The sequence below is a fragment of the Tamandua tetradactyla genome, chromosome 4, assembly GCF_023851605.1.
Source record: "Tamandua tetradactyla isolate mTamTet1 chromosome 4, mTamTet1.pri, whole genome shotgun sequence".
Classification (NCBI taxonomy): Eukaryota; Metazoa; Chordata; class Mammalia; order Pilosa; family Myrmecophagidae; genus Tamandua; species Tamandua tetradactyla.
Genome location: NC_135330.1, coordinates 136,513,519 through 136,585,607, shown reverse-complemented (window position 1 = coordinate 136,585,607; position 72,089 = coordinate 136,513,519). Strand labels below are relative to the sequence as shown.

The 72,089-nt window shown below is 36.6% G+C and overlaps 1 pseudogene; it reads right to left on the bottom strand.

The window, feature by feature from the left end:
- Nucleotides 1-16,024: 16,024 nt before the first annotated feature.
- LOC143680502 (glutamine synthetase pseudogene) lies at nt 16,025-43,644 on the bottom strand (annotated as a pseudogene).
- Between the last annotated feature and the right edge of the window lie 28,445 nt (nt 43,645-72,089).

Below are 72,089 nucleotides of genomic sequence, written 5' to 3'. Positions count from 1 at the left end.
TATGTGAAAACAATAAAACATAGAGAAATCATAGCAGTTGGCCATTGGATTAGTAATATGCATGGTCTATCATTTTGTCACCAATCACGTTCTTAATCTACCAATCACGTTCTTAATCTATATGTACGATTAAACTTCTTTACTGGATGTGAATAGGCTTTTCCTAAATTTTACACTACAAAATTAATTTTAATGACTTAATGTAAATAATAAAATAGCATAATTTTACAGTTTAATATGATTTTCATTTAATATACAAGCATAACCTAGAAGTGAAAAAATGGTTAATGTATGTTATCTAGATAACATATTTATTACATATGTTTATATTATAATAGTTAATAGAAATTATTTACTCAGTGATTTGTATATGTATTTTACTCAGCTGAGCAAATTTATATGTTTGATGCATCTATATACACGTATATCATTATATTTAAGTATTTATATACGTGTGTATACATATATGTATGAATAGACACCTGCATTTATGTTGTATTAAGGACTCATTTAAGTATGGATAGAACTATATATGTATGCTTGGGACTATATATACACAAATATATATACCTATAAATATATATAAAAGTGTGTGAGCGTGTGCGTATATATATGATTTTTTAAAGTCTCTGGAAAACAATTCTTTAAGCACATTAAATATACAGCAAATTTTAATTGACTAAATGAAACAATATGAACAATATGCAGCTAACATGTAGTTCTTTTTATTTCAAGGTATTTATTGCATTCCAGTGGAATATTATTATAGAGGAAAATATTATTTTAATGGTATTAGAATATTATTTTTGCACATCAGTCTTTACAGGTTTGCCAAAGGAAAGTTGGCTGTATTTGCATTGATGAAGAAAGAAGTAGCATTCACTTCTCTTTAAGACAGAAAAAACCTTAGGCAAATATAGAGCACTTGGCTGAGTTTTACACATGGAGAGTTATTTCCTTGAAGACTTCAAGAATTTGTGAACTATTTGTCAGTGATTATGGCTGTCCCTTAGATGAATTACAACATGTGAACAATCCATGAAAGTGAAAAAAAAGAGAAGACAGACATGAAACCAGGAGATCCAGAATATTAGACTCTTGTGTGGTCATAATTTCTGATCACCATCAATAGTCAATGTTTTAACATATTTCAAAATATGCTATTATTCAACTTTATCAATATTTAAGTCATTGTCAAAAAACATCTCACTAACTTAAAGACAATGAATTACAAATGCAGATTACCAAAATGATATGTTTCTAATAGTAAAGTATTGATATATTTATGTATGAATATCTCTAGTGTGTATAACACCTAAGTCTGGCAATTTTGTTTTGTGTGTTCAGTATTAGATAACAAACATTTCAATACTTTTAGATAAATTGTGGGGGAAATGTAGTTACCTGTGTTGCCAGATGAGGGTAATATTTGAAGCAAAGAAGGAAAAACTGCTATACGGTGAAACATCTTACTAACAATACTATGAAATTGCTTTTGGACTACAAGGCAGATATGGATGTCTTATAAATGATTAGGTTTTATATTATGCATTGCATGATAGGGAATGCTGGTATAGGTCCTTCTGCTTCCTTCTCACATATTGTACATTGTAGAAATAGGAGGCTTAAGGAAAACTAATGATGGATATGATTTAATGGTAATGATAACAGATTGGTTGGATGTTTTTAAGATTAAAAATATTGAAATTTGATTCCAAAATGGCTATCTAACAGAACATGAACTGCAGGGTAGACGATGCTGTCATAAAACTTTAAGTATTAATTTGAAAAAGGAAAGAAACATACACTCATGAAATGAACATAATTTGACTAATAGATATTTTAATATTTCCTTTACTCTGTGCAAAACAACCACTGAATAACTATTTTGACCAAGGTCATATATATATATATATGTATATATATATATATATAGTCATTATGCAGCTAGATCTGCTCGAAATTCAAAGCTTCATTCCTGTCTATGAAGAGCCTACATAATCCATGAGCTTGAAATTTTGACATTTGAGGAAAAGTTGATGAAAATTTATTTTTGACCTACAAAACAATTGTTGGTTGGCTTTGAAATATTTTTTTTTAATGTCATTATTCACATTACAATTTTTCAAAAAGAGATCAAGAGAAATAAGAAAACAGAGTACTGTCATCCTGGAGTACAAAAAACAAAGTCAGACTGATTATACACCTACTTAACCAAAGCGCCAATAGGGAGCACTGCTTACTTCACTTGTCAATGTACAAATTGTTTTACCTGTGAAAACTGCTGCAAAGTAGTAGTAAAATATGTAGTCTTCTATCAGAATAAAACTACGTTTTGACTGACAAACAATGCAGCTCTAATTTTTTAAGTGAATTGGATTTTCTGAGTGCTTGACGTTTTGTCACCATAGAATCAATGATTCACCGTTTTTTCTACGTGGAAACGGTTGAATTAGAGATCTTGCTTTTCTTTCTCAGTCCATTATAAAGTCGAACAGAGTAACCAGTCAATGCCAATTTGTGTGTAACATTTCCAGGTAGGTTCCCAGGAATCAGAGAAAAAGAGCAGCATGAGACTTAGGAGCCACAACCTGCTCTTAAATGATGTTAAAGAATAAAAGAAAAAAAAAAAGGGTCATGGGCCACTTAATAGCTGTTCAGTAGGTAGTAAATAGGGGAGACTCCTTTAGCAAGCTGGATATTAAATGAATGTTAATGGGTCTTTCTGCAGAATCAAATACAACTTTTCTTGAAAAAGGAACAACCAGGCAACTAATTCTGGATAAATATGTTGGGATCTGAAAGACAGAAACTCAAACTAGCCTGACAGATTAAAGTAAGGAAGACAGGAAAGCAGTCAGGGAAAAGCAAATCATTTCAACTATTTGAAATATTAAGTTTTCTTGGTTAGATAATAATACAATTAAATGTAATATTATTAAACTATAAATTTGTCTGTCTAAACAACAAAAAAGTGCCCCAAACCCTAATGTTTCTAAAAACAACCCAATTGCAATTTGATGTCTCATGTATATTGAATTACATGATTCATTTGATTTGCCTAAATATATTCTCTAGAACATAAATTTCAATTGATTTTTACAGGTATTAAGATATTTCTGTAGGAAATTGAATATAATGTTAGTTTAATTTGATGCAAAAATTCTCAGAACCATAATATGCTAATATGTTTTACAAATCTCTAAAATTATGATATACTTCTAAGTATATTTCCAATAATTCCCTCCTTTTCTCCTCATTCATTCATCCATTTTTTTCACTTAGAAGTCTGAATTATAGTGTCTTCAAGTACCAAGCCTTGTTCTAGACACTTGGGATATGGCAATGAAAAAAAAAAGACAAAAGTTCCTGCCCAAGGATTTAGCATTCTAATGGAGCATCTTGTGTGGCTAATTTTGCCTGTAGCAGTCCTTGGAAAATACTGACAAGATGTCTGCATCGTCTCAGACTTTAGATCAGGCTCTAAGTAGTGCTTTTCTGAGGAAAACTTGTATAACTTGTGGTTGCGCTGGTTTGAAAGGAATGTATGTCCTCTAGAAAAGCCATGTTTTAATCTAAATCCCATTTCACAGAGACAGAATAATCCCTATTCAATACTGTATGTTTGAAACTGTAATCAGATTATCTCCCTGGAGATGTGATTTAATCATGAGTGATTGTTAAACTGGATTACGTAATGACATGTTTCTACTCATTTGGGTGGGTCTTGATAAGTTTCTGGAGTCCTATAAAAGAGGAATTATTTTGGAGAAAGAAAGATTCAGAGAGAGCAGAGAATGCTGCAGCACCACGAAGCAGAATCCACGAACCAGCAACCTTTGGAGATGAAGAAGGAAAATGCCTCCCGGGGAGCTTCATGAAACAGGAAGCCAGGAGAGAAAGCTAGCAGATGACACCATGTTCACCCTTCCAGATGACAGAGGAACCCTGACTGTGTACACCATGTGCCTTTCCAGACAAGAGAGAAACTCTCACTTGAGAAAAAAACCTGAATTCATTAGCCTTCTTAAACAAAGGTATATTTCCTGGATTGCTTAGATTGGACATTTCTGTAGACTTGCTTTAATTGGGACATTTTCTCAGCCTTGGAACTGTAAACTAGCATCTAATTAAATTCCCCCTTTTAAAAGCCATTCTGTTTCTGGTATATCGCCTTCTGGCAGCTAGCAAACTAGAACAGTGATTTTGCATATTTTCTGAGCAGAGATGTTGAGTCTATTTCTTTTGAATACTCAAATATAAGAATATAAATACATCTATATGTTATAAGCATGCTATTTTTTATTAGCTTCCTCTTTATTAAGAAGCTCTGATCAAAGTATAATTTTTCCTATTACTGGATAGGAGCTTTGCAGAAAACTAAAAGTTGAATCCCTTAGGCTCTCAAAGTTAAAAAATAAATTACATTTGGTAAATAAAGTTCTTTAATCTTTAAATGTTTTCCTATCTGTTAATTTTAGAATGTAAAAAAAAATGAATAAAATACGAATATTGTTACCAGACACAGGCTGTAGATTCTTTGCCCGATGCGCTCAATGGCTAATTCCTGAGACACCAGGATTTCAAAGAGAGAAAGTTTTTTGCTAGGCAGGAGATCAGATGGCCTATTGGCCCAAAAGTCAGTCTCCCCAAACTACAGTAATTCTGATAGCTTTATAGTAGCAAAAGATGGGCAGGTTTTAGGATAATGAGCTGAGCATGCGCAGATTGACTACATGCTCAGTCACAGAACATATGTAAGAAAATGATGACCTTAATTTGATGATTTTTAGTATTATAATGAGGTACAGGTGACTTAAAGGTTAAAGTCAAAGCTACTGTGCATGTCAGGTGGGCCCATTTTTATTAGATCCAGCTTCAAATATCAAGATGACTGTGAACTTGGGATGGATTAGTGCTGGGCTGACCCAAGGTTCTTCATTAATACACATTAGGGGCTGTCTTTAGTGACCACAAGACTCCAAAGTCTAAAACTGGATAAAAGGGGTACAAATGAGGGTCAGCCACAAGATTTTTACAATCACAAGGGCACAAATAAAGGCTATACAATCACTATTGAAATCAAGGCAGTTGGATTACAATTCAAAGATTTCAGGCATTTCCTTCTGTTTACTCCAATATACCACAAAGCCAAAAGGAATATCTGCATAATGATTCATAATCATAATCATCCCTTAAATCCCTTAAATTCTAAGTTACATTGTTTGTAAAACTAAAATGTTACTGAAAGAAGCCACATGAAAACCATCTTTTGCCAACACCTAGTTCCACTTTCTAATGGGAAGTCTACTCTAGGCTCATTAGCAATTTCTTCTATTTACCTGCATAAAACTCTTAATATCCTTATGCAACTCTTAGTTGTTTCATGCACTTTAGACTTATCCATAGCTTCCTTTAATGATGAAGATTCAACTTTTGTACTCACCTGTTCCACTGTTACCACTGCATTTCATTAATTTGATAATCAAGATTTACATTTTTACCACTATCAACAATATTTAATTGATACCTTTAGTAATTTATAACGGTTAGTGCTAGTTATATGTTTTTTTAATTTCAAATGTTCCATTATGCAAGGCTCAATGTTTCTCAAGATAACTTACTTTCAGAGCTTTATTTCCTAGCTTCAATCTGGTTACTCTCTGCTCACTTACTGAACATTTTACTCCCTTTTTGTGCAGAATTACCTGCTTTATTATAGCTTTATAAGAAGGGTACATTAGGAGATACACTTTCTTATATATATATATGTGTATATATATATATATGATATTAAACAGATCTGCTGATTAATTTAGTTGTCCATAAATATTTGGGGGAGTGATTTTTTTTTTCCTAAATTTTGAATAAATAACCTCATTATTTTAGAGTTTGATGAGAAACACAATTGCATATTTATTTTTGTTCTTTTGATACTAATCATCTTATTGCCTTCTCCAGTAGGTTTGGAGTCTTTATACTCAATATTTAACAATTTAGGTCAATATATTTCTCTTTTTCCATATAAGTAAAATGGAAGTTTAGAGGGGAACTTCTGACCCTTGGTCCTTAGAAATCCCCTATTCTAATGCTTTGTTGATATCCTCCTCTCTGTTGTAGCTTCCTTTGTTTTTCATCCCGAAGTTCCTTTCAACCATTTTGTACTGCATGAATTGATTCTCTCTGAGTCTTTCCTTTTTCTGAATAATTGCTGTCCCCCCTCCCCAATTTCTGGGAGATTTCCTCAACATTATTTTCCAGTTCTATTTATGTATGAAAATATGTAATCATATTTTTATTTTTCATGGAGCTCATTTTTGTTCTTGCTTGCTTGTATGGGGCTGTAGAGAAGAAAGTTTTGTATGTCTACATAGTTAGAGCTTTATGAGCAAAGAAACTTTAAATTTGGGTCAATAAACAGAACTTGGAAGTTAAAGAATAGGTAGTAATATATTTAACTCCATGAAACTGTGTGTTTATATTTCAAAGAGGTTGGAGGTGGGTGGGGGATAGGACGGGGAACTGAGAAGACTTTTCTGGACTGTAAACTCAAGAGTCTCTTGTTTGATCTTCCCCTGGAGACATTTATTTACATGCTAAAGGGATCTTTTCCTTTCCCTTTCCAAAGAGAATTTGTAAATTTCTGTTCTCTCATGATGCAAGGAGAGACCAAGATTTATTTTCTATATAAATTCGCAGACTCCTATATTCAGTAGAGTAGGCAACTATCTATCTGACTTTCATTGCATTGTCCCACTGGGGACAAATTTGGCAGAGGGAAAAGAGGAATTGGGGCAAAAGGGGAAATGATCCTGGACAGCCCTGGGAGTTCTCGGAGAAACTGAGAGTTCTTGACATGGTTGCAGGAAAGAATTCAAGGACTAGTCAGTGTGTACAGCCAAATAGTTTAATAAGCTCGATGCCAGAGAGCCGCAGGAGTTCTGGGCTGGATGCCGGAAAGATGTGAGATTCCTTAGAGAAATTGGGGCCTTAATCAGGAGCTGATGCTGTGAAGATTCCTCATTCAGCTGCAGGAACACATTTGAGGGCTAATTGGTGTGTACAGCCAAAGAAATCAAGGACTCGCCAGTGTGTACAGCTCAAAATCTTTAATGAGCAGTGAAAGTACATGCTCAAATAATGATAAGCACAGGCATTCTCCAAAGAGGAGATGACCTCTGAGGTCAGGATCTTTGCATAATAAGGAGGTTTTTGTTTTTTGGGTTTTTTTTTTTTTTTTTTTTTAGTGGGGAGAGCTCTTCCTTCTCTGGCTGTGCTAATAAGGGATTAATGAGTTGCACTTTTCATTGGTTCTTTTCAGGTGGGGACCTGAGTGACGGTTAGGTGTGTGCATGCCAAAGGAACTTTTTATTATAGTCTTAAGATCATTTCCCTATCCTTCCTCTGATATCTAACCTGCCTCAGAAATACTACTACATTTATGTGTCTTAAATGGATGCACTTGATTTTAAAAATCTTTTGGAGGTACTAATTAAAATTTTTCTATTCTCCTCTGTGAGCATCATTTTATCTATTTCTTTCTGTTTGTGTGCTTGTGAAGCAAGTTGCTATATGACGCATCATGGGAACACGGGCTCAGGCACACAAAAATACTTTTTGCAAATGACTTTTATTATGTATACAGCGCAAAGAGCCGAAAAGAGCGGGGTGGGGGGGGGGCAATCTCACTGTGGCCGGTCTCTCGTAGAGGCCAATTACTTGGGTCAGAGTAAATGGACAACAGCTCCATATGCCCCACTTCACATTGGAGAGGAGAGACAAATCTGTGCTACAAGGATGAGGTATTTATACAACCAGTGCAAGGAGCCCTGCCACTGAGAGTGCCCACCCTGATAAGTTGGGAGAGCTGCTGGTTCTGGTTTACTGTTTAAGGTCTGGTCAGGCTGCTCCATTACCCCTAAATTCTCCCGTGGGCTGCAGAATGGAAACACAACCAGACATCTGCATACAATAGGAAAAGAAGGAGGACATAGGCCAGGGCTGGACGATGGCTGCTTGGTGTGTCCTGGACTTCCCCAGCAGTATATGTGTGTGTGTGGACAGGGGGTGGGGATGGGGTTGTTTTTGTTTTTGCTTTGTTCTGTTTTTTTAATTGGCTCTTCTTTATCCTGGCAGCTTTTCTAAAATATCTGGTTGTTTTTGTCTACAAATTTGTAGTTCAGAATGAAGCATTAAAAAAGGTATTGGGATATTTTCTGACTAGCATTCCTGGGTGGCAACTGTCCATCTGTAGGTGTGGATTTATTGTGCTTGGTCAGGGAGTCTGCCAATTCCCTGACATCCCCCTGCTTTCTACGCCAGGCCGGTAAGTGAGGTCATTTTCTCTTCATCATTCAGCTTCTGAATGGTGGAATTTTTGTTCTATTTGATGGGTTGATATCTGGCTGCTTTTAATCTGTGTGGGTATTAAAAAGGGATTGAGATGACTGTCAGTTCTGTTTATAAGTTTTTAATAAGCATTGTTTTTTGACCTATTATAGCACTCTTAGGTTTTATCTATGAGATCTTTGTTAGTTATGGTTCTCTGGAGAAACAGAACCAACAGGGAACACTCGCAAATACAAAATTTACAGAAGTATCTCACGTGACTGCGAGAATGCAGATCCAAAATCTGCAGGGCAGGCTGTGAAGCCGATGATTCTGATGGAGGGTCTGGACGAACTCCACAGAAGAGGCTCACCAGCCGAAACAGGAAGAGCTTGTCTCTTCTGATCCTCCTTAAAAGGCTTCCAGTGATTAGATTAAGCATCACTCATTGCAGAAGACACTCCCCTTTGGTTGGTTACAAAATGGAATCATCTGTGGATGCAGCTGACATGATCAGGATTTAATTCTATGAAATGTCCTCATCACAACAGACAGGCCAGCACTTGCCCAACCAGACAAATGGATACCACCACTTGGCCAAGTTGACACATGAACCTGACGACAACAAGATCCAAACCTAACATTCTCTCGAAGTTCACATATTTTCTTCTTGCCTTATTCATATCTCCTTCACTGCACGCTAGACCTCTACTATATCGGTCATTCTCTTTCATCATTTATCCTTCAGGAAGTCTTTGCAATATCTTTTCTGATGATGTTCATCTCATGTTTCTCTTACATAGTGTGAATTTTATTCCTGTAAAAAAATAAATATATAAATAAAAAACTTTCAGAGCTGTCAGCTATGATTGGCCTAGTTGCTGCCTACTAAGCCACAGTATTCTTTGCTAAGCATAAACAACTTCATAGAACATCAACATCAGGCAAGGACTCTTCGCATCCACATCAGAGACAAGATCACTCCATAACCGTTTCTGAATGTAGATAAAAAGGGAAACTATGAAACCTTAAAAAATTAGCAGTTGCAGCTTTTTCTCCAGTGACAACTAAAGCCCCACTTTATTCTTTTCACCAACTAGATAAGCTATTGACAGTGTTCAATTTTGCCTGAATCCTATGATTCTGAGAAACAGCATAAGTTGAGAAATCCCCCATCCATTATGTTACTGACCAAAACACCTTAACATTCCTTGCCAGACTTCTTCTCTTTAGAAGAAAAGTGACCCCCTCACTTTTGCCCTGGTGAAACACATTCCTTCTGGCTTTCATAGTAAACTCAGGTGATAACATCCTGCAATGGACACTCCCCATTGCTTTGCCTCCCCTCCATTAACTCATTCCAGTCCTTAGAAGCTCTCTTGCCCTCTGCTTTAGCAGAGTTGAGCCCTCTCTTTCTCTCTTTTATTGAGAGAAACTTCTAGTCTCTTTCTCTCTCTCTCTCCCTCTCTCTCTCTTTCTTTTGCTGTCTCTCTCTCTCTCTCTCTGTGTCTCTCTGACTTTCTCTTTCTCTTGTCTCTCTCTCTGTGTCTCTCACAATGGCCTTCTGTTCTTTCTTGATTTCATATAGCTTTGAGTAATGTCCTCCTTGTTTGTTTCAAATAGCCTAGTGAATTTTTTTTTTCTTGGACAATTAATACTACCTGTAACTTAGATAGGATCAGATGTATCACTGGAACCCCAGTCTCTGGACCCCTGATCTCTCACCCAGACTCTTGACTTTGTGTCTGATTGATTGATCAGGGATTCATTGGTGAGACTGATTTCTGATCCATTGCTTCAATATCCATTCATTGAAGCAGCCTATAATGTACATCATTGAAGTTCCCAGCCCTCGATCAGAGGCTGTACCCATAGAAGCCCTTTGTGCCTTGCTGTTTCCAGCTTGACAAGTTCCTTGGATTCTAAATTTGGTAGAATTTAGAATCCATATCACATTTGCTTGTATCACATTTGCTTGGCATCCTAGGGGGGTGGAATCAAGCCATTCCTTTTCTTCTCTCTTGTTGTTTTATGTTACTGTTTTTTTTTTTTTTTTTTATTGTGCTGTCTAAAAGTGTTATTTGTCATATAGAGGAGAATCAGAGGGTAAAGCAGAGGCACAGGCACTTATAAGTCTGTCTTTCCAGCTAGGTGTATAGACTGGTGAGAGCAGGCCAGTGCCACTTGAACAAACTTTGCTGTTGGTTACCAGTAAAACCAGACAAGGCTTTTCTTCCATCTTGATTTTTATTCTGAGAGCTTAGCTTTGATCAAGAAAGTGTGTTCTCTTTGATTTCCCCTTGCTGAGGAAAGAGGACAAGACTTGTTGCTCTGTCTGCTTTGATCTTGTCACTGAACTATTCATCAAATTTCATTTCAGTACACACATACATCAAAATATAAAATATTTTAAAAATTACTTTTAAACCTACCACTGGCTGCTATTTTTATCAACATGTTCATTTGTTTAACGTAATCCAAATATCTCAAGTGCCTCCTCTGCCCACCGGCTTCTCATGGGCCCTGCTTTCTTAGGAGCCCAGCAGGCTTTGTCATTCAAACCCCTGCAACCTCAACCTTTCTTCCTCAGACGCTGACGCAGGAAACCAGGCAGACCCTCCTCCCTCACCGTGTCCACAGGCAGCAAGTTCAGATGTCCACGCACTGGCCTGTTACCTCAGAGGCTGGGGCCTGTGTGTTAGAACAGGAAGTGAAGGAAGGGAACTAGGAAAGTGAAGGGACAATAAAGACAAACTGAAGAAGAAAGAAGATGGCAAGGGTTGCAATTTTTTCTTAGAAAGTAACATGTACAAGAGACAACTTCTATTTTTACTCCATGTCTGAATCACAACTGATTAGTGAGGACTTTCACATTCTTTTATATTAATTTTATCTATTCTTTTAACAGTTTACGAATATCACTTTCTTAGAACATCCATATTTTATATGTATATATAATATGTATACACACAGTCATAATTTTGATATACTTAAATATCTCCTTTCTCCCTCCCTATATCTATAAGCATATTTATGTATACATGCATGCATATATAAATATAAGTATAAATATATATATACACACACATACATACACACACACACACACACATTCATACACATCTTAGAGCTGAAAACTACCATACAGATATTTTGGAGTTTGATTTGGCAGAACCAATAAAAAATATAATTGCTTACCTCTGACCCAACTATTTCTCTTTACAAATCAAAAATACAGTCCTTGGGAATATATACAAAGTACTTAAAAATAACATCATCATTAATGTTGAAAAATTGGAAATAATCCATGAATAGAGATGGATTAGTAAGTTTAACTAGCATATTTATGTTGTGGGACATTATGTAGTCATTAAAAATAGCAAGGTACTTCTGTTCTACCAATACAGAAGAATGTCTATACGTTGAGTTGACTGTAAGGACAAGTTGCATATGAAGAAGTTGGAATAACCACTGCCCACATATCCATGAAAATTGGGAGAAGGATCAAATGAGAGGAAGGAGTTATAAGCATAGAAGATAGGATCCATCAAATAATTATGACTACTGAATCACTGCATTGATATTTCTTTCTAGTCCCTAGCATATTATAATGGTTAAAAAGAAATACCTGAAATTGTGGAACTATCACCCGTATCAAACTTTGAAAATTTTTCTATAACTACTTGTTAAGCTGTATTTTGAAATTTATCACTTTTCTGCATATATGTTATATCTCACAATAAAAATGTTAAAAAAGAACAAGTAAAATCAGACAAAATATATTCCTATAAAGAAGCAATGATTATATTCTATATTCTATATTCATATCTATATTATATACTACTATAAATAAATGTCTCCACATATGTTTAAATGATTTAAGTGAATAATAGCCACTCATTCTTTCTTTTATTTGTTCAGTTACTCATCTATTATCAAATACATATTGAGTGCTTGCTCTGTCTGACTCTGGGTTAAGCTTCAGAGATTTAAAGGGAAATAATTAATTAAAGAACAATGAAGTTCATATAGTCCTGATATTTAAGACTTGGTCCATTAGAGGACAAAAACAGCACCACTTCCACTATTCTCCAATTTTTACTCAGCCCCAAGATATTTTTAGGACAGTGATAAACATTTTCCTCAACATTTAGAATAATTCCTAGCATATAGAAGGTATTCAATAAATATTTGTTAAAAAAAGTAGTGACATTAAAAAAATAGAAAGGTCTTTCCTCTCATTTACAAATAAAGGACTCCAAATTAAGACTGAGTACAAAGGTGATCTAATCAAAAGCTGGCAATTGAAAGTGCTGGATCCACTTTCCTTACTAACAGATACTACTTCAAAATGTCTTTTTTGTTGTGAGATTCCACATGTCAAGCATACTTTCTACTAGTCTCCACTCCGTTCCTCTGGATTTATATGAATATGTAAATTGACTGTTGAATAGCAAATTGTACTTCACGATTTAAATATTTTAATTCCATTAGAATAAGAAACCAAAAGTTAAATTAGTTGTTTTTCATTTTACATACATTTTAATTTATGCTTGATTTGATTTTTACTAACATAATGCATTGTTTAAGAAAGACAATTTTGTTGTTTACAAATATGTCCTGGTTTGCGTACTTGGAATAAAGTGCAGCCAACTCAGTTCTATTAGTCAATACTTATTGATCACAATCAGAGTTAGTTATTCAGGTATAGTGATAATAAATTATAGCAATAACATTTATTTTTATGATAATAAATTGCAACTTTAATTAGCAACTCTCTAGTGATGTTTTTCATTAGTGAGGATCACTTCATTGTTATTTAGAGGCTTTATATGCAATCAATACTCTATTAAGGCCTCAAGCTAATAGTTTGTATGAATCAAAAATTCGAAAGCTGTCCTCAAAGAAAAATCATTACCATTATTATCTTGTTGTTTACTATTTATTGCGAACCACATTTCTTCACTAAGTTTTGACATTATTTATCTTGGTTAGAAAGGTCTCAGCTAAAATACCTATAAAGAAAAATGAGAAAATTTCCAATTTGCATAAGCAGGAAATGCCATTATTTTTAAACTGGGAAATCCTCCCAGGAGGTAGAACTTCAAGCAGTGCACCTAGTTATTCATTTTGCTTGGAAGATAAATGGCCATAAAAACATTTGTATACTCATTTGTGGGATGTGGCCAATTGTTTGATTAGATGGCAGGGACTTGAAAGGATTGTGATTGCAAAAGTGGTGGCAAAGAAGTCTGAGCAAGAAGTAGGTGGAAACTCTTTCTTAATGTGCAAAAACATGTGCCCTATGTGAATTCTCACCAGGGGGTGACTTCAACAGAGGAGGGCTTTAATTACCAAGTGAACAGGAAGTATGGATACCAGTCAGCCTCTTACCCCAGCTACTTCTGTCATTGTCCAATAGTCTCAAGAGCAAAATGTTCATGACAGTAGAGATGGAGATTAGGCATGGAATTAGCCACATGGAATTCCGCTCATCAAGGCCAACATGGTTGCAGTCATTCCTGAGTGTCCAATTATACAAACATCTCCATCACAAAAACTTGATTTTTTACTCCAGACCTATTTATCCAACTTTCTACTGGTATATTGAATTGCATCGCTCACACTCCTTTTTAACAGAAGTGAATGTTTCAAACATCATGCCTCTCCTAAAAAACTAGTCATACTAACCTCAACAGATGGCACCACCAGAGACAATTAAAGTTAGAAACTCATAATTCTATTAAATACATTCATTTAAATTTTCTTAAATGTTAATAATGCATTTGTACATGTATTTAACTGTGTATTATTGATTTTGTCTTACTATGCTAAACTTCTTGAGAGCAAGAATAGTCTCTATTTTAATAACTACTCTCTCCAGATAATTGTGCATGCACATTTTATATTGCTGTTTCATAAACATTGTGAATGAACTATTTATTAGTTTGATGATCATTGTACTTATCAGTATAACACATGATTATTGATTCTTCTAAGGAAATTTTTGCACAATTGTAAAAGATGAAAGCACAACCATAATAATTTTTAATATAAGAACAGTATTTTTTTTTTTTTTTTGCATGGGCAGGCACCAAGAAACGAACCCGGGTTTCCGGCATGGCAGGCAATAACTCTGCCACTGAGCCACTGTGGCCTGCCCAAGAATAATATTTTAGTGCATGATAGAAACTCTGGGGAAATTAAATCAGTTTTCTAATTTCACAGTTAATTTAAAGCCCTTAGAAGCTAAAAAAATTAACAGTGGTTACACGTAAGTAATGACAGAATGTAATCTAGATCCCAAATATTCCTGTTTTCCATTATTGCCAGAGTTTGACTTTGTGAATATAAACTTTGTCCTTTGTGCTCAAGGAAGTTTAATTTTCATCATCAGTGATTCTACCAGGGAATAACAAGTAACTTAGTTAACTGGAAGAAGGTCTAATTAAATATAAAATAGTAATTGCATTTTCAATTTAAGAAAGCATTTTCAATATATTTTTGCTAAAATGAAGGTAATTTTCTCTTATTTTGATATATCAAAAAGCCTGCTTTAGCGACATGCTACCCCCACCAGAAGATAACCCCAATACCCCCTTGTTGGGAACATAAAGCTTAAGTTGACCTGCCAACTCATATTGCTAACCACCTGTGCATAAGCACATTTATCTTTTAAGCCAGAGCCATCAGGCTCACATGGCTGCAGCTGCTAGTAACCTGCTCCCACCTGTTACCAGACCAAATACCCCTCCCTTCAGAAGGATGGGCAGGGCACAATGATCTCCAAGTAGTAGGAAGTGAATAACGACCCCAACTAGCCAATTTTGTGAGCAATGCCTCACCCAGCCCCACTCAAAAGGACGTCCCCTTTATTTCTAACCAGACTACTTACATCGCATTTGCCTCCCAGTGATTAGGATGGTTTTCTCCTTCAGAAAAATACACATAGCCACACACTCATATATATAATTCTTTGTTGTTTTTAAATTTAAATATAAAAATACTACTGTGCCTTTGTGTTATAAATGGAGGACTAAGCAATAGAAACCTTTTTTCTTAAGGTAGGGTTATCCATCAATTAATACTCTGAGGTTTGTTTTCAGGCTGGGGCATTTAGCCTCAAACAAGGGAAGCCTAACATCAAGAGATCAAGGGAACTTCCCTCCTAATCTCCTTAACCCTTTCTTCTCTACTAATTCCCACATCAAAAGAAAAGTTGGTTATAACCTTTTTAAAAAATGGAACTTCTCCACCTAAAGGGGAGGTGGAGTAAGTCAGGCCCCTGTCACCTTCAGCTAACTTTACAGAAAAAGTCCTGCTCTCCCTTCACAAACGCAGATGCTCTCTGTCCAGACTGGACTCTGCCTACTGGACTAACACACTCGATTTTAATGGAAGCAGTGGGTATGTTTTCCCTCCCTCCCCACCCCACTTTGGAAGATTGGAGATTCCTCAGTCTTCCAAATCTTCTCTGATAGGATCAAAAAGTACATGGTGTGGGTGTGAAGAGAATAAGAACTTGACCTCTCTACCCTAGCCCAAAAAAGCAAGAGTTATTATCTGGGCATGAGAAATAAAAAAGACTTTGATATTCTGTCCTTTGAGTTACAGTTGGTAGGACAGTTGGGAGAAAGGGAAAGTGGAAGTGGGATGAAGAACTGGGAAGGATTTGACAGCTGGAGGTCTAGTCCATTTAGTTCTCATACTGGAAGGACTCATCACAGGTCTTGTTGAGAAGACATGTGCGTACAAGGGTGTCTGTCACCACAAAGGGGTCACAGTTGTCGGAGGGGTGGCAGTCTTCAAAGAAAACCTTCTTATTGTTGCCAACAGTCTGAGGAGTGTAGATGCAGACACCATGGTTGGCCATGCCCACCGGCAGAAAATTCACTGATGTTGGAGGTTTCATGGAATCCAGTTAGGCACTGGGTATTGTTCAGGAGGCCCCCTTTGGGGTTGTGGGCATGAATGTGGTACTGGTGCCCTTGGCTTATTTTTCAATGAACTCCTCAATGTACTTCGGACCATTCTCCTCTCACATGGCCTTGATGCCAAGGTTGGTATGGCAGCCTGCACCACTCCAGTTCCCAGGAATGGGCTTGGGATTGAAGGTTGCTATCAAGCCAAAGTCTTCACATGCATAATTCAAGATGAAACGAGCCACCTGGAGATATCTACAATTTTAATTCCTTCACAGGGTCCTGTTTAGTATTCCCACTCGGCAAGAATAACCTTAGCATTTGTTCCCATGATCTTAATGCCAGCTTGCAAGCAGGGCCCACCAGTGGGCCTCACAATGTCTCTGCCACAGTCCTTGTCTTTCCCCACACCATAGTAATAAGGTCCGTGGGGCCCAGGGAGGCCTTTAGAAGGCCAGCTGAAAGGGGATCCATCTGTCCCCACCAAGGTATATTTCTGCTCCTTTCCAAACCAGGGGTGCTGGTTGCTCACCATGTCCATTATCCATTTGCAGCAGGGCTTTAAATTAGTCTCTGCAGACTTTGAGTTGTATTTGAAAACTTCACAGAACACCAGATTATTGGGTCTTTGTGGAAAGGGTCCCAAAGCATGGCAACAGGGCTGAGATAAATGTCACTGCTGGAGGCTTCAATGTGAAAAGTACTAGAGCTACCAAAATTCCACTCAGGCAGCTCATCCATGCACTTAGGTTCACTGTCTGGGGTAAAGATCTTACAGCGCACTTCTTCTCCAGTGCCGTTGATTCAGAAATACATGGCTTGGACTTTCCCACCCTGAGGCAGAGCCATGTATACCTGCTTAATGCCCTTTATTCAAGGGGAAACTTGCTGAGATGGCCCTGGTGGAAAGTGCTATGAGCAGCAAGCAGGACAGAGGGCGGAAAGGCTGCAAGAGTAAAGTGAGAGAAGGCCAGGTGTGCAGATCGGATGCTCAATTCTTCTCTCATTCTCTGCTCTGAAGCCAATTTTTTTTTTGACATATTGATTTTAAGACTCTTAATCTTCCTAAAGAAATTAGGTATATTTTTAATGTCTACTCTAGGTAGATATTTCTTCACATATTATGAACACCTTTTATTATACAGAACTAATGACTCTTAAATTCATCAGTCCAACATCCATAACATTTCAAAAGGAATTTTGTCAATATTAAGTACTTTGATTGTATACTTTTTAAAAATTATTACTCACTAAGGAATATGTTTCTGGCTCCCAATAAATCACTTTTCAAGACAAGGCAGTTAAATATTACCTCTCCAGTAAGGTCTCATTAAGTAAGTAGATAGCGATTTGCAAATGTTTCATTCTATGGGCTATGCATGGGAATCTCTTATGGACATATGAGACCATGGTTTTGGGCAAATGTGACAATGAGTGAAACATTTTCTAGACTCAATTAGAAGTCTGAGACTCTCAGTCAGACACCGCATTACCATTATTATATCTCAGTCATGTTATTGCACTGCCTGGGAATATGAGAATGCAGAGATGCTATAAAAGCTTAAGAGTGTGTGCCTCAGCAGGGAGTAAAGAAGAGTAAAGCTGAAAGTTGTTGTAAATGGCAGTGTTCCTTTGATTAACTTAGGTCTGAACCTATTGGAGCTCCTTTTGCTTACATTTATTGCGTATGTTTTTTCTTAAACCAGGTTGATGTGTGCAAAGCAGTTAGTTTTCATACTTACGCATTCATTCTTATGTCTAAAGGAGCTAATAACATTTGAGGGACAACCTCCTATAATTTGTCTCGCCCATAGTAATGTGTTCTTGGCTTGCTTAAAATAACGTTAGACAACTGTGGAAAATTGTCATGGGATTGAAATGTGCTTGGCTTTGACAGCAGACAGTCATTAAGAATAAAATGAAAACGTGCTCACAGTGACCACCTCTGATGCATTTTTGAACTCTTTACAAAAGATTTCAGTAAACTTCAAGAACATGAGTAAATTGTTCTTAAGTGTGATATTATATTTTTTAACACTTTGCATTACTATGGTACCTTTATTACAATTGTTGAAAATGTTATTATAATTATACTAAAATAACTATATAAATATTGTTATAATTATACTATTAACATAATAGTATACATACTTTGCATTAGAGTACACTGTGTTGTACAGTTCTAAGGTTCTTTTGTTTAACTTTTTTATCGTATAGTGTAACATATATAAAGCAAAGAAATAAAAAAAGCAATAGTTTTCAAAGCACTCTTCAACAAGTAGTTACAGGACAGATCCCAGAGTTTGTCATGAACTACCATATGATCTTCTTAGATTTTTCCTTCTAGTCGTTCCAGAATATAGGAGATTAGAAGGCTTAACTACTTTTTATAACCCCACAATTGACTTTTTTTTCTTTCTTTTCTGTGAAAAATAACATATATACAAAAAAGCAATAAATTTCAAAGCACAACACCACAATTAGTTGTAGGACATTTCAGAGTTTGACATGAGTTAGAATTTCATAATTTCAAGCGAGAACTCTAACTGCTGAGCTACCCTGACCCTCTCACAATTTTAGGTTTTTATTTCTAGCTGTCCTAAGATACTGGAGACTAAAAGAACTATCAATTTAATGATTTCAGCATTCATATTCATTTGTTAAATCCTATCTTGTCTGTATAACTCCATCATTACCTTTGATCTTTCTGTCCTTCTCTTTAGGGGTGTTTGGGTTACGGCCATTCTAACTTTTTCATGTTGGAAACAACTGTCACTAATATGATGTAGAGAGGTGGATCTATCTCATTTTTGAAGAGGATGGGCTCTCTAGGTTCCAGAACTTATCTGGTCCAGGGACTCATCCGGAGGTTGTAGGTTTCTGGAAAGTTACTCTAGTGCATGGAACCCTTGTAGAATCTTATATATTGCCCTAGGATTGGCTGTAATGGTCCTGGTTGGGGTTTGGCAGGTTATGATAGGTAGCAATGTCTAACTGAAGCTTGCATAAGAGCAACCTCCAGAGTAGCCTCTCGACTCTATTTGAAATCTCTCTGCCACTGATACTTAATTAGTTACACTTCTTTTCCTCCTTTTGGTCAGGATGGAATTGTTGATCCCATGGTGCCAGGACCAGATTCTTCCTTGGGAGTCAACTCCCACGTCACCAGGGAGACTTTCACCCTTGGATGTCATGTTCCATGTAGTGGGGAGGGCAATGATTTCGCTTGCAGAGCTGGGCATAGAGAGAGTGAGGCCACATCTGAGCAACAAAAGAGGTCCTTCAGAAGTAACTCTTAGGCATACCTACAGGTAGACTAAGCTTTTCTTCTACTTACATAAGTTTCACAGGAGTAAGTCTCAGGATCAAGGCATGGTCTATTGATATGGGTATCCCTAAAGTTTGACACAGTATCAGGGGATTTCCTGATGGTAAAGTTTAATAGTTCCATATTTTTCCCCATCCCTCAAGGGATTTTGCCAGTACTTTTTGATTTTGCCATTACATTAAGCTATACATGATTAAAGGACCACTTTCTTATTCTGGGTTCCCCATGTTTCAGTTATTCATATGAGCTATACAGATAGGTTGAGTTAGATTATGTGCTACAGAAAATCTCAGTTCCTGACCAAATAAAACTTTCTTCCTTTGGTCTCAAAGAGTTTGCGTGGTTCTAAAATACAGACATTGTCTTCCTTACCCCTGTGTTCTGGATGACTTTAACCCTAGCATCATTGACTTCATTCTTATCTCTAAATATCAGGTTATATATATATATATAAGATCTATGGTAGCTCATGACAAACTCTGGGATCTGTCCTGTAACTACTTGTTGAAGAGTGCTTTATATATATATAACCTCTTGAAATCCAGAAATAATAATTACCAGTCTGGACTAACTGTGTCTGATATAAAAGTTTACAATCCAAGCCCCTGTTTTCTTAAAAGCATTTTCTAAAGAAAACCATGCCATTATCATTCTTTTGTTTCTGGTGTATTTTGCCTCACTAAATTCCCACAGGTTCATTCACATTGTTGCTTGCCTTATGACTTTATTCCATTTTTTGTAGCAGCACAACATTCGTTCATGAGTTTATACCATCATTCACCCATCTACTTCTCAGTGAGTATATCCTTCAGCCACCTGCATTCATTGGGCATCATGTAGAGGCCTAAAGTCCACAGTCCATCAACACTCTCAATTTTAGATAATTTCATTGTTCCCGAGAGAGAAAACCAATAAACACCACCCTCGCCAAATAGGAAATCTAAACCTCCTCTTAACTCTTATTCCTCCCCCCATTATTTACCTCTGCTGTTGCTGTGGTGGTAAAGATGTTTTCCTTTTAAACACAGCCCATAGCATGCAATAGCAGATTTTCCCCTGTACCCTGGACTTAAACACTCTTTGTACACAAATCATGTCTTTGAAGTTGTTATTGCAAGAACTAATTTATATTTCTAGTGTTTATCAGTGTCTCACATAGGTCTACATAACCCCTTTCAATCTTGTTCACCTTCCATATGGTAATATTATAGACCCACTAGAGATCCACCTTCACTTCTATCTATTCCCTTACATGAAGTTCAGTCTCATTAAATATTCATTCACCCATCTCTAGCTTCTATGTATATCTAAGTCTCCTATATTCTGTATTATAAGTCTCTGATTTTACCTTTACCATGGTCATAAAAGGAGAATCATACAGTATCTATCCTTTGTGTCTGGCTTATTTCACTCAGCATTATGTCCTCAAGGTTCATCCATCTTGTCATATGCTTCAGGATGTCATTTTGTCTTACTGCTACATAATATTCCATTGTATGTATATACCACATCTTGTTAATCCACTCATCTGTTGATGGACATTTGGTTTGTTTCCATCTTTCGGTGATTGTGAATAGTGTTGCTATGAACATCGGTGTACAAATGTCTGCTTGTGTCATTGCTTTCAGCTCTCCTGGGTATGTATCAAGTAGTGCTATTGCTAGGTCATAGGACAACTCGATATTTAGTTTCCTAAGGAACCACCAAACAGTCTTCCATAGTGGCTGCACCATTATACATTCCCACCAGCAGTGCATTAAGTGTCCCAGTTTCTCCACATCCTTCCCAACATTTTTAGTTTCCTGTTTGTTTAGTAGTAACCATTCTTATAGGTGTGAGGTGGTATCTCACTGTAGTCTTGACCTGCATTTCCCATATAGCCAATGAAAATAAACATCTTTTCCTGTGCTTTTGAACCATCTGTTTTTGCTCTTCAGAAAAAACACTTATGCATAATATTTAGCCCATTTTATGTGTTGTTTGTTCTTTTCTTATTGAGTTGTATGATTTCTTTGGGTATACAGGATATCAAACCTTTGTCTGATATATGATTTCCAAATATTTTCTCCCATTGTGTTGGCTACCTATTTACTTTTTTGACAAAGTCTTTTGAGGTGCAGAAGCATTTGATTTTGAGGAGTTCCCATTTATTTATTTTTTTATTTGTTTGTGCTTTGGGTATAAAGTTTAGGAAGCTACCTACTATTACCAGATCTTGACGATGTTTCCCTACATTTTTTTTAGAAGTGTTATGATTCTAGTTCTTATATTTAGGTGTTTGATCCACTTTGATTTAATTTTTGTATAGAATGTAAGATAGGAGTCCTCTTTCATTCTTTTGGCTATTGATATCCAGTTCTTCCATACCCATTTCTTGAAAAGATAATTTTTGTGTCTAAGAATCTCTTGTAAGCAGTATATAGCTGGATTATATTTCTTAATCATAATCATTCTGTCAATCTGTATCTTTCAATTGGTATGTTTAGTCTGTTAACATTCAAATTTATCACTGAAAAGGCATTTCTTGAATCCACCAACTTATCTTTTTGTTTTATTTGTCAGATCTATATATTCTTTTTCCTCTTTCTCATTTTATTCTTTAAATTTCCCTTACTAGTACTCTTCAATTCTGTGCCCTCTTCCAGACATCCCTCTCTTGTCTTTTTTATTTCAACTGACAGAACTCTGTTTAGAATTTCTAGTAGGGCCAGTCTTTTGTTGACAAATTTTATCAGGATTTGCTTTTCTGTGAAAATTTTAATCTCTCCCTCAGTTTTGAAGGACAATTTGGCTGGGTACAGAATTCTTGGCTAGAAGTCTTTCTCTTTCAGGATCTTAAATATATCATGCCACTTCCTTTTCCCCTCCTTGGTGCCACTTGACTGGTTTGAACTCAATCTTATGTGGTTTCCCTTGCATGTAGTAGATTGTTTTTGTCTTGCTGCTTTCAGAATTTTCTGCTTCTCTTCAACATTTGACAGACCAATTAATATGTGTCTTGGGGAAGGCCTATTTGGATTTATTCTGTTTGGAGTTCATTAGACTTCTTTGACTTGTATATTTATGCCCTTTATAAGGGTTAGAAAGTTTTCCCCCATTATATCATCAGCTACTCTTCTTAGCCCTTTATTCGTCTCTTCTCTGTGTTGGACACCAATGATTCTTATATTTGTGTGCTTTGTTTTGTCTATTATTTCCCGGAAATTTAATTCTAATCTTTTCATCCTTTTTGCCATTTGCTGTTTTGAGTGTTTGAAATTAGTTATACTGCCATCTATATCACTTATTCCTTCTTCTGTCTCTTCAGATCTGCTGTTGTATGCCTCTAGTATGTTTTTATTTGGTCAACAGTCTTTAATCTCTGTGATATCTGCTATTTTTTTCTATTTATTTCTTCAAATTACTCTTTATGCTCTTCTACTGTCTTCTTGATCTCTTTTATGTCATTAGCCATCTCACTTATTTTATCAAGTAGATTTATATGAACATCTTTGAATAGTCATTCCAGTGTCTGTGTCTCCGCTGGTGTTTTAATTTATTTATTAGGCTGAACTATATCTTTCTGCATTGTGATATGCTTAGTGACCTTCTGTTGTTTTTGTTGCATGCAAATATCTTGAATGATTTACTTTGGGAGTTGATTTCCTTCAGTAATCTAAAGCCTAGTGTTTGCAGGGTCAATGTGTAGCAGAATGCAGGATTCAGGGCAGCATACAACATTGCGGTGATGTGTTGTAGAGCAGGTATAGCACAGGTTGGGGATGCTATGCTGGTGCATGTGAACTCAGCAGCCAGGGAGGATGTAGCTGTGCGAGTGCACAGGTCTGGGGGACATACACTGGTGTGCACTGTTCTAGGACGTGGGGCACTTTGTGCACATGCACAGAGCTATGGCAATAGGGAAGCGTTATGCCTTCATGGGCTGGGGGAGGATGTGGCCAGGCTGCACAGGTTAGTGCTTCCCCAGAGCTGGGAAGCATGACTTAGGGCCATTTGCATTCATGGGTCTAGGAGTGCCTTAAACTTATGTTCCTAGAGCTGAGAGGTATGACTGGGGGCCGAGTGCCTGCAGGGGTTTAGGAGTGCCATAAACTGATGCACAGAGCTCAGGAGGGATGGGATGAAGCTGTGCGTCACTATGGTTGGGGGGCAGGTATAGCCTGGATATGGAGGTTAGTGCCTGCATCCTTTATTCTCTGGTGACAGCCTACAGGGAGCAGGGAGGGGGAGGTAGTGATTCAGAGGGGTGCAGGAAAGGTAGGTTGGGCTGCACAAGGGTTGGGAGTGTGAAGCAGTGCATTAGGGGTCGGTGGGGTGGGGTCCTTGGAGTGTGGGGAGTGGGGGCAGGCGACGGGGTTCAGGTACATGGGGTATGGGGTGAGTCACAGGTCTCAGGGCTGCACTGAGGAATGTGGCTTGGCTTACTTCCTAGTCCCTGTCTCTCCATCCATTCACTTCTGTGGTCTTTGTGCTTCTTCATTAGGCCCCAGTTTTCTGTTTCTCAGTTCCTCAGCTTTTGCAACCAGGGCTTCCCTATGTGGTGCAGAAGACTCTCCCAAGTCAGTTGCACTCTTGAATAGCTATCTCAGATGCTCTCCCATTCCTTCTCTAACTTTTCCTTGGAGCAGAGCTGGACTCAATCTACCCTATTCGCCCATCTTCCCAGAACTACTCTATATCAGATTTTAATCAAAGTCTGTAGTCCATTGGTTGAGGCATAGAGAGATATTAATATTAGAGGAAAGTTTTTGATTGAGCTATACTGTTTTAAGAGTGTACAGCCTTGTTTTCTGGTAGTTATGATATATTTGTCCAGCTAGACTGCTGTTAGACTATAAGAAACATGAAGTAAGGGACTCTATCTGTATTGTTAAATGTTATTACAGTCTAGTACAGTAGCAAGCTCATAACAGCCATGTAATAATTCATTTGTGAATGACTATGAAGATGTAGACTTCTCTAGATAATAATATTATGTCTTCATAAAGGAAGCTTGTCAGTGAAAGGATGGTATTGATTATCTGGGTCTGCACAAAAAATGTAATAATAATAAAAGTTTATAAACATGTAACCTGATATCTTAGATGTCTGAGTCCCTCTCTGCATTATTTGCAAAGAAAATAACACTATGGTTATAATTTTTACCTAACCTTCAAATGTTCAATGATCTTTTTCACGTTTAATATATGTGAAATGTATTCCCTTACTCTAATAGATATGGCAACAAGATTTGTGAGCCAATGAAAAAGCATACAAAACAGAATTTTATATTTTTAAAAGTGATTCTATTTTCACTATAATATTTTAAGCATTATAAGTTGTCTAATTATTATGATCAGAAAGCCTTATTATTACTTAAATTACTATGTGCCTTCAAAGACTATAAATTAGAGTGTTCTTAGGACCTGTTTTCACTTTAAGAAATCTGGGATTTTCACTTTTTTAGTGCTTTTCATTCTTCAAAAATTGTTTATAAAAATGATTTTCTTTTAAATATTTTTCTATTTAAAATAGTAATTATCTGTAATATATTTGTGACATTAGTTTGGATTTAGCATAATCATTTCATATTTCTCTTCTGCCACCTGCTAAACAGATATTAAATAAATCTAGCCAATTGTGAAAGAATATAAATTGTTCTCCACCACAATAGATATACATATATATTCCTTTTTCCAGAACACCCAAGCACATATTGTTAGTTCCAAAATAAATGGAATTGCATAGAGGTTCAGGTGGCTAGATGAAGAAAATTAAATTATATTTAGTAAAAAAATTGCATCAAGTCATTTAAATATCTTTTATAAATTCAGGTTCCTATAGCATAAAATATGGTTAATAATAATTTCAGAAAGTAGGTGAAGTGTCTGATGACAGATTTGTAGAAAAAATATTGTATACTACTACTGACCATGCCTTTAAAATTGCATGTTTTTCCTTCAGATTTTCAATAATTTAATGTCTCCATCTCTGTATCTCTTTCCCTTTCATTACTATCTATCTATCTATCTGACTGTCTATCTATCTATGTCTGTCTGTCTATCTAACTACATCAACTATCTATTTATCCATCAAGATAGAGTTAGTGTGGATATGCCATTACAGTGATGGAAGTCTGAAAAAAAAAACTTGCAAAAACCACACGTGTTTTCATCTTATATGAAAATGTTTTAATTAAAGTCTAGCTGTTGTAAATTTACCTATAAAACATAGCTGGTGTGGTTTCATTTTTTTATGATTTAAAATGATAAGGTGTTATTGGTCTTCTAGGTGTTTTATTTTGCTTATGAGATATAGTTGCAGTTGGACTATACATTCTCTGTAGTTCAAATCTGTTGTTTAGATAGAGGGCTTCAATTAATTGGGCCATTAATTAAAATAATCCAGTGATCTGTGAAAAACAGTATCGTGTTTGTGCTTCATTTTTATTCTTTGATTTTACCAAAATCTCTTAAATGTTTAAATTTAATATATAGAAAATTGAATAGATTATGGAACGTCAAACTAATACTACTGCAATATGCAAAGGTTTGTAAAATGGTTGCCCTGCCTATCAAACCCCATCTCTGTTACTGATCACGGTTACATGAGGTGATTATCCAGGAAATTTTCACTGAGCATATTAAACTCTACTGGAATTGGGTGACAGAAAGACATTTCAAAAAAAATACCACCAAAAAAGCTTATAAAGGATGTGATCATAAGGAAGGACTCTGAATTTTCTTCTTATGACTCCTTTTTTTCACTCAGCATAGTCCAGTACCTGAATCAAACCTGTTTCTTGAATTCAAGTGATTCATTGTTATGAATTATCTAATATTGGGAAAATTAAACAACAGAAATTAAAATTAACAGTGAGAAATTTTCAGATTGCTAGAGATGTAAAAACCACTGCAGCTATTAGCAGAATATAAGGCTACTCTTGGCACTTTTACTTAACAGCAGTAATCCAAAACTGTCAAAATTTTGTAATGTATCTTTGTGGTGGCAAAATTAAGAAAGCTACATATTGCCATTAATTCCCCACCCTCCCCACCCCCCAAAATGCTCTATCTATGTTGAATATTCCTACAGAGAAAATGATGTAATGGAGTGTGAAATCTCAGTTTCAGTGGAGAAGCAAAAACTGGAAATATAAAACTAATAATTACAATGTAGATAAAATGTTTAAACAAATGGTACATAAATTTTATTACAGCAGCACTCTCCATTTGTTTTCTCGATGATACATTTTATATCTTGAAGGGCACTGAGAGAGAAAAGACTTAGATAACAACATACATGAATTAACTTTTGTAATGTTTGAGTTAATTCTTAATGACTTTTTTCTACTATGAATGTGTATTATTTTCCTGGCTGCTAAAATAAATACCTTACAACGGGTGGGCTTAAAAACAGGAATTTATTGGCTCACAGCATTGAGACCAGGAGAAATCCAAAACTGAGGCATCAGCAAGGTCTGCTTCCTCCACAGTGACTGATTTGCTGAGGCTTGTTGTGGGCAATCCTTGGGGTTCTTCTGCTTTTCCATCACATGGTAATGTGCTTTGATGTCCAGTTCTGGCCACTCCCTGTCGCTTCTCCTTCTAGGCCCAATTTTCTTCACTTATGATGACTTTGGCCATATTGGTTTATGGCCCATCCTCACTCAGTTTGGCGATACCTTAGCTAATAACAGCATCAATAACCTCCTGTTCATAAATGAGTTTCGCACCCACAGGACCAGAGGTGGGACTTGATCACGTCTTTTGTACAGGACACGATTCAGTCTCCAACAAGATGCTTGCAAGTAGTTCAAGTGAAGTACATAAAGGCAGAAATTTGAACAGGTTACACAGATGTAGGACTAACAATTATGGTCCCATTCAACATAGGTTAGAATAGAATATCAGTTTTTCTTCTTAATGTCATAGAAATAGTTTAAATCTTAAGACACATAGTTACTAAAATATTGCCCTATGACTGCTATAAAATAATTAATGAAACAGTAACTAACTTAAACAGTTCCTAATAAACTTCTAAGTCTTATGTGTAAAACTTGACAGGTGTTAGACAACATGATAGTTTCTGAAACTCAACCGGATGTCAATGATAATAATGACTTGACAGTGATAAGCATAAAGTGTTAGCAGAGAAAATTGCTTTAAGTAGATTGTTACTGTCAAGTCTCAGCTGGCTGTAACTAGAAGGAATGGTTGCTTTGATGTCCCTAGGGTATGCTCTGGGGCCCAAAATTTGGGTAGATAATGTAGAGAAATTCCCTCTCATTTCTATGAAATACGGGTTCTGTGCTAAAGAAACTAAAATTGAGAATAACAATGTAGTATTACTTTGGAATAATGCAGGGACTGTTATTGTCTTGTGGTCCTCTTGACTTTAACAACCACTATAAAATATGTACTTTCTTACATTCTTCAATGTGAAAGTACACTTAAATTTCAAATGTTCAGTATCACCATCTTTAGAGCTCTGGAAAAGACTAAAGACTGTACTAATATAATTCATTTTAGTCTGTAATTAATTGAAAACCCCAATCGAATACCTGGTATGGCATTATTTTCCTGCTGCTGAAATAAATACCATACAAGGGGTTAGCTCAACAATAGGAATTGATTGACTTGCAGTTTAAGGCTAGGAGAAATCCTGATATGGCTGTTTGCCATGGTCTGTCCCTCTTCTCAAGTCTATAAATATCCTATATGCAGTGATAATAAAGTAACTTCTAAATTCAGTTTTATATTAATGTTTGATTTCAGAAGTTAATAGTTGGAATTAAATTTTTGTTCACACTGTTGACATCAAGGAAAAAATCAAATGCTAAATAAATAGAATAAAATTATTCTTTAATTTTAATGCACTCAAAAATACACATAGAGAAAAAATATAACTTTTCTAGGCTCAGCATTTTTGTCATTCAAACCATAAGGAACAGAAGGATTATGAGATAGTTTTGTCAATGATATCTAACATATGTAAACATTTGCATTTTTGTTATAGATCTTATACCAAAACTCTTAACGTAGTGTTTATTTAAAACTGAGCAATTTGGCCTCCCTCCCCATGTGATGGGATCTAGCTAATTTTTTCCCTGCTTTTGCAGTCTTGTAGTTACATTCTGCAATTTTATAGATATTAAAACAACAGGCAACACAGAGAGCATCATAAAAACAGTGAGTTTTGCTCTTTGGCAATAATTCTTGTTTGTTTGGTTTTTTTTTTTCCATCAGAGATGGACAATAAAAACACTGAGAGAAAAATCTTAATAGGATATATGATATTTTCCCGCCCTGAGGGCTGAGTTTTCATCTTCTCTATAAGCTGAACCCATCACTACTATACTCTTGAGTGGTAGAGCCACTATGTGTGTGCGCACAAGTGTTACATATACTTTGAAGTAATAGAGTTTTGGGTTTATTTTTTACTTTCATCATATTAAAAAAAACTTGCAAAGACAACTTGGGAAAATAACTAATGTACAAAATAATGACTATGGGATAAAAATTAAGAAGTTGTTAATTACTTAATTTATAGTTCAAGAGTATAGCAAACTATATTCTCTTAATGATTTATTTAGTATATGAAATAATCAAAATTCATTGGGGCAGTAAAGCATCCGTTTTACAAAATGAAATCTAAATTAAAAAAAATATTTCTAGTATTTCTTTTATAGTGCTTGTGATATTTAGAAATTGCTACTGCAAAAGGTAAATACTCTGGCATATGAAATTGCCTAGAATGAAAATACACCTAGGATGATCCCTTTTGATGTTATGTGAGAGATGATTGCTCACACAATTTGAAACTCTTTTGGCAAGAATAAAATAAACTGTGAAGAAGAAAGAAAAATCAGTAAGAAACTGATAATAAATCTGGTATTGAACATTACATTTCATATTACTACTGCATTAGCTTGTGTGTATGTTTTTCTTTTTTTGGGGGGGTGCATAGTCTGGCAAGTGAACCCACATGGGAGGCAAGCATTCTACCACTGAACCACCCATTCACCCACTTATGTGTATGTGTATTGCTAGTATCCTTTAAATTTTCTTATTGAAGATTCAACATTGGATTCAACTTTTATATAAGGATTATAAAAGGGGTAAGTGTCTATTTTGAGAGCCTTACTTCTGGCTCAGCAGAATCTTATTTTTCTCTTATGAAGAGAGTTATATAACTGTGTTCCCTTTGTGTGTTTTCATTACAAAATCTATTTTAATGTTATTATATAATATTGAGTAACACGAAGAAAAAACAGCATTTCTGTGATGGTTAATTTCATGTGTTAACTTGTCCACATAACAGTGTCCAGTTGTTTAGCTAATCAAGCACTGGCCTGATTGTTACTGTGAGGATATTTCATAGATGGATTTAGGTTATTAGTCCTTGATCTACATCTATGTCTGATTACATCTATGATCAACAAAGGAGATTACCCGAAATGAGAAGAGTTTCCTTATCCAATCAGTTGGAGGCCTAAATGGAAGAACTGAGATTTCAGCAATGAGAAAAAAGAATTTCTTTCTTACTTCAGACAGACAGCTTCTCCTGGGAATTCACTGACAGCTTTATCATGTTTCCAACTTGCAACCTATCCTACAGAATTTCAGGTTTGATCATCTCCTTGGTCGTCTGAACCAATTCATATAATGAATCTTCAATTCTGTTTCCCTGGAGAACCCTGACTAACTCAATTGCTATGAAAGTGATTTTAGTTTTTCTATAGTTCTAGAATGAATCATTCTTTAACTTAAACATTGCATATGTGATAATAAATGTATGACTTACACTACATTGTTTCCAAGCTCTATTGTGACGGTTCATCCACATATTGCTATATATACAAAATTTGGAGAGGATGTTCAACTCTGTATACTATGAAGCTAACCAAAGCACTAACAATGAAATGGGCCCTTTTAAAGAAAATAATAATTACAAAAGTTGATATTTTGAAGTTTAACATTAGCACAATTTTTGTATAAAAAATTAAATTTCTGCACATTCTTTTTCTTTAGTACAGTCTAGATTTTCTTCTTTTTTGATTTATGCTTTCAGTTGTCTGTTCACCTGTTCAGTAACCTATCTTATCCATGCCCCTATTCGCACCTTAATTTAAACAGTTATGTCTATATAACAGAAGGGCACAGAATGATCAATTTCTGTTTATTAATTCATTCCTTTTATCCTTCATTACTTTAACTAAAATCAAAGATATTTGATCATTCATCAAATTTGTATTAAAGCATAAAATATGTGACAGGTACTGTAAGAGTATAGAAAATGCAGAGAGGAACTTTATAGAAGATTTCATTCTTCTGAGGGAAAAAGAAAATAAGTAAACTACAAATTAACAGGATAGATTCTCATTATTCAATAGGCAGTGACTTGATATTGGTGAAGGTGCAGAAATATCCAATGTGTCCTGCAAAATGCCAACTACCCATCCCAGGAACATATGTACAAGATGTGTGCATGTGTGTTTGGGGGGGGGGGGGTAAACTGGAGGCAAGGAATATGCCTGCAGCTTTCTCTCTTTTGTCCATTTAGATTTTCTTTGATCCAGCATAATGCCAGCAGTTAGCACATATATTCAAAACCATAAATTACCCGTATGAATCCTACAGTCAATAGATGCTCTGATACTTTAGAATCCTCCCTTAATTCACCTGTCCTGATACTTGGGTACTCCCTCAAAGATTTTCTTGTGACTCCCTTTCCAGCATTCCTAATCGTTGGCCACCTCATCTAGCTCTAGAGCTGGAATCTAAGGATTTATGCTTTTGTGTTTTTGGTTATTCTGTAGCAATTGATCTTCCAAGAAAGAACTTTCTAAATCTCTCCATTATGAACACTCTCTTCTACTTCTGTGGCTCCACAGAAAAAGAGTTGTGACAGAACTTTACGGTTTGGTCCTTTCCTTGTTCAAAATGGATCCTCCATTACGCAAAAAAAAAAATGTACAAGACGCTTTCTATGTATCATTATTAAATACTCCTACAGTTTTTGAAGCTCTTCAAATTTTATTAGTCTACCATTTCATACATATCACTATTATTAATGTTACTTTGTTCCACTGTTTAACATCTCCGACTGACCATTTATCCTCAATCTATCAACAATGAAAGGAAAACATGTGTATGTTATTTCAGAATGTCATTGATAAATCAAAATAATTCATTAAAATGTTTATCAAGTGCATGCAAATGTACATATAACATGATTGTTATCAATATAATGAAATGAGTGTTCCTGAATCTCTTACTCAATCTAAGAACTAGAATTTTGCCAATATCCATATTGTGTAATACTTCTGATGTCTTCACAACTATTGGGAATTGTATCTTTAGAATTCTCAAACCTTTAAAAATAATTGTATTTCACAAATAATATACTATTTTGTTTTTCATTTTTAAAGGCTTTTTATAAGTCACATATATTATTCTGCAATTTGCTTTCTTTATTTGATATCATATTTACACGAGTCATCACACTGTTACTTTAGTAGTCATACACATCATTATGTAAAATTGAGAATGTATGTAACCCTCTACCCAGGAAATTCACTCTTAGGTATATGCCATAGCAAAACTCTTGCTTGTTTTCATCAAGATGTGTACAGGATTATTCATAACAGTATTGGATGCAATAGAATTAAAAGTACTGGAAACAAATCAAGTGCCTATAGAAAAGAGGGGATTTGGACTTGGATAAATAAACTGCAGTTTAGTCACACAATAACATATTATATAATAGTGATTTATTTTGAAATGCAGAAATAATTGGTCTTGGAGATGGTTCTTTAACTAGATTAATTTCTATCTGATAAATACAGAGATTCGTTTAGGGAATTTATACATATGCCATTTATAAATTTGATCTCCTGTAAGAACTACTATAGTTTGTTTAGCCTGCTGAGTCAAGACCAAGCTTTCTCTAGCTTTGCATCTTCTTTCCGTGTGTTAACTTTGCTAGAGACATCTGAATGAACCTACTTTGATCCAAAGATTCTTTTCCCTAGACACTTCTATCTGCAGACAGAAATCTTTCACAGGGTCCATACAGCACTATCAAATATTGATATAATATAACTCCTACAGCTGTTCTACTTTTATAACTGCTCTAACCCATCAACAATGACAATGGCATAAACAAATGAATATCTATTAGGAATTTTGCTGTGAGAAGAATAATATGATGGAAAATGAACTCTAATTTGTTTTTTATTTTTAACAGTTGAATTACTTCGGGTTAGATATTATTTCCTGTGAAGTCTGAGGGTTGTGGAATATGTCAGAGTTTTGCAGAAAAGCATATTGTCTTTGGTAGCATGGAAGTGTCCCTAGGCTATATATCGATGCCCAAACTAAGAGTGATATGTGCATGCATCAGAATCAACGTTGTAGGATCATCTTAACACTAGATGAAGAATAACTGTTATGAGCAGTGATTTTTTTTACCAAATTAAATCTAAGACTGTGAAACATAATGCTTATAATATGGCACATCTACTGTCATCCTGGAGATTTTCTGACAGTAAGAGATGAGACCAAATGGACAGAAAGAAGAATATGAGGACATAGAAAATAAAGGACTCCTTAGAGAATTAGACATTTGGTAATTTTTTCTTCTCCTTTATGTTCTATTTTTCATGATAACTCATCATATTATAGAACAAGCATTCATTTTGTTTATTGAACTTTGCACTTAATGTGTTTGGAACTGAAATGAACATTGAAAAATCAGTGGCGAAAAACAGAAGCTACCATTCCTCATGTAGTACATATTTTACTGCTTTCTATTCTTTCCAATCTCTTGAATGACTAAAATCAGATTTGGGCATATAAATGGCCAAATAATATTGACTATATACCTAGCTACATGATGGAATTGAAAATTATAATTTGGGTTTATTTTTGGCTATGATCATAAAATGTGACAAAGAAATTTGTCAGAGGTTCAAAACATGAATCAGCATATTGAGTGGAGTCACAAATTAAACTTCCATCAAAAAAGAAAATCTCAATATCCATCTCTCTATATACATACATGTATACATACACACCTGCACTGGTATATCATGTAGTACTAGAAGCCAGAGTCTGGCTTCTCCAACTTTTTTGACACAAATAATTCTCTTTTCTTAAATTCACCTGTTCTGCAGAATCAAGTACAAGGATGGAGAAAAGACAAATAAATAGAAGTGATCGGAGAGTACATTTTTCATTACTGGAATTTAGAGTTATTGAGTAAGCCTCTCTTAGAGTGAAATTTGACTTGACAGGGCAGAAATCAGAACAAAAAAAGAAAAATCATTTGTAGTAAAAAGAAGAAAACTGGTAATATAAATACAATATGAAATTAGGTTTGATTTTTCAGCTATTCTCATGTAATTCATCAGAAGATATATGTAGTAATAGTAATTGTGACTATCTTTAATGAATATTCCAACACAAAGAAGAAAAACTTCATAAATAATATTGCCATGAGAATGAATCCTCATGAAAATGCAAAAATTAATGTAGTAGAAAACATATTTAAGTTAGGTTTTCAGTATGCTATTTTGAAATTCTCAGTGGCACAGAGAACCAACAGCACATAATACAATCAGAAAACTTGACTATTAGACATGGTAGAGGGTTGAAGCAAAATTTTAATCTGTTGCACCTTATTATAGCTTTCACACTGGAATGACAAAGTAGATTCAATTTAAGCTTGACTTTCTAGTTAAATTTTAGCTGTAACTGGTTATATTAGTAATTTACATCTATAAAGGGTAATAAGTGAAGAGATAGCACTGTTATGTCACACTAAATGTGACATTTATGGACTCTTCCTAGTCAAATTTATGTCAAGAAATTCATTAATTCTATTCTTACATCGGACAAACATATAACATCAAGAATTATAAAAATATTGACATACAGAGAAGACTTTTATTTTTCTCAATATTGATGTACAATATCTTGTGTTTTTCCATTAAAGTTTACTATAGAAAACTTTATAGTTTGTTCACTTAAAAATCTACTTGAACATTTCCTTAATGAGTAAGTTGTATTATACTCTCTGATCTTAATTATGGTAGGACTGTGTCCTGAATCAAGGGCTTGAATACACAATTGTTTAACAAAAGAAAGTGTTTACAGGTAGCTACAGAAGACAAAAAGTCCCACCACCCTCAGAAGTCAATAAATTAAATTGCAGCAACTAAGATAATTAGAATTGAGTTAAGTTAAAAAAAAGTAATAATAATTGATGCTTGTAATAGTCCTTTGCATAAGGGAGTGGAAATATAAATTGATTAAGTCAGGAAACATTTTTGAAAAATTTTCAAAACTTTTTGAAAATATTATCAAGTATCTTAAACGTCTATTTCTTTTAACTGTGTCTTTTTAGTCGTTAGAATGTATCATAACATAATTTGAAATGTGGATGAATATGTTTTTAGGAAAAATTTTGTCTCCTTTGACAAAATTTGAAAAAAAAATAGAAATTCCATATTTTAAAATGTTGGACACTTTTCCATACAGACTAGGCATTTAATTCAGTAAATACTCATTGCATCCTTTCCTTGTTCCAGCTATCATGTTGCAAATATTGACAAATACAGTATTATCCACAAAGAATTTAAAGTCGTGTGTTTGTGTGACTGCCCGTGTGTGTGTGTGTGTGTGTGTGTGTGTGTGTGTGTGTGTGTGGAGACAGAGGCAGCGGGGTGGGTGAAGAGACAGAAGACAGTCAATTCAGTTTCTTCTAATATCTTTACCTTTCTTTTTTTCTGGCTTACTTTATCTTGTTCATTCCTATCATGGAATGAAATGCAATGGAAAATATCTTCTACAATTAATACTTTCCAAACTAATACTTTAGAACTACTTCTTCACTTTCTGTATTTCAATTCACACCTCAACTCCAAACATTCTATTAAAAAGTATTCTATAAACATTCATCAGTTTCATTCTACTTGCCAAGTTCCAATTCCATATGTTTAATTTTTATCGTACTTATCTACAACAGTTGACTGGGTTCATTCATTCTCTCAGGCAACACTATCTCCTCAGTCTACTCTTACTCTTCGGTCATAAATTATCTTTCTCCTTTACTGTTTTTTCTCCTGCCTATATTTAAATTTTAAAATTTCTTCATGGATGAGTGGCTATAATCACTTTATATATTCTTTTTTTCATATACCATTGATTCCAATAACTTTGAAATTCCTCTTGGTATGCTAAGAACTACAAAATTAACTTTCTGTTCCAAACCACTTGTCTTAGCTCTGGACTTGCATTTCCACATGATTACCAGCAATCCATCCAAGTGTCTCACCAGCACCACAAGCTCGACACTCCTAAAATTGGAATTTAGTATTTTTCAGAACTCTGTTCCACCCTTGATAGGTCTTTATTTGGTAAATTACACCTTAGTCACATTTTTAGAAAGTGGGGACCTCCTTCTCTCCATATCCAACCATCTTGCATTCCCACAGATTATGATTCCTCTGCATCTCTCTTATCTAACTCTTCCTCCAAGCAGGCACCTCCCCCACACCCTTTTTTTAAGTGATGTGTCCTCTTGCTCTAAACTAGTGACTGGAGTTGTAATAGCTCAGTAAATATTTGCTGAAGGAAAGTTGAATGAATGAAAAAACTATTATGAATATATCTTTAGAGATATTTCCATTTATGTTAAGAAAATTAAAGTTTTGAGGTGATTTCAGAAGTTCTAATACCATATTATGATTAAACAGTTGAATGCAAAGAGAAGTGGACTCGTAGTTATATAGTTTTTGGGGAAAATTGATTTTGTTTTCTTGGCTACAAATTTGTTTGTTCAAAAGAATATCTCATATCATATATAATAAAACTGTCTAAAAATGAAAAAAAAAAGCCCGTTCTAGGAATGTAGTGCCCTTCAGAAAGGTATCTTAAAAAAGTTTCAGGGATTCAAATTTTTATTATATCTGTCAACTGTTGACAAAATAATGTGGAAACACAAATAATCTGAGTATATTCCATCAAGAAAGAAATGAATGTGATTGCTAATATAGCTAACATGGATTCTTGGATTTCTTAATGAAATCCGAATTTTAGAAGGGTTCAGCGTGTTTGGGATCTAAAAGGAAGAAATCCTTTAATGTAATTTTTAGGAGTATATTACAGATTCTATACAGGAAAATTATTTATTTATTTATTCTTTACTTCAAAGGATATTTATTGAGAACTTATCATATGACAGATTTTTTTTTCTAAGTACTATGTTACAGTAGTGTAATGAGGAGCCAAAGTAAGTTTCTGAAAGATGTGTGACATGATGGTCAAATTTTCAAATATTTCTCTTGTAACTTTCCATATATATATATGTATTCTTTATCATTACAATATACTTGGTTGAAATCACTGCATAGATTTATCTGCAAATCTACATATTGATCTATTAAAAAACAAAGATCTTAAAATATTTTTCGCAGATATTGTCTTAGTCTCCATGGGTTTCCATAATTAAAGACCAAATCTTTAATTTGGTCTTTAATTTAATTCTGGTGGCTTTGAACTGAGAAACGTTTTGCCTTGTACTTTTGAAGGTTAGAAGTCTGAAATCAAGCCATTGGCAAGGCCACAATCCTGAAATACGCAGGGTGGATTATTTCCTTGTGTCTCCTAGCTTGCAATGTTTGCTGGCAATCCTTATGTATCTTGGTTTGCAGCTGCAGCATTTCAATTTCTGCTGCTGTCCTCACATGATGAACTCTCCTCTTGTGTTCATTCAAATTTCCCTCTTCTTTCAGGACACCAGTTAGATTGTATTAAGGCCCAACCTACTCATTTATGACCTCACCTTATCTAATTGGATCAGCAATTACACTATTTCCAAATAAAGTCACATTCTGAGGTACTGGGTTTAGGACTTCAACATATCTTCTTTGGGGAAACAACCATACTGATTACATTCACCCAAATCCATATATAAATTTCATACATTAAAATTGTGATATTTTTAATAATGGTCTGAACTTTATATTCTCTGGAAATATATTTGAATCTTATTGTTGGTATTAATTATCCCATGCAAATCAGAAATGGATAGCAGTCACTGATATGATTCTGAATGGATTACTTCCTATCTCGAAATCATGTATTTCAGAAAAAGTGTGCATTCACTATCCCACAAATTCTCTAAGTAGTTTACACTTTATGTTTTTTCTAAATACCAAAATAATGTTTGCTGGCTTATGGGTTTTGGTCATGAAGGGTAACAGAGACTAGATTTGCCTTCAGCAACTGAGAATTAAAAAAAATGCTTTCAGATATTGGACAAAGGACAGCAGAGAAAGGTGATGCCTGAGAAGAGAGAAAATGTTCTAGAGCCAAGAGATACAAGTCAATTAATCTGACAAAAAAGTGCAAACACATTAAATGAAGGTCCATCATTCAGGTTTAAACAAGACATGATGCTATCCCTGCCCTGTCCTCTCTACATGCCTATAGGCATATAAATAAGTGAGGTATTTATATGGTATCACAGTGATAGGTGTGAAAACAGGTTTTAAATATCATCAAAAATAGATAGCTGGAGTAATTTCAGACAAGTGTTTATCAACCAGATTATAATGCTCTTAACATTATCTAGACCATTTATTGTGAAGGAATATCCTTAATTTATATGTTTTCCAAAAATCTAATTCCATAAACAGGGTTGGGGCCCCACATATTTGCTGTAGGTCATCTTAAATTCTAGACAACATGAAGGTCAGGTTCAATTTTTGTTTCAATGAAAGAGAAGATGCATATAGAAAGCTGGTAAAATGCTGTCTACCTGTAGTCCAGCTTTATTTTAGTGAATTTAAAAGCCTGAATTATCTCAGTGACTTGCTATCCTGTCCATAAAACTAAGCCTTATGGAGTCTTCAGTGTTTCCAAAAATAGTTTCAGAACCAACAGAATGATTTATTTGTACTTCACTTTATCATTTTGTTATTCTTATATATTATAGGATATATTCTGACATATTACAGAATAACAAAATGCTGTAGTGAGTAGTGTAGTACTGGACTCTAGTATTCCCTGTAATTCAGTCTTCTTTCTAGCCTCTCAACTTGACAGCAGCATTACTTTCCCACAAATAACTCTCACCTCCAATATATGTATATACTATATGGCTTTATAAAATGTTCAGCTCCTTGAATTTTCCTCTGTGGAAATAAAGCACAAATAGATCTGCATTATTGAACAATACTTTCTTCCATACATTTAACAAAAGAAGAGAACATCAGGTGAGGATTCCAGCAAAGTAAATTGTTAGGTATATTCACAGAAAAAGTACTAAAGGCTTACAGAATATATCTATGTATAGTCAATTAAATTATTTATTTATAATACTGACTTTGAAAATCACTGTAGCTTTGCATTAAAAAATTACTCTGTTATGATGAAAATGATGTGATCTTGAAGCAATGGGAAACATTGTGCAGCTCTGAAAGGGGAAAGTAAGTTACTGATGATGGTTTTGTTAAGTCAATATGTGCTTCATTAAGTGAAAATTCCAAAGTTTAATGCTAATTTTCCTTTGAATGAATATATCCAGTGTTATAACTTGTACTTCAATAGCTAAGAAATTCATTGAATATAGAGCTGTTTGCATTGGAATCATATTGAAGCCTTATCAAATCAAATAGCACAGTTATTCATCAAATAAATTTGCAACTTTGAAAATGAAAAGTTAAAAAGATATTGTTAAAAAGTCTGAAATTATAGTGAGTTACAGCAAAAGAAAATATATATGACAGTAAATGTAAATATCTTTTATGTATTTATTTTGTTCTTGTATGTATTTATTTTATGGAGAATATCTTTTTTGAATTAATGTTTTAAAATTCAATTTAGGACATTCAGTGGTAGAATTCTTGCCTCCCATGAAAGAGATCCATTTTCAGTTTCCAGCCCAAGCACCCCTCCAAAAAAAAGAGTTGTCAACAAAATTCCTTGTGATAATAAATATCACATATCTGCCTCTTTGTGGGTGTATGTATAGACATAGGTACACATATATGTAGGGAGACATAAAAATTTTAAATTTATATTTATTCTAATTTATATGTCCTAAACAAAATAAATTAGTCATACATTGAATACATGCCCTATGTTTATAAATATTATTTGTGCTAAGTTTATGGATAAGGATTGAAGTCCATATTCATCAACACCAATCTAGTAATTATAATTTCATTTCTAATAATCATTGAACCATATTCCCCAATTGTTGAAGTAACTCTCTACTATAAGATTAGGTACTGAAGAAACTGCTTTATCCCTCTTAATCAATGGGAAACTTGTTCGCTATCTTTGCATTGTTCTTTCACAGCCATAGTACATCAAGCTGTGTCTGTCCAAGTTGAAAATCAAGTTGAACATGAAAGACAACATGAATTGACACTTTCTAACTAAAAATATGTGATCTTTCACTTGAGTGGTACAATAGGTTCTGTTTTAGTTTGTTTGAGCTGCTATGACAGATACCACACAATAGTTGACTTAAACAACAACAATTTCTTCTATCTTGGCTTTGGATGTGTTTTTTGTTTCTTAAATGTAGTTGGAATGTGATATAGTAGAAATGGAAGAATTTTTAAAAAGGGAATTTATTAAGTGACAAGCTTATAGTTCTACAGCCATAAAAATGTCCAAACTAAGGCATCCAGATAAAGATACCTTGATTCAAGAAAGGTCAATGTCGACAGTGTTCGAGAATCACAATGGATGGAGGTAACCTAAGAGTAAAAAGACCGAAGGAAGGAAAGGGGAACTGCAGGGTATACATACAATGGACTACTGAGTGGCTGCAAGAAAGAATGAAGTTGTGAGGCATAAACTAGGTTAATGAATCCTAAGGACTATATGTTGAATGAAATGTCATAAACAAAAAAGACAAATATTATCATGCTTCACTCATATGGACTAAGTATAATGTATAAACTCAGTTAATTGAAGTCAAGAACATGGGTTACAGGTTGGGGCCTATTTAAAGGGTCTTAGACTGTAAGCTCTTACAGCAGTCACATTTATTTAGGAGTTGTAACTTTATTTCTAAATTCTGAGATATTGAGCTGTTTGTATATAACTTGGTTGTTCCCAGAAATTTGGGGTATTTATGTGACACCTGAGACTCGGAGTTAGAGCTTTGAAGCTGTGAAAGTCAGAATTACTACATACAACAATTGTTCAAAATGTTGAAAAAGTGATCAGACTTCAACTAGATATTTGAATGAAGCTGATCTGGATAGGACTAAGATAAATCAGAATTCAAGGTAAAGGATGATATGGTCCATATTTTAAAATTTCAATTTCTGTGTGGTACCAAAGGGAGAGATATTTATTTGGTGCAAAATTTATATTTTGGATAGTGCATTACCTAATTTAATTTGTATAGTCAGTTTATTTGAAACCATAAGTACATGGAATCTTGAATAGGATATGAGATCTTGTTGGTTTGTATAGGTTTACCTGTTGCCCTGATATGTACCTGTGTAATTTGAACAGTGAATAAAAAGCTTGGGGGACTGGAGAGAAAGGAGGAAATAGTCAACTTCTGTATTGGGGAAATTCCTGATATTCTTGCAAGCACTGGAGACAAATGAACCTTCGATCTTGGTATTCACCCTTATAGAACTTATTCCTGCAAAGTAGAAGCTAAGCCTACTTTGAAATTAGGTCTAAAAGTCATCCTCAGAGAACATTTTTTGTTGATTAGATGTGGTTTCTCTTTCTCTAAGCCAAGTTGGTAGGTGAATTTATTGCCCTCCCTGCCCCCACATGTGGGACATGATTCCCAGGGGTGTAAATCTCCCTGGCAATGTGGGTCAGAATCCCAGGATGACCAAAAGCGGAAGAGAGAAATAGACAAAATAAAGTTTCAATGGCTGAGAGATTTTAAATGGAGTCAAGAAGTTATCCTGGAGGGTATTCTTATGTATTATATAGATATCCCATTTTAGTTTATGGTGTATTGGAGTGGCTGGAGGGAAGTACCTGGAACTTTTGAGCTGTGTTCCTGTAGCCTTGATTCTTGAAGATGATTGTATAATTGTCACATTGACAATGTGATAAGGTAATCATGAAAACCTTGTGGCTGATGCTCCTTTAATCCTGGGTATGGTCAGAAGGGTTTAAAAAAAGGATAAAAAATAAATAAATAATAGGAGGGATAAAGGGTAAAAAATTGGGTAGATTGAAATGCTGGTGATCAATGAGAGGGAGAGGTGTGGGGTATGGCATGCATGAGTTTTTTCTTTTTTCTTTTTATTTCTTTTTTTGGAGTGATACAGATGTTATAAAAATGATCATGATGATCAATGCACAACTATATGATGATAATGTGAGCCATTGTTTGTATACCATGTATGCACTGTGTGTGTGTAAAGATTTCTCATTGAAAATATATTTTAAAAGAGACCAATGTCTGTCACATGGGAAGACACATGGTTGGTGCCAGCTGGTCTTTGTTCCCAGTTCCATTGCTTCCAGCTTCTGATGCTAGTGGTTTCCTCTCTAAGCATCTGTGAAGCTTCACTTAGTTCCTCTGGGACAAAACTCTAGATTCTGGCTTGCTTAGCACCTCATGAGATGACACTGGCAAAGTTTGGTGGGCTCTGCATCTCCAAATGTCCCTGTCTAAGCATGTGCTCTCTGCAGCATGCCATGCATCTCCAAATGTCTGCATTCTGTCAGCCTTAAAGCAACTATCTAGTTTCTATTTATGCTCTCAGCTCCTGGTGTCTCCTGGAGTGTACCCATTTCCAAATATCTGTGCCTGTGTCTGCATCTGAGGTTTCTCCACAATGTTCCTCTTAAAGGACTCTAGTAAACTAATCAAGGCCCATCCTGAATGGATAGAATCACATCTCTGTCTAATCAAAATGTTGCACCCACAATTGCATGTGCAACATCTCCATGGAGGTAATCTAACCAAAATGTCGCATCCACAGTTGAGTGGGTCAATCTCCATGGAAGCAATCTAATCAAAGGTTTCTACCATAAACAATAGGTCTGGACCCACAAGATTGGACTAGAAAAGGAAACATGGCTTTTTCTGGGGTACATAAAAATTTCAAATTAGTGCAAGGGATTGAAAATAAAAAAATAAGGTGTCAACAATGTCATGCTTTCTTCCCAAAGTTTGTACTGTTACGGTGCTGGCTTACCTCAAACTTTGTTGTTCCTTAAGGCAGCTAACTTTCAACTGAGGTTCTTTCATATATGTTAAGGCACAGGGCGATCTCTGCTGGCCTTCTCTCCAGGCCTCTGGAGTTCCAACATCTTTCCCCAGGGTGATTGATTTCTGCATCTCCAAAGGCCTGGGCTGAGCTGTGAGTGCTGAAATGAGGTATGCTGAGCTGCTTGGGCTGTGCTACATTGAGCTCTCTCATCTGAGCATCCAGTCAATTAAATCAAACATCATTCACTGCTGCAGGCATATCTCCTAGCTAACTGCAGATGTAATCAGCAACAGATGAGCTTCACATGCCATTGGCTCATGTTCATAGCAGTAGAACGAGGCACCTTCACCTAGACAAGTTGACACCTGAATCTAACTACCACATGTCCACCCCTTGTCAACTTGGCAACTACATGCATCACCTTAAACAATATTAAAGTACAAAATATTCTCTTCTAGCTGTGGACCTATGAATCTCAAAACAAGTTATGTGATGTCAATATGCAAAGGAGGACATTCACAGGATGTAGGTTTTCATTTCCAAAGGGAGAAATTGGAAGGAACACAGGAGCCACAAGACCCAAACAGTTCTGAAAATCTGCAGGGAAAACACCATTGGATTTCAGAGTCTTAAAGTCATTTATCCTTTGGCTTTAGAAAGTAGCAGTCCCACCCTTTCCAAGGGCCTATGCAGTGGCCTGCCTCTTTCCAAATCAACCTTGGCAGACATTGAGGAGACCATCTTTTTCTCGGCTCCACCCACTCCAGGCATCGGGATCACACTTGGGCTCTCTGCTGTTTCTGGGGCACATGTAACTCCTCCATATGGTGGCAGCCAGGCTCTCCCCAGCCCCCAAGGGGCATGCCGTACCTTTTCCAAGGCCTGAAGTGGCACAACTCTTCCACTGCAATGAGATGGGAGACACATCCTCTCCACGTATTTGGGTGGGTCCACTTTCCTGGCCAAGATTTCTTGGCTTCAACCTGAGCTTCCATGGTTCTCACTCTGCAAACTCCATTTTCTTCCTTTTGTGTCCCTCTTTGTCCAGATTGGCAGAGGTTCTGTTTATGCCAACAGTCTCATCAAGCACTCCAGGACTTCTCCATCATTCTGTTCACAGTTCCTCCAAAATCTTCCCCGTATCCATACAAAAAACTGGTCCAACATGTCTGGTGTTTGCAAACTGCAAGCAGCTACCCACTCCTGGTACTAAATCCTGTTCTAGTTTGCTAGCTGCCAGAATGCAACACACCAGAGAGAGACTGGTTTTCAATAAAAGGAGATTTATTTAGTTAATGTATAGTTCTTCAGAGCAAAGGCAGCTAACTTTCAACTGAGGTTTTCTTACATGGGAAGGCACAGGGCAATCTCTGCTGACTTTCTCTCCAGGCCTCTGGGTTCCAACAACTTTCCCCATGGTAATTCCTTTCTGCATCTCCAAAGGCCTGGGCTGAGCTGCAAGTGCTGAGATGAGGTATGCTGAGCTCCTTGGGCTATGCTACATTGAGCTCTCTCATTTGAGCGTCCAGCTAATTAAATCAAACATCATTCATTGCAGCAGGCATGCCTCCTAGCCAACTGCAGATGTAATCAGCAACGGATGAACTTCACATGCCATTGGCTCATATCCATAGCAACAGAACTAGGCACCTTCATCTAGCCATGTTGACACCTGAATCCAACTACCACACTTGGCTTGCATGTCTGCTTCCTATCATATGGTGATCTCTCTCCTTGTGTCTGTTCTGATTTCTGCTGACTTCTCCTAATACTTCTAGTAATATGGATTAAGGCCCACCCTTGTTCAGTTTAACCACACCAAAATATGATCTTAGAAGTTCCCACCCACAAATGCATCCATACCTTGCCTGGTAATACAATCTTAAAATATCTTTTTTATAAATGAGTTTGTGCCCATGAGAAGGCTAAGATTAAAAAAATAATTCTTTTAGTGGGGTACATGATTCAATCTACCACAGTCTGCCTTCTAGACCCAAAAAGAAATGTCCTTCTATATACAAAATACATTAAGGCTATCTCAATATTCCAAAAGCATTAAGTAATTTCAGTAAAAACTCTAAGTTCAAGTTCTCATTAAAATCACTTATGGATGTGACTCATACTGGAGCAAAATTCCTCTCCATCTATGAAACTTATAAAAGAAGCTATTTAACTCCAAAATACAGTGTTGGAACAGGCAAGGGTAGGCATTCCCATTCTACAGGGGAGAAATTAAAAGAAAGATAGGATACAGAGGTTCCCAAAACATATCTGAAATTGAGAAGAGAAAACTCCATTAGGTTCCAAAGTCTAGTAACCTGTGGTTTGATTCTTTGTTCTCTGTGCCTGCTGCAGCAGCAGTATCATCCTTTCTAAGCACTGAAGCAGTGACTATGCCCTTCCAGAAGACCAGGCTTCATCTTTGCTGAGCACTAGAGTGGTAGCCTTTCTCTCTTCAAACACTGATCATAGGGCCCACCATCCCCGAGTATTAGAGCAGAGGCTACACCCTCCCTTAACATAAGGATGGAATCCTCCAAATGTTGGGGCAGGAGGTCCTCTCTTAGTTCGAGACCTCTGCTTCCATAAACTGCTTCCCTTGAAGTTATTTTTCTTTCATTTCATCCTATCTTCATCCCTTTCAGTTCAAGCTGGCAATGCTTTTTCTCATACGAAGTTCTGAAAACTTTGTTGGCTTTGCATGCATTTGAAGCAGTCCAAGTAACCAGACAAAGTGATCTTTCACAGATCCTTATTTTATTTTTTTGTAACTTTTTTATTGTATAGTATAACATATGTTCAACGCAAAGAAATAAAAAAAAAGCAATCGTTTTCAAAGCACTCTTCAGCAAATAGTTATAAGACAGATTCCAGAGTTTGTCATGGGCTACCATATGATCCTCTCAGATTTTTCCTTCTAGTTGCTCCAGAATATAGGAGGCTAGAAGGCTTAAATATTTTTATGATCACAATAAACTTATTGCCTTCTTTTTTTGTGAAAAATAACACATATACAGAAAAGCAAAAATTTCAAAGCACAGCACCAGAATTAGTTGTAGAACATATTTCAGAGCTTGACATGGGTTAGATTTCCATAATTTTAGATTTTTACTTCTAGCTGTCCTAAGATACTGAAGACTAAAAGAGCTATCAATTTAATGGTTCAACATTCTTATTCATTTGTTAAATCCTATCTTTGTTGCATAACTCCACCATCACCTTTGATCTTTCCATTTCTCTCTTTAGGAGTGTTTGGGCTATAGCCATTCTAAATTTTCCATGTTGGAAGCATCTGTCACTAATGTGGGACAGGGAAATGGAACTATCTGATGTTCTGAAAAGGCTGGGCCCTCTAGGTTTCAAGACTTATCTGAGCCAGAGATCCATCTGTAGGTAGTAAGTTTCTAGAAAGTTACCCTAGTGCATGGAACCCTTGTGGAATCTTATATATGGCCCTAGGTGTTCCTTGGGATTGGCTGGAATGGTCCTGGTTGGGGTTTGGCGAGTTATGATAGGTAGCAAGGTCTGACTGAAGCTTGCATGACAGCAACCTCCAGAGTAGCCTTTCGACTCTCTTTGAACTCTCTTTGTCACTGATACTATATTAGTTACACTTCTCTTCCAGTCAGGATGGAATTGTTGACCCCATGGTGCCAGGGCCAGTTTCATTCCTGGGAGACATCTCCCATGTCTTCAGGGAGACTTTCACCCTTGGATGTCATGTCCCATGTATGGGAGAAAGCAATGATTTCACTTCTAGATTTGGGCTTAGAGAGAGTGAGACCGCATCTGAGCCACAAAAGAAGTCCTCCAGAAGTAACTCTTAAGCATGCCTATAGGTAGTCTAAGCTTCTCTGCTACCTACATAATCTTCACATGAGTAAGCTTCAGGATCGAGGGCATGGTCTATTAGTTTGGGTGACCTTAAAGTTTAACACAGTGTCAGGGGATTCCTTAATGGTAAGGTTTAATGGTTCCATATTTTTTCTCCCATTCCTCAAGGGACTTTGCCAATACTTTTTGATTATCTGCTTAATATAATCTGGGATGTATCCAGGCATTACAATCTGTACAGGATTAAAAGTCTTCTTTCTGAAATTGGAACCCTCCTGCATTGCTGGTAGGAACGTGAAACACTGAAACCATTGTTGAAAACAGTTTGTCAGATTCTCAAAAAGTTAAACTTATGACCCAGAAATTCCACTTATAGGTATATACTCAAAAGAACTGAAAACAAGGACTCAGATATTTACCTGTTCCATAAATGTATAAACATTTACCAATGTTTACAGCAGCATTATTCAAGAAAGACAAAGATGGAAACAGCCCAAGTGTCATTAGATGAATGGATAAACAAAATGTGGTATAGTCAGTTGATGGAATATTATTCAACCATAAAAAGGAATAAAGTTCTTATACATGCCATGGTTGAACCTTGAAAATATTATGCTAAGTAAAATAAGACAGACACAAAAGGGCAAATATTGTATGATCCACTTACATGAAATATCTGGAATAAGCAAATTCATGGAAATATAAAATAAAATACAGATTACTAGGGGATAGAGGAAGGGAAATCAGGGGTTATTCTTAATGGGTACACAGTTCCCATTTGGGGTGTTGAAAAATGTTTAACTGTGGATGGTAATGATGGTAATACATTATAAGAATAATTACTGCCATTGGATTGTACACTTATAAGAGGTTAACATGGCAAATTTTATGTTAATTATATGTTACCACAATTTAAAAATTTAAAACCAAAAAAAAAAAAAAAAAAAGGCTTCTTTCTCATTTTGGGCTCCCTGTGTTTCAGTTGTTCAAATGAGCTATACAGATAGGTTGAGTTAGATTATGTGCTACAGAAAATTTCAGTTCCAGACCAAATAAACCTTTCTTCCTTTGGTCTCAAAGAATGTGTGTGGTTCTAAAATACAGACACTGTCTTCCACCCCTGTGTTCTGAATTACTTTAACCCCAATTTGATCAGCTTCCTTCTTATCTCTAAATATCAGGTTATATATATATATATAGTATATATATAACCCAGACTTAATGTATCTGCTCTAAAGCTAACAATCAAGCCCATTTTTTTGTAACCTATTTCTAAAGGTTATCATAGCATTGCTGTTCTTTTGTTCCCAGCTTATTTTGCCTCATCAAATGTTCCACATGTTTATTCATAACCATGAATGAACCTCACAACTGTGTTCCTTTTTGCAGCAGCGCAATTTTCATTCATAAGCATATCATCATTTACCAATCTACTTCTCAGTCAGTGCAACCTTCAGCCACCTGCATTCATCAGTCATCAAGTATAGTGCCCAAAGTTCACAGTCCATCAACATTCTCAATTTTAGATAACCTCATGGTTCCCAAGAAAAAGAAAGCCAATAAACATACCCTCACCAAATAGGAAATCTAAACCTCCTCTTTACTCTTGTCCCTCCCCCCATTATTTACCTGTGCTGTTGCTGTGGTAGTGTTGATGTTTTCCTTTTGAACATAGCCTGTAGCATGCAATAGCAGTTTTCCTCCAATACCTCAGACTTAAACACTCTTTGGGACACACAGGTCTATACAATCCCTTCCAGTCTTGTTCATCTCCAATATGGTAGTATTACTTAGAGATCCACTAGAGACCCACCTTCACCCTTATCTATTCCCTTACATTGGAGATCAACTTCATTAGCTAACAGTTCATTCATCTCTAGCTTCTATGTATCTCTAAGTCCCCTATTTTTGGTATTATAAGCCTCTGTTTATACTTTTACACTGCCTATAAAAGTGGAATCACACAGTACTTATCCTATTGTGTCTGTCTTAGTTTATACAGCATTATGTCCTCATGGCTCATCCATATTGTCATGTTGCTCTGGATGTCATTTCATCTTACTTCTGCATAATATTCCATCATATGTATATACCACATTTTGTTCATTCACTCTTCTGTTGATGGGCATTTGGTTTCTTACCATCTTTTGGTGATTGTGAATAATGTTGCTACTAACATCAGTGTGCAAATGTCTGTTTGTGTTATTGCCTTCAGTTCTTCTGGGTACATACCAAGTAGTGTAATTTCTGGGTCATAGGACAACGTGATATTTAGTTTCCTAAAGAAATGCCAAAGAGACTCCATAGTGGCTGCACCATTATATAGTCCCACCAGCAGTGTGTAAGTATCCCAGTTTTTCCACATCTTCTCCAAAATTTATTGTTTCCTTTTTGTTTAATGTCAGCCATTCTTATAGGTGTGAGGTGGTATCTCATTATAGTCTTGATCTGCATTTCCCTTATATTCAATGAAAACAAGCCTCTCATCATGTGCTTTTGAGCCATCTGCATTTGCTCTTCAGGAAAATGTCTATCCATATATTTAGCCCATTTTATAATTGGGTTGTTTGTTCTTTTGTTGTTGAGTTGTAGGATTTATTTGTATATACAGGAAATCAAACCTTTATCTGATATGTGATTTCTAAATTTTTTCTCCCATTGAGTTGGCTGCCTCACCACCTTTTTGAAAGTCTTTTGAGGTGGAGAAACATTTGATTTTGAGGAGTTCCCATTTATCTGTTTTTCCTTTTGTTGCTTGTTCTTTGGGTATAAAGTTTAGGAAGCTACCTCCTGTTACTAGGCCTTAAAGATGTTTCCCTGCATTTTCTTCTAGAAGTTTTGTGGTACTAGTTCTTATATTTAGGTGTTTGAACACGTTGAGTTCATTTTTGTGTAGGGTACAAGATAGGGGTCCTCTTTCATTCTTTTGGCTATTGATATCCAGTTCTTCCAGGCCCAATTATTGAAAAGACTAGCTTCTCCCAGTTCAGAGGATTTGGGGCCTTGTCAAAAACCAGCTGACCATAGATTTGGTGGTTTATTTCTGTACTCTCAACTTCATTTCATTGGTCAATGCTTTTATCTTTATGTCAGTACCATGCTGTTTTGACCACTGTAGCTTTATAATCGATTTTAAAGTCAGGGAGTATTAATCCCCCTACTTCATTCTTCTTTTTTTAGGATACTTTTAGCTATTTGAGGTCTCTTTCCTTTCTGGATGAATTTGGTATGTAGCTTTTCCAAATCTTCAAAGTAGGTTGTGGGAATTCTGATGGGTACTGTGTTGAATCTGTAGATCAATTTGGGGGAAAATGACATCTTAACTATATTTAGCCTACCTATTCATGAACAGGGAATGCCTTTGCACCTATTTAGATCTTCTTTGATTTCTTTTAGCAATGCTATGTAGTTTCTGTGTACAAGTCCTTTACATCCCTAGTTAAGTTCATTCCTGAGTACTTGATTATTTAGTTGCTCTTTGAATGGAAGTTTTTTCCTTAACTGAATCCTCAGGTAGGTCATTGCTTGTATATAGAAACGTTACTGATTTTCGCACATTAATTTTACATCCTGCCACCATGCTGAATTTGTTCATTAGCTCAAGTAACTTTGTTGTTGATTTATCACTATCTTCTAAGTACAGTATCTTGTCATCTGTGAATAATGAGATTTTCATTTCTCTCTTTCCAATTTAATGCCATTTATTCCTTTGTTCTGTCTGCTCTAGCTAGAACTTCTAGCACAATGTTGAATAATAATGATGACAATGGGCATCCTTGTCTTGTTTGTGATCTTAGGGGGGATGCTTTCAGTCTCTCTCCATTGAGTATGATGCCAGCTGTCAGTTTTTCTTATATTCCCTTTATCATATTGTGGTAGTTACCTTTGATTCCTATCTTTTGGAGTGTTTTTATCAGAAAAGGATGTTGAATCTTGTCGAATGATTTTTCAGCATCAATGGAGATGATCATGTGATTTTCCCCTTTTGATTTGTTAATGTGTTATATTACATTAATCGATTTTCTTGCATTGAACCATCCTTGTTTTCCTGGTATAAATTCCACTTGGTTGTTGTATATAATTATTTTAATGTGTTGTTGGGTTTGATTTGCTAGTATTTTGTTGAGAATTTTTGCATCTTTGTTCATTAGGGAAATTGGCCTGTAGTTTGTCTTTCTTAAAGTATCTTTACTCAGTTTTAGTATTAAAATGATTTAGCTCCATAAAATGAATTAGGTAAAGTTCCTTTTTCCTCTATTTTTTGGCAAAGTTTGAGCAGGATTGGTGTTAGTTCTTTCTGGAAAGTTTGATAACTTTCCCCTGTGAAGCTATCTGACCCTGGGCTTTTCTTGGTAAGAAGATTTTTGATGACTGATTGAATCTCTTTACTTGTGATTGGTTTGTTGAGATTTTCTATTTCTTCTTTAGTTAGTGTAGATTGTGTGTTTCCAGGAATTTTTCCATTTCATCTAAGTTGTCTAGTTTGTTGGCGTATGGTTGTTCATAGTATCTTCTTATGATTTATTCTATTTTTTCATGGTCTGTGGTAGTGCATACAGCCTCATTTCTGATTTTGTTTATTTGTATCTTCCCTCTTTTTTTCTTTGTCAATCTTGCTAGTGGCCCATCAACTTTATTGATTTTCTCAAAGAACCAACTTTAGATTTTATTTATTCTTTCTATTGTTCTTTTATCCTCCCATTCATTTATCTTTGCTTTAATCTTTGTTATTTCTCTTCTACTTGCTTTAGGGTTAGTTTGCTGTTCTTTCTCAAGTTCCTCCAGATGTGCTGTTAAGTCCTTGATTTTTGCTCTTTCTTGCTTTTTAAAAAGGCATTTTGGGCAATAAATTTCCCTCTCAGCACAGCTTTTGCCACATCCCATAAGTTCTAATATGCTGTATTCTCATTTTCATTCATCTCCAGATAGCTACTGATTTCTCTAGCAATTTCTTCTTTGACCCACTGGTTGTTTAAGAGTGTATATTTAATCTCCACATATTTGTGAATGTTCTCATTCTTTGGTGGTTATTGAGATCCAACTTCACCCCATTATGATCAGAGAAAGTGATATCAATAATTTCAATATTTTTAAGTTAGTAAAGATTTGTTTTGTGCCACAGCATACGATTTAGCCTGGAGAATGTTCCATGAGCACTAGAGAAGAATGTATATCCTTCTGTTTTGGAGTGCAATGACCTACATATGCCAGTTAGATCTAATTCATTTATTAAGTTATTTAACATCTCTATTTCCTTGTTAATCTTCTGTCTGATTGTTCTATCTATAGAGGAAAGTGGTGTATTAAAGTCTCCTACTTTTATTGTTGAAACATCTGTCGCTTCCTTTGGTCTTGCCAGTGTCTGTCTCATGTACTTTGAAGCTCCTTGGTTGAGAGTATAAACATTTATGATTTTTATATCTTCTTGGTAAAAGGACCCTTTAATTAGTATATAGTGCCGTTCTTTGTCTCTTATGATGTCTTTACATTTAAAGTTTATTTTGTTCATTATTAGTATAGCTACTCCTGCTTTCTTTTGGTTAGAACTTGCATGGAAAATCTTTTTCCATCCTTTCATTTTCAATCTATTTGTATCTTTATGTCTAAGATGAGTCTCTTGTGAGCAGCATATAGCTGGGTTATGTTTCTTAATCCATACTGCCAATCTGTATCTTTTAATAAGTAAGTCAGTCCATTAACATTCAAAGTTATTACTGAAAAGGCATTTCTTGAATTCACCATCTTATCTTTTTTTTATTTTATTTGTCAGATCTATATATTCTTTTCACTCTTTCTCTTTCTATCCTTTAAATTATCCTTAGTGGTACTCTTCAATTCTGTACCCTCCTCCAGACTTCCCTCTCCTCTCTTTTTCTTTTTCTGTTTTTTTTTTTTCTTTTTTCAGCTGGCAGAACTCTTTTTTGTTCTGCCAGTCTCTTGTTGACAAATTCTTTCAGGAATTTTTTGTCTATGGAAACTTTAATCTCACCCTCAGTTTTGAAGAACAATTTGGCTGGGTACAGAATTCTTGTCTGGAAGTCTTTCTCCTTCAGGATCTTAAATTATATCATACCACTGCCTTCTCACCTCTTTGGTACCACTTGAGCAGTCTGGTCTCAGTCTGATGTGGTTTCCTTTGTATGTAGTACAATGTTTTTTTCTTGCCAATTTCAGAATTTTCTGCTTCTCTTCAACATTTGACATACTCATTAATATGTGTTTTGGGGAAGGCTTATTTTGATTTATTCTGTTTGGAGTTCATTTGGCTTCTTTGACTTGTATATTTATATACTTTATAAGGGTTGGGAAGTTTTCCCCCGTTATATCCTCAGTTACTCTTCCTAGCCCTTTATTCTTCTCTTCTCCTTCTGGGACCCATTGATTCTTATCTTTGTATACCTTGTTTTGTCTATCATCTCCCTGAGATCCAATCCAAATGTTTTCCATTGTTTTTTGCCATTTGCCATTTTGAGTCTTCGAAGTCAATTATCTTGTCCTCTACATCACTGATTCTTTCTTCTATCTCTTCTAATCTGGTGTTGTATGATTCTAATATGTTGTTCTAGTTTGCTAGCTGCCAGAATGCAATATACCAGAAACGGAATGGCTTTTAAAAAGGGGAATTTAATGAGTTGCTAGTTTACAGTTCTAAGGCTGAGAAAATGTCCCAATTAAAACAAGTCTAAAGAAATGTCCAATCAAAGGCATCTAGGGAAAGATACCTTGGTTCAAGAAGGCCAATGAAGTTCAGGGTTTCTCTCTCAAGTGAGAAGGCACATGGTGAACACAATCAGGGCTTCTCTCTCAGCTGGAAGGGCACATGGCGAACACGGCGTCATCTGCTAGCTTTCTCTCCTGGCTTCCTATTTCATGAAGCTCCCTGGGAGGAGTCTTCCTTCTTCATCTCCAAAGGTTGCTGGCTGGTGGACTCTCTGCTTTGTAGTGTTGCTCTCTCTGAATCTCTCTGAATCTCTCATTCTCCAAAATGTTTCCTCTTTTATAGGACTTCAGAAACTATCAAGTTTCTGAGACCCACTCAAACGGGTGGAGACATGTCATCCCCTAATCCAGTTTAACAATCATTCTTAACTAAATAACATCAACCAGGGAGATAATCTCATTACAGTTTTAAATATACAGTATTGAATAGGGATTATTCTACCTTTAAGAAATGGGATTTACATTAAAACATGGCTTTTCTTAGGGGGCATACTTCCTTCCAAACCAGCACATATATTTTGTTTTGTTGTTTTACTTTTTGGCTTCTTTTATTTTTGTCAACAGAATCTTTAATGTCTGTGTTACCTGCTATTTTTCTATTTATTCTATCAAATTCCTCTTTATGTTCTTTACTGTCTTGATCTTCTTTATGTCATTTTCAATCCAACTTAGTTTATTAAGAATAATTGTATGAACATCTTTGATTACTTGTTTCAACATCTGTGTCGCCTCTGGTGTTTTAATTTTGTTGTTAAGTAGTGCTATATCTGTCTGCATAGTGATATTCTTAGTGATCTTCTGTTGTTTTCATCTCATGTAAATATCTTGATTGATTTAGTTTGGGAGGTGATTTCTTTTAGTAGTTAAGACATTGTGTTTTGGGATGGATGTACAGCAGGGAGTAGAGTACAGGGCAGGGCCCAACAGTGCAGTAATTTGTTTCAGGGCAAGCATAAGGACAGGTTGGGGATGTTTCTCTGGTGCTTGTGAAGGTGGGTGCCAAGCTGCCAGGGAGGGTGTAGCTGTGCAGGTACATTAGTCTGAGTTGTATAACCTGGTGTGCACTGGTCTAGGGCATGGGGCCGTTTGTGCGCATATGTAGAACTGTGGCATCAGGTCATTGTTATTCTTTTATTTGTTGGGGGCAGACGTGACTGGGCTGTACAGGTCAACACTTTCTCTGATCTGGGAAGTGTGTTTGAAAGCTGTACATGTGTGAGGTTCTAGGACTACCTTAAACTGAAGTTCCAAGAGCTGATTGGGGGTCGATGAGCATGCACAGGTATGTGAGTGTCATAAACTGGAGTTCCCAGATCTGAAGGCAATGACTGGGGGCCCATGCACATACACATAACTAGAAGTGCCATAAAGTGATGCACAGAACTCAGTGGTGGGGTGGGGTGAGGCTGTGTGACACTATGGGTTGGGGGACCAGGATAGTCTCTGTATGGATGTTAGCACCTATAGCCTTTATGCACTGATGACAACTTGCAGGGAAAAGGGCGGGGGGAGGTGGTGCTTGGGAGAGGTGCAGGAGAAGTGAGTTGGGCTGCACTTGGGGTGGGGGTGAAGTGGAGGTACTTGCGCATGCTGGGGCTGGTAGGCCAGGGCACTTGGAGCATGGGGAATGTGAATGGGTGACGGACTTTGGGCGTGTGGGGTGTGGGGTGAATCGGGGGTCACGGGGCTGTGCTGGTGAGGGTAGCATATTCAAGGAATGCAGCCTCATTTACTTCTTAGTCTCCAGTTCTCATCCGTGCACTCCTGCAGGCTCTGTGTGTCCATGCTAGGCTCCAGTTTTCTGCTACTCAGTTCCTCCACCTCTGCACCCAGGGCTGCTCTATGTGGTGCAGAAGTCTCCCCCGATCAGTTGCACTCTTGAATCACAGTCTCAGTCACTTCCCCATCCCTTTTCTAATTTTTTTGGTGGAGCAGGGCTGAACTTGTTCTCCTCTATTTGGCTATCTTCCTGGAAGTTGACTGTAGAATTTTTGAATCTTGGACGCTGCTCTGCTCAAATGCACAAAAGAGCAAAAGTGCAGCATGATAAAAGAACCCCAATAACTGGTAGGAATTGATGGATAATTAACCCAATTCCTGTTACCCTTCAGAAAGAATAATTGGAGCATACATCCTCTACTGATATGCAGAATTCCCAAGTGGGATTAAGTTCCAGTTGCAAGAGCTAGATGACACATACTTAATTTCTTCTTTCCATTTCCCATATGCAGTGTTTCTTGGAGTCACATGTTAAATAAACAACTTACACTTATGCCCTTGTATCAGGGACCACTTGGAGGAACTCAAACTCCAAGTCTAGCAACCATGTAAGTGTCTTGCTTTCTGGAGGCAGATAACTGTCAAGATTATGCTTACATCCACTTATCCTCATTGCTTCAAGACCAATATACATACAGGATCAAGCCTTGCTATGGCTCAATGAAGGGAGAACTGTATCTGTTTCAGGAGGAAAGGGATTATCCACCCAAAGAATAAAAGGATCCGAATATTATGAACCAACCAGAATCAATAGATCCTGTTTGGGAATGGATCATAATGGTGATGGGACAATGGAAGCTAAATGAAGGCAGAATAAGGTAGAGCTTATTAATAATGATTTGGTCTCCAAAGATTTTTAATTAATATATTGACAGGACAACTAGAACTTATTCTAAGATTGATGGAAAGCAATCTTCAAGCATTATTTTTTTTTAAAAAAAAAGCAAGGTGATAAGAAGAAATGAAGAATTTCACTGGACTCAAAAAGCCAAAAGAACAGTGTGCTGATTTGAAAGGATTATATACCCCAGAAAAGACACATTTTAATCCTGATCCTATCTTTGGGAACAACCATTACTTTTAATCCTCATTCAACAATGTGGGTTGGAATTCCTTGATTATATTATCTTCATGAAGGTGTGGTGATCCATTCCAGGTGGGTCTTGATTAGTTTACAGGAATCCTTTAAAAGAGGAAGCATTTTGGAGAGAGCCACGAGAGCAAGAGAATCACTACAGAGCTGTGAGAACCATGATAGCCCATGCAGCCAGACCTTTGGAAATGAAGAAGGAAAATGCCCTTGCGGGAGTTTCATGAAACAAGAAGCCTAGAGAGAAAGTGAGCAAATGTTGCCATGTTTGCCATGTGCCTTTCCAGTTGAGAGAGAAACTCTGAATGTCATCAGCCTTCTTGAAAGGTAGCTTTCCTGATGCCTCAGATTGGACATTTTTATAGACTTGCTTTAATTTGGACATTTTTGCAGGTTTAGAACTGCAAACTAGCAATTTAGTAAATTCCCCTTTTTAAAAACTGTTCTGTTTCTGGTATATCACATTCTGGCAGCTAGTAAACTAGAACAAATAGCAAGCAGGAAAACATTTATTATTTAAGCTTAGAGACCCTATCAGCTGTTTCTGATCACCAGAAAGATACCAAGCATAATCATTTTCCTTAAAGCAATGAGAAAAGCACTAGTGAGGAGGCACAAATATTGTTGAGAAGTCAGTGGTGGTTGTTCTCTGCAGCCTGGGCTTGATGGTAGAAAGACTCCTATGTAACTAGATTCAATAATATAAGTGGGAATGGTAAGATTCCACAATAATAGAGGTCATGTTTTAGAACATAACCATTAAAGACCAAGTGGACATAATTATGCAAAGACAACAAAGCTGAAAATGTACTTCCTGACCCATTTGATCTTTGAATAGTTAACATGATATGGTATATGAGCATTCATAGCATATTTGCTATGCACTCATTATAACAAGGAGAGATAAAGAGTGGGAAAGCAGAAGTCTTATATCAACTGCTATGATGAAAATCACATTTTTTTGCCCAATTTCCAGACCTGAAGTATTTCTCAAATGGAAGACCCATTGTTCAAAGGGCAGACTTATTTTAGAAACAAGCCTTTACTGCTGTAACATGCATGCATGCATGTGTGTATTATTAATTACTACCGTCTATCTGAAAAGGCCCTGTGGTCATTTACTAGAGCAACTATATAGTGAAGAAAGAGAGGTAATACTCAAATCTATTGAGGGTTGCTGAATACAGAGCTTAAAACCGTCACTGATAACTAGTGGACCATACTTGGAATGGGAGTTATGTGAAATCATGCTCTAAATCCATCTCACAATGCATCCAATAGTTCTTAGTACCATATGCAACATCACCAGGAAAACTGTTAGCCAGATAGAACATTAGAATGGATTCTTAAAAGCATAGTTAATGCCCTGGTGATGACATCTTGTCATTGGGGCAGTGTTCTTAAGATAAGGTACATGCTAAAGCCCAGAAGCCATTATATGTTGCTTTATCCCATTACGTATAATATAGGGTTTCAGATCCAAGGAGCAGAGGTAGAAAGAATATTTTACCATCAGTCCCAGTGAGCCCCATATGGGATTTCTGCTTCTTGTCCCTATAACTTTAGGCTCTGCTTGACTAAAGTCACTTTTTCCCATGGGACACTACTTCTAGGCAATGAAGTAAGTTAAAATGTGGCTGTCACCAGGTAACTTTGAGCTCCCCATGCCAGGAGACTAGATGTTAAAAAATAACTTACTAAACTAGCTGGGGGGATTTAATATGCAACTATATAATGAGCAGAGAAGACAATGTCTGGAACTCATGAGATTGGTGTTTGCATGCCTAGTGATAATAGTGAATGGAAATTATGTCAACCATGAACTGACAAGGGGTTGATTATCAGATGCTCAAATCCTATTATACAAGCAACCCAGACTAGCAAAATTGTTGGCCATTGTATTAGTTAGGGTTCTCTAGAGAAACAGAATCAACAGGGAACACTTGAAAATATAAAATGTATAAAAGTGTCTCACGTGACCGTAGGAACGCAGAGTCCAAAATCCACAAGGCAGGCTGCAAAGCCAATGACTCCGATGGATGGCCTGGATGAACTCCACGGGAGAGGCTCACCAGCCAAAGCAGGAATGGAACCTGTCTCCTCTGAGCCCTCCTTAAAAGGCTTCCCATGATTAGATTTAGCATCACTAATTGCAGAAGGTACTCCCCTTTGGCTGATTACAAATGGTATCAGCTGTGGATGTAGCTGACCTGATCATGACCTAATCCTATGAAATGTCCTCATTGCAACAGACAGGCCAGCACTTGCCCAATCAGATAAACAGGTACCACAACATGGCCAAGTTGACACCTGTTCCTAACCATGACAGCCATGGATGAGGGGATTCTAGAATTAATGTAAAGGAAGGGTATGGTGGATATGGCTGCCTTTGACCAACTGAAACAGTAGATATTGTGGATATCCCAATTAACCTCTTATTATAAGTGTTGTTGTTGTTTTTTTTTTCTTTAACTAAAGTTGATCAACCATCATTTTGAGGAATCATGAGAGGAAAGAGTATAATTCACTTGGGATATAGTCGATTTGAATGGTTCAAGTCATCTAAGGTAGCAGATACTATCAGTGCCCGCATTAGTTTCCCAACTGCTAAAACAAACACTGTGCAATGGGTTGATACAACAGAAGACATTTATTGGCTCATGGCTTTGAGGCTAGGAAGACTATGACATTCTGGGCTGGCTGCTGGCAATCCTTGGCCCTTGGTTTCTCTGTTACATGGCAATATATATGACAGTGTCTTCTCCTTTTTATTCTGGATTCCATTGACTTCGAGCTCTTCACTGCTTCTGTTGATTTTCTGTCTGACTTTCACTCTGTTTTTAAAAGACTTCAACAATGATTAAAGCCCAACCTGATTCAGTTGGCCCATACATTAACTAAAGTAACATCTTGAAGAGATCTTATTTACAATGAGTCCACATCCACCAGATTATGGACCAAGACTATGTCCAAACTGGGGTACACAAATCAACCCATCTCAATGTCATATACAAATTCCCTCAAACTTTACTATTTTAATGCAATGTAGTCTGACTTCCAACCACTACCACCTGAGGATTTTATATAATTTACAGAACATGCTCAGTCTAGAAATTCTGGGTAATTAATATCCTTCTTTCCCTTCAACCAGTCATTGATGAGAGTTAGTGGATTTATGGCCCAGATCCTGGCTCCTCAGAGTTTCCTGTTGGATTAAATTCCAGTTGCCACATTGACTACATGATTTATTTGCTTCCTTCTTTTCCCTATCTCATTTCCAAGCTAAGCTCCTGTGCAGCTATTTATTAGAGTAACTCTTACATAAATTACTTGCATTTGAATTATAATTTGGGGGGAACCCTAACAAAGATGACTTTCAATTGGTGATGCAAGACATGCCTAGTCTAAAGATATGTCCTGATTACCATTACTTTTGCTTCTATGATAACTAATATAGTGTCCAATATGATCTATTGTATTGTGTTTTGTTTTTAGATATGAAACTGGTTTGTTAAAAAACATGAATTCAGTGGGTATAAATATAAATAATTTTGCTTATTTTAACTTATTTCTCTATTTTTACTTATTCATGATGGGGTAATATGAGTTTTCCTTTTTATAATGATTGGCACATTAATTAAATTAGCACATTAAATGATTTTGGGGGCAGCTTCTGGATGCTTTCTGTTATTAATCTCAATGTAACTCAGATTATACCTCCAATCAAAATTCAATTCAAATTATATCTCATTTAATTTCTTCTTTCAGTGCCTGTATTTTCATTTTGATCCCAGATATTTGGAATTCGGAAGACATAAGATTTTTCTGATACTCTTTCATCTGTTTACAATGGTTTTCTTCCTTTTCAACTTCAGGGTCTGGCCTTTTTTATGTTTTGAACTGTTGAAATAAAAATGGAGCTCACAGAGTACATCTTAAAGACTGAGCACATGTTAGTGGTAAAATGCCCCAGGTCTAGGTCAGATTTAGCTTGGCTTTCTTCGCTGCTAGTCACTAACCCTGAAGTAGTATTTTGAAGAGGTGGGAGCAATTGTTTCCCTTAGGTCCATATTTACCTTCACTAAGTCTTACTCACTTCTGATATACTTAGAAAACTATTAAGGTTTTTCTGCAGCCTCCAAAAGCTATGAAAAATGGAAGAGAAATTCTTCTTTTCCTAGAAACACCACACTATAGTGCCTACTCATTCTATTTTAATAAACTTCTCCAGGAAGCCTCCTACCTTAAGAAATCTTCAAAAAAAACTTAAGCATACATTTCTTTATGTCTATTTGTTCCCAAACTCCAGGAAATAATGACAAAATTATGATGAGGTTCACCTCTTCGTCTACCATTTGCAATAACATGACAAAACTACATAGTCATAATTGAAGAAATGTACCATGAGAAAATTAGATATGTTACCCTTTCTTGTGAATACAGTCAATTCTCCTACTTTTCTCCTGGCCTTTATTTAACAAACAGAACTAGAGTCGGGTATTTACACCTCTGACAGTTCTCTTTCTCTTCATTTTCCATAGTCTTTTTCTTTTTAATATGGACAGGATTGCTGCTAAGGTTTTGGTTATCATAGCAGAGTCAATTAAACTACTATAAATTGTTCAGATTATCTATTATTGTGTGCAACCTATCCCCAAGAAACTTTTAGTTTGCTCACAAATCCATGGTTTAGTCAGGATTTTATGGAAAGGCATGTTTGTGTTCTGTGTGACATAAGCTAGAGTGACTGGATTGGGGCTGAAGGATTCACTTCAGAAGATGGTTTATCAACATAAGCTGGAAAGTTGGGGCTGGTTATAAGTTGGCTGCTCAGCTAGTGGTGTTGACATGTGTTCTATGCCACATGGGGCTGCTTAGGTTCTCCCAAGATGTCTGCCTGGGCACTGAAACTGACATGGCATCATTTCTTTCATATTCTATTGGTCAGAGTAGTCTCAGAGCCCTGGGATATTCAACAGGAAGCGAGAAAGATTTTAGCTCTTTATGGAAGAAGTGGCAAAGGTCTTGATACTGTAATAAGCCCTGAGGTAAATGTTATTATTTATGTTTGCTTGTTTTTTTTTAATGGAAGTAAGGACTTTAATCTTCCTTAGTCCTTAGTTTTGGATTAAAGCAGACACCCCAATCAGCCATTATGTTTTACAACCATTTAAATATATTTGTCATAATTTAAAGGTGGCAGAACATTTCATTGTATATGTTGAGAATACTTTGAATTTCACTTGCATGTTTTAAGGAAGTCAGTAATTTCCAGAATCTTCTTGTCTATAGGAAAAGAAAACAAGCAGAAGGAAATATAATTAAAATAAGTACTTGTGCCAGTTTGAAAGAATTTATGCATGCAAGAAAAGCTATGTGGGAGAAATTGTTTCTTCTAATCCCTATTCAGTACTATAGGTTGGAAACTTGATTAGGTTCTCTCCATGGAGACGTGATCCAAGCGATTGAGGGTATTAAACTTCATTAGATGGAGATGTGTCTCCATGCATTCTACATGGGTTTTGATTAGTTTACTGGAATTCTATGAAAGAGAAGACATTTTGGGGAGAGTTCCCTTTTGAGAACAAGGAGAGAGCCGCAGAACCACGGCAGTAGGACGAGAACCACATTGTCCACCAGTCAGTGAACACTGGAGATGAAGAAGGAACATGCCTCTTTGGGAGCTTCATGAAGCAAGAGGCCTGGAGAGAAAGCCAAGAGATGCTGCCCTGTTTTCCATGTGCCCTTCCAGCTGAGAGAGAAATGCTGAATGTCACTGGCCTTCTTAAGCCAAGGTAACTTTCCCTGGGATGCCTTAGATTTGACATTTCTATAGACGTGTTTTAATTTGGAAAATTTCACAACCTTAGCAACTTATTAACTTCCCCTTTTAAAAGTCATTCTGTCTCTGGTATATTGCATTCCAGCAGCTAACAAATTAGAATAGTCCTCAATGCACCTCTCTGACATATCAAAGCTGCATTTTGTGATGCAGCTATTAGCTAAATCCTATCAGAGTGCCATGCTCTCTCCCCTGGAATCCCTGCCTTGTGGTGATTTCTCATCACTCCTGATCACTTATACTTTCCTGTTTTTTTTCTTTGTCACAATGTGATACTGAACCTTACAACTAGAGGGACACACAGATTTCACAGAGAAGAAACTCTTCCTGAATAAGAGTTTTCTTGCCTGAATTCTTAAATACCTCCTGGGTCAGTTTCCTTCAACAAAACTTTTTTCTTTCAAGAGAGAGCAATAGAGTTGTGAAGGGAAAACTCTTGTTTCTGAATAAAAACAGAATTAGCTCTAAGGGAAATTATTTGTGTGCTGAAATGAATTCTTTGCTGTGGTTTTCTTTTGAACTGTATTACCAATATTCCTCATGAATACAAATTAGGCAGCTGAATTTCATATCATTGTGATGAAATGAAAAAATTCAGTGGGGAGACTGCTAGTGCTGAGGGCCTCCAAGAGAGGAGGAGAGAGCCTGTGCTTATTTTGAAGAGTTATCAGATAAGAACAAAAGACAATATAAACTCCAAACAGGCGAGCGGATTTCATGTTTGCCTCAGGCAAACCAAATGTTCACTGTTGATTTACAGTTGAATTGTGGGAGCAGAGGGCTATAAAAGCAAAAACAATCTTTGTTCTACTTTTTTTTCCCTATTGTGGCTCCTTGACACCCTAAAGTAATATGATTTGCTATGGATGATATGAAGAAGCATTGGCTGGATTTATGGTTCTTGAAACTTTCAAACGTTTTAACATTGTGGACATGAAGCATTAAAAATCAAATCATTACTGAGAGAAAGGTTAGAAATATGGACCCAAAGATAGGGGAATTGAGTTTTAGTTATTTGTTTCCACCTTAGCATCACTGTAAAAGCTGTGAAGCTGAAGTAAAGCAATAAGACTATAAAAAAATGTTCTTTCTGGTGTCCTGTGTTCCTTTACAACTGGCACAGGTTTATGAAACATTAGCTATAATGACCGTGGAAGTCAGTGGTATTGAAATATTATCTCCTATGATAAATCAATCTTTGTTGTTGGAAAATATTTTGCTTAGCATGAAGCATCATTTCTCATGTGAGTGAGATAGACCCAATCAATTAACAAAGGTTGTGGCAAATAAAAACTTTAAGAGGGCATTTTTCCCCCTCCACATTATACAAAAAGGCCTTTACATTTCTAATGCAATTTTTTTGAAAAAAATTGGGGAGGAAAAATCATAATATTTTGATAGGTGTTAGGCAGAACCCCTTTCCCCATGATATGACCGAGTCCTAACACATATTCCAAGAAGCTTACCCAGTCCAGGCCATACAACGTCACATGATGCTTCCTGTCCTCTGGTGGCTGCAATCTGGTGATAACCCCCCTTGCCCAACCCACCCTCCAGCGGCTATAAACTTGGATAGCTCCCGTTACCCAACATCCCACTCTACGTGCCTATGGCAATGTTAAAATTTTAAACCCCACCAATGATGAGTTGCCACCACCAACTCCTCATTTAGTCTGCCCCTCCACACACACCCCTCCCAAGCCAACCAGTAAAAACCTGCCAATTTCCCCCTCCCTAGTCAGATAATGAAAATCCACCACCACCCTTTCCCTACTTGCTGCCAACCATTCTATCTAAGCTGCATTCCTTCCATTGCTCACTGCTGTCTCCATCTTAGGCTTCAGCCCACCTGCTCTTGGCCATGCAATACAGCTCCTTTGATCAAGTTTGAGTTTTCCTCTCTTCCCTTCCCAGTTAGAAAAAAATACCTATTATTTTGATGTTGAAACCTAGGGACCAGGAATGGAGATGAAACCTCCACCGGAGGGAACGGAACCCACTTGCCTGATTTCAGCATTAACAATCTTGGGCAAATCATCTTGGGGTAAGGAGAAAATGCTCTCTTCTTTTCTGTCCAGCTCTTTCTTTCTCTGTTGTCCAGGACAACACATTGGGAAATCCTAGCACGGAGGGTAGAATGCCTCTGTCAAATCCAAGACCCTCGGGGCAAGAGTGAAATGATGGGATGCCTTTTTCCACTCCTCCACACACTCATGAGATTTACGAATTCTTGGTGGGGACAGGCAGGGAGGGGGTGTTCTCAATTGTCCCTAAGTCTGAGATCTAGAATTTCTCCTTGCCCTATCCACTCTCATTCTGATCATGGGAAACAGGCAGTCCAGACCTCCCTGCTATACTTCTCCAAAACCTCAAAGCTCTTGGTCTCGATGCAGATTTAGGACCCAAGAGATTAATTTTCTATTGCGATGCTGCTTGGCCACAGCATAAATTAGATAATGGGTCAGTTTGGTAAAAAAAAATGGAAACTTTGACCCAAAAAATTCTTCCAGACCTTGGCAATTACTGCCAGCATCCAGGCAGATGGAGCAAATTCCCATATATCCAAGCCTTTTTTGACTTGCACAGGCACCCCCCTCTCTGCCAAACTTGTCCTATTTATCAAATCCTTCTCTGTTCCCCTCTCCCAAAACAACCTATTTCTGAACCCAGTGTTCCTTCTCCTCCTCTTTCCAACTTTTCCTTTGATCCCTCTGAAGACTTTCTCCTTAACTCCCTCCCCTCCTCTCTGTGCAACCCCTTTGGGTCAAACAGTAGCTGCGGCTAAGGCACAGCCAGAAAATTACTGCCGCAATCTCCTCCCCCCCCATCTCCAGACTCCACCACAGGGTCTCAACCCTCTTCTAACCCTCCCGCATCCCCTCCTCCTCTCTATACAGCCCCATCGTTGAGCTCCATCTCAGAATCTCAACTTTCCTTTTCCCCAGGGAGGACCCGGTCCATCCAGCCACAAACTGTTGCCTTTTGTAAGAAGTGTCCGGGCAGAGGGACCTGTCTGTGCCCATGTTCTCTTTTCCCTTTCTGACCTTTCACAAGTCAGACAGTGTATTGGTTCATATTCCACTAATCACACCCAATTTATTTAAGAATTCCAGTACCTTACTGTGTCCTATGACCTCTCCTGATGAGATCTTTACGTCATTCTCTCTACCTGCTTCACTTCCAGTGAGAAGGAATGTACGGTTAGCATTCCAAGCTCATGCAGATACCCTGAATAGAGAGGACCCTACAAACAGCCCTGTGGGACCCAACTGGGGTTATCAGGATGGGGAACCTGGCCGACAAGCTTGCAACTTTATGATAACTTTGCCTCCTTGAAGAACTGCAGGCAACCACACACAAAGCAGTTAATTATGAAAAATTAAAAGAAATTTCTCAAAAAGGTGATGAAAATCTGTCAGCCTTTGTAGCTAAACTTAGAGAAAGAAGCCTTTGAACACTATTCTGATCTCAGCCTGGACTCCCCTGAAGGAACTTTACTCCTCCATATGAATTTTATTTCCCAATCAGCCCCTTCTTCAGAAACTCTGAAAGTCAGAAGCGGGACCCCAAACTGCCAAAGCAATCTAGTTAATCTAACCTTTTGCTTCTTCAACAATAGAGACCTAGAAAAAGGCCAGCAGTAAAAACTTAGAAGAGAAAGCCAAAGCTAAATCCTGGCCTCAGGTTTACCACTCCCTTGCTACCATATTAAAAGAAACCTGAAGCTCTTCTAAACCAAAAGGGAAAAGCTCACCAGGAACTTGTTTTAAATACAGACAACCTGGGTGCTGGGCCAGACAATGCCCAACCCCCTGACCACTCCCAGGTCCATGCCCCTTCTACAAGCATAAGTGTCATTGGAAGTCAGACAGCCATCAGGGTCCTCAAGGGACAGGACATCTCTTACCCATTTGAGCAAGACCCTCAGCTTTGAACTCCCAGAACTTTGGGGACTGGTGGTGAAGGACTGAAGGTGCCTGGACACCACATAAGGCCCCGCAACAATCACCCATGTGGAACTTCAGGTATCTCTCTCAGTAACAAGTAAGACAATTTCATTTCTTATAGATACAGGGGCCGCTTGTTCTGCTCTCCCCAAGTACAAAGGGTCAACTAATCTTTGGTCTCAATAGTGGGGATTAATGGCATAGTTTCACAGACATTAGCCATCCCACTCCTACCCTGTTCACTTGATAACCACACATTTACTCACTCACACCTTCTCCCCTTATGCTGCCCCACACCAATGTTAGGAAGGGATTTCTTAGCTGGGTTAAAAGCTCAAATACTTATTTCTTCTCCTCACACCATATCTGGAATCTTCCTTCTGTCTTTAGTCAATACAACCTCTTCAACAGACCCTACTAACCCCCCTTCTCTCCCTTTCTCTCCCTCTTTTGTCAACCCTAAAGTATGGAACACAGAAACTCCCATTGAGGACCCCACCTCCTTTCCTGCTTGTCCCCAATACCCAAAAACCCCTGAAGCCACCGAGGAATCAAACCCACTATTAAATGTTTCCTATGATCAGGACTCTTAAAACCAATGAATTTCCTTACAATACCCTTTCTCATAACTATATTACTCCTCATTTTGGGTTCCTGTCTCTTACAACTCTTAACCAGTTTTATTTTCAGAACTGTCCAAGCAATGACAACAGGCTGTCAGTGACATGTTACTCCTCTGGCAAAAACACCAGAACCAGCCACTCTTTGTGACAAAATGTAGAGAAAGCTCTACACCTTTAACTAGCTAGAAGCAGTACAGAAGGCAGACCTTCACCCTTCAGCATCCCAAGAAAAATAAAAAGAAAAGAACAGAATGTTAGGTAGAATCCTTTCCCTCCGTGATGTGATCAACCTCTAGCAGATATTCCAAGAAGCTTCCCCTATCTATGGCTTCCAGGAAACCACTGAGCCCACTCTAGCCATGCAATAGTGGCATGACCCCTCTTGTCCTCCGGCAGCTGCACTCTGGCGATAACCCCCTCTTGCCCAACTTCCACCATCCAGCAGCTGCAATCTCGTAATAGCTCCCCTTTCCCAATATCCACCCTCTAGCAGTTACAACCCTGTATGGCTACTGTGGACATTTTAAAGGCGTTTAAATTTTAAACCCTGCTAATAAAGAACTGCCAACTCTCTATTTGGCCCCTCTTCCCCCCCACCCCACCCCAAACCCATTTCCTGCTCCCAAGCTAGATAGTGAAAATCCACCACCTCCCTTTCTCTACTTCTCATCAACCATCCTCGCTAAGCTGTACCCCTTCCCTTGGTTAGGGCAGTTGCTATCTTAGGTTTCAGCACACCTGTATTAATTAGGGTTCTCTAGAGAAATGGAATCAACAGGGAAACCTCACAAATACAAAATTTATAAAAGTGTCTCACGTGACCATGGGAATGCAGAGTTCAAAATCTGCAGGGCAGGCTGTGAAGCTGACGATTCCAATGGAGGGTTTGGATGAACTCCACAGGAGAGGCTCGCCAGCCGAAACAGTAAGCGGCTGTTTCTTCTGAATCCTCCTTAAAAGGCTTCCCGTGATCAGATTAAGCTTTACTCATTGCAGAAGACACTCCCTTTTGGCTGATTACAAATGGAATCAACTGTGGATGTAGCTGACATGATCATGATTTAATTCTATGAAATGTCCTCATTGCAACAGATAGGCCAGCACTTGCCCAACCATACAAACAGGTACCACCACTTGGTCAAGATGACACATGAACCTGACCATGACACCACCTATACTTGGTCACACAATAAAACTCCTTTGATCGGGTTCAAGTTTTCATCTTTTCTTTTCCCACTCAAAAAGAAAAAAAAAAACAAAAAACCCTATCATTGGGAATCTTACTTACCTGATATAATTTATCCACCTAATAATACCATAACAGCAGATGAGAAACTGGATATTCAAAATATTTACCTAAATTACCCCATCTAAGGAAAGCCCAAAACATGGATTCAGGCCCATATTTTACTGATCTCAAAATCTATGATCAATCCTGTGCATGTTATAGCTCCTCTTGGTTCTAAAAGTTGTTGGAATTCTTTGATGTTCTCAATCTGAGGAAAAAGTTTCATAATTGTCTTTCCTATTATGTAAAAAGTATTGACAATTCTGAATTTTACTGTGATCCTGGAAAATAAATGAAGTTAAGATGTATGCCCAACCTTTGTGTTCCAGAAAAAAATGAGCACCCCCACCCCCTGCATATGATTTACATAAGTTTCACAGATGATGCACTTATTTACCTTTGGCAAGATAATTCCCATTTTTTACCTTGTAAATGATTAGCCCAAATTGCTAATCACCACTGGTGAATAAGAACCTAATTCTTGTTAACTGAATTTTGCTTAAGATTCTATACTTTTCTCAGGTCCCTGAAGATTAATCTCTCTTCAGCTTGGGACTACATTTAACTCTTCCTTCAGGGGCCTTCCAGAAAAATAGGCTGACCTCAGAATAATACGTTTTCTGATTTACTACCCCATCATGCCACCATTTCATTCTGTTTCCCCATTTCCCCACACCTGTTTTTTTCTAAATTTGTTTACTTGTCTCTATAAAGAAAAAAACAAAAAAACATGTTTGCCTAACCCTTGAAATGCTTGCAGATCTCATGGTCAAAACCTTCTCCATATTGCAATACTTTTCCTCCACCATTGTAATAGTTCCTTTCCCTGCCTTGTAACAGTCCTTTCAAATAAAGTCTTTCCTTAATGAGGCCATTTTTTTGTTTTTTATTTGACAGTAAAAACACAATAAATTTTACCTAATGATAAAAATTTAATATCTAGAATTTTAAATTAAATAATCTAATAACTTTAAGCCTGATCCTTGCAATTGGATCAGAATTACCAAGAACAGATGTGGAAAGCTATGAATTTTCATCTACTCAGGTTCATGTAGAACTTATGCAGCAGAGATCATTTTAAAGAAAGTCATAAAACTATAAAGCCTGAAAAAGCTGGGTAGATATGAGTATGTTGGTATCTGCATGTGTATGTATATGTGTGTGTTTATGTTTGTGTTGTTGTATTTGAATTTGCAGGTGAAGTCAGAATTAATTCACTCATTTTGAGAGTACTGCTATTAAAAGATTCATGGTTCAGAATTTGGACAGATAATTCACCAATTTTATCATTTCTTAGCTGAAGGTTTATCTGGAAGAAGTCTTTCTAGATCTGTTACTGAGCAATGGGATGGGTGCCCATGTGCACAGAAGCCAATACCATGACACCAGGATTTTGAGAAAAGAAAAGAATTTAGTGTAGGTTCAACTGGCAAAGAGACAGGAGGCAAGCTCAAATCTGTCTCCCCAGTGTGAGAATTAGGGGAATTTTGTGGGTTGGGAACAAAGGGAGGTGGGGACGGTGATGGTATGAGGTTGGCATATTTTGATTTGTTGCATATAGAATTATTTTTATATGGTGGAAATACGACCATGGACACGATCTTCCTTGTTGAAGGATCCCTTGCATTTTATTTGCTTCTGAATTTTCCTCATCTTTATAATCTAGGTTCCAAGATGGGTACTTTTTCTTCCTGGTGTTCTCAAAGTTGGTTTAAAAGATGTGTGCTGATTTGAATCTATGGTGGACCCCAGAAAAGTCATGTTCTTTAATCCTCATTCAATATTGCTGGCTGGGGGCTTTTTAATTGTTCCCAGGGAGATGTGACTTACCTGACTGTGGGTATTAACTTTTGCTTACAGAGAGATGTGACTATACCCATTCCAGGTGGGTCTTGACTAGTTTACTGGAATTCTTTAAAAGAGGCAACATTTTGGAGAGAGTAACAGAGTCCACCAGCAACTTTTGGAAGTTAAGAAGGAGACTGCTCCCAGGGGAGCATCATGAAATAGGAAGCCTAGAGAGAAAGCCATCACACATCACCTTGTTTGCCATGTGCCTTTCCAGCTGAGAGAGAAACTCTGAACTTTATCAGCCTTTCTTGAGTGACGGTAACCTCTTGGTGGTGTCTTAATTTGGATATTTTTATAGACTTGCTTTAATTTGGACATTCTCATGGCCTTAGAACTGTAAACTGGCAACTTAATAAACTCCCTCTTTTAAAAGCCATTCTGTTTCTGGTATATTGCATTCCAGCAGCTAGCAAACTAGAACGGACGTTTTCTATGACTTGCAGTTAAAGTTCAGAAAAGTTATCGGAAGAGATGACATCCTCTCCCAAAATAGATTTTGGCCTGCCCATTGTTTCAGATCTTGATTTTGGAAATTGTAAATTTTATTCTCAAAGGAATTTCTCAGGATTCTCCAGTCTTTTAATGAAAACAACACCAACAACAGCAACTTTGTATTTGGGGCTTAAATATGTATTATTTTTTTAATGCAAATAGCCATTGATCAATACTACCTTGAAGAATAGCTTTCATACTGTTGAACCCATATTTAAATTTTCTACTCTTTAACCCTTGCATCCTCAACTAAGTTATAAGCTTTCTGGGACACATATTAGATCATATATATATTTTTTAATTTCCTAAATAGAAATCATGCATGTCTAGTTATGAGTGTTCAGTTAATATAGATGACAGAACTTACAATATACATTTGAAAGCACCTTGTAGAACATCAAGACCCTCATTTAACTTTGATGGCATAGCAAGTTAACTATCAAAGGTTAAAAAAATATTCATTTAGAAAGCTTGGATAAAAATATTTAGGTCAATATTAATTTAATTTTTTTTAAGGGAAAAACTTCCCTAATTTTTTAAAATGATGCATTGTGTACTATGTACAAAGCACCCCTCTTCTTTAAGCAAAAATGTACATTGATTAAACTGTGTAGAATTCGTCTTTCTGTTTAGAACATGCATTTTTGTGTGCTGCTCAGTCTTTTTCTCTGGGTCTGATCCATGTTTGCCTATAGAGGTTTAAAATTCATTTGAAACATGATAGAGTTATTTTATTTCATTTATGTTTTTTTCATAATAATCATATTCCCATAGTACGCTACTGCTCAGAAGTCCTAAAAACATATTATTTGCTTTCAGTTCAGAAATGAAATTAGAGTAGTAAAAAGTACCCACGGTCTCTTGCTCTTACTTTAAATGTCCTTCCTCTGTCTTTTATGTGACACAGATTCCAGAGCAAGCATAGCAGTAGACAATAATTATTAATCTTTTTCTCCCCTTCCAGATGGAAAGGTAGTTACCTAAATGCTGTGCTAAAGAATATTTCCTCAGTGACCCATATCCCTCCTCTAATCTCCTGAACTCAGCTTATTGTTTGGTGAACTAGTGAACAAAAAAAGCAGCATGGAGCATACAAGGCTAATGTTTCAATGAAGAGTACAGACTAGAGACATCCAACTCTTCCCCAAACCCAGACGGTGGCCATTGACATTAAGCAGCTGAAAGATTTAATTAATATTTTGGGACATGCCATTCATAAAAAGCGCCATAGACAGGGAAAGTTACAACAGAATTCTAAAATGTATTCCATGAATGAAGAACTCTATGAGATTTCAAAGGGTGCTATGAGGAAGAAAAAGTATTACAAGGTCAAGTAAATTGGGGAATTTATGGATTAAAAAAAGTGAAATAACTTTCTTTAATTCAGACTTTACAAAACCCTGAATATGATCATTTAGGGATAAAATCCCTAAAAATGAGATATGGTTTAATATTTTTCAGCCCCCATGCAAATCTACCTTTCTCTGAACACCTTACGAAACCTAAGCTCCACAGACTTTCTTTAAAAAACAACAACCTGGAAAAATACTTCTCAATTTTTTTGTGAGAATGATGTTTAGAAATGCCAAAAAAAAAAAAAAAAAGAGCTGTAGTCCCATACAAGATGGGCATTGGAATTTAGTAAAATTTGATTGAGAAATCAATATTGAAAAGATAAAATATTTTATAAATTTAGAACTTTCATTTTCAGGAGGAAATTATTATTTTGGTAATCTGAAAAAAGCAATTTATTTTTTTTTTTACTATTGAGAACATTTCTTATTAAGTAACTATAAAAACTTATAAAAATAAAGTAACAATCTTCATTTGGCCTTAATAAAA